The sequence below is a fragment of the Somniosus microcephalus genome, unplaced genomic scaffold, assembly GCF_052327205.1.
Source record: "Somniosus microcephalus isolate GS21.2 unplaced genomic scaffold, FLI_Smic_1.0 unresolved_chr4, whole genome shotgun sequence".
Lineage (NCBI taxonomy): Eukaryota > Metazoa > Chordata > Chondrichthyes > Squaliformes > Somniosidae > Somniosus > Somniosus microcephalus.
Genome location: NW_028225182.1, coordinates 2142961 through 2198753, shown reverse-complemented (window position 1 = coordinate 2198753; position 55793 = coordinate 2142961). Strand labels below are relative to the sequence as shown.

Sequence of the window (55793 nt, the reverse complement as noted above, 5' to 3'; positions counted from 1 at the left end):
CTCTCACACACTGTCTCTCTCAGACTCACTCTCTCACACACTGTCTCCCTCAGACACACTCTCTCACACACTGTCTCTCTCAGACTCACTCTCACACACTGTCACTCTCAGACTCACTCTCTCACACACTGTCTCTCTCAGACTCACTCTCTCACACACTGTCTCTCTCAGACTCACTCTCTCACACACTATCTCTCTCAGACTCACTCTCTCACACACTGTCTCTCTCAGACTCACTCTCTCACACACTATCTCTCTCAGACTCACTCTCTCACACACTGTCTCTCTCAGACTCACTCTCACACACTGTCACTCTCAGACTCACTCTCTCACACACTGTCTCTCTCAGACTCACTCTCTCACACACTGTCTCTCTCAGACTCACTCTCTCACACACTATCTCTCTCAGACTCACTCTCTCACACACTGTCTCTCTCAGACTCACTCTCTCACACACTATCTCTCTCAGACTCACTCTCTCACACACTGTCTCTCTCAGACTCACTCTCTCACACACTTTCTCTCTCAGACTCACTCTCTCACACACTGTCTCTCTCAGGCTCACTCTCTCACACACTGTCTCTCTCAGACTCACTCTCTCACACTGTCTCTCTCAGACTCACACTCTTACACACTGCCTCTCTCAGACTCACTCTCTCACACACTGTCTCTCTCAGACTCACTCTCTCACTCACTGTCTCTCTCAGACTCACTCTCTCACACACTCTCTCACAGACTCACTCTCTCTCTCAGACTCACTCTCTCTTACACTGTCTCACTCAGACTCTCTCTCTCACACACATAGAAACATAGAAGATAGGAGCAGGAATAGACCATTCGGCCCCTCGAGCCTGCTCCGCCATTCAATTAGATCATGGCTGATCATCCAAATTCAGTATCCTGTCCCTGTCCTCTCCCCATATCCCTTGATCCCTTTAGCCTTAAGAAATATATCCAACTCCTTCTTGAATATATTTAATGAATTGGCCTCAACTGCCTTCTGTGGTAGAGAATTCCACAGGTTCACCACTCTCTGGGTGAAGAAATTCCTCCTCATCTCAGTCCTAAATGGCTTACCCCTTATCCTTCGACTGTGACCCCTGGTTCTGGACTCCTTGGCCATCGGGAACATCTTCCTGCACCTAGTCTGTCCGGTCCTGTTAGAATTTTATATGTTTCAATGAGATCCCCTCTCGTTCTTCTAAACTCCAGTGAGTATAAGCCCAATCGCTCCAATCTCTCCTCATACGTCATTCCTGCCATCCCAGGTATCAGTCTTGTGAATCTTCACTGCACTCCCTCCATGGCAAGAACATCCTTCCTCAGGTAAGGTGACCAAAACTGCACACAATACTCAAGGTGTGGTCTCACCAAGGCCCGGTACAACTGCAGCAAGACATCCTTGTTCCTGTACTCGAATCCTCTCACTACGAAGGCCAACATACCATTTGCCTTCTTAACCGCCTGCTGCACCTGCATGCTTACCTTCAGCGGCTGGTGCACAAGGACACCCAGGTCTCGTTGCACTTCCCCTTCTCCCAATCTATTGCCATTCAGATAATAATCTGCCTTCCTGTTTTTGCCACCAAAGTGGATAACCTCACTTTTTTCCACATTGTACTGCATCTGCCATGCTTCTGCCCAATCACCCAACCTGTCCAAATCATACTGGAGATTCTCGGCATCCTCCTCACAGCACACATGCCCACCCAGCTTTTTGTCGTCTGCAAACTTGAAGATATTACATCTAGTTCCCTCGTCTAGCTCATTTATTTATATTGTGAATAGCTGGTCTCTCACGGTCTCTCTCAGACTCACTCTCTCACACACTATCTCTCTGACTCTCTCTCACACACTGTCTCTCTGACTCTCTCTCACACTCTGTCTCTCTGACTCTCTCTCACACTGTCTCTCTCAGACTCACGCTCTCACACACTGTCTCTCTCAGACTCTCTCTCACACTGTCTCTCTCAGACTCACTCTCTCACACACTGTCTCTCTCAGACTCACTCTCACACACTGTCTCTCTCCGACTCACTCTCTCACACACTTTCTCTCTCAGTCTCACTGTCTCACACACTATCTCTCTGACTGACTCTCACACACTGTCTCTCTGACTCTCTCTCACACACAGTCTCTCTCAGACTCTCTCTCACACTGTCTCTCTCAGACTCACTCTCTCACACACTGTCTCTCTGACTCTCTCTCACACACTGTCTCTCTCCGACTCACTCTCTCACACACTTTCTCTCTCAGTCTCACTCTCTCACACACTATCTCTCTGACTGACTCTCACACACTGTCTCTCTGACCCTCTCTCACACACAGTCTCTCTCAGACTCTCTCTCACACTGTCTCTGTCAGACTCACTCTCTCACACACTGTCTCTCTGACTCTCTCTCACACACTGTCTCTCTCAGACTCACACTCTCACACACTCTCTCTCTCAGTCTCACTCTCTCACACACTGTCTCTCTGACTCTCACACTGTCTCTCTCAGACTCACTCTCTCATGCACTGTCTCTGTCAGACTTACTCCCTCACACACAGCCTCTGGGTCTCTCTCTCATGCACTGTCTCTGTCAGACTTACTCCCTCACACACAGCCTCTGGGTCTCTCTCTCACACACGGTCTCTGTCAGACTCTCACTTCTTCTTAGGCAGTCCCTTGGAACAGAGGATGACTTGCTTCATTACTGATAATTAGTTCTCAAGTGACTGATGTGTCCAATGCAGGAACTACAGTCTCTGTCACAGGTGGGGCAGACAGTGCTTGAAGGGGTGGGTGGGTGTGGTGCCTGGGTTGACGTGCGCTCCTTCCACTGTTTGCGCTTGGCTTCCGCTTGCTCCCGTTGAAGAGACTCGAGGTGTTCGGTGCCTTCCCGGATGCTTCTCCTCCACTTTGTGTGGTTTTGGGCCAGGGATTGCCAGGTGTTGGTGGGGATGTTGCACTTTTTCAAGGAGGTTTTTAGGGTGCCCTTGAAGCATTTCCTCTGCCCAGCTGCGGCTCTCATGCCGTGTCGGAGCTCCGAGTAGTGCGCTAGTTTTGGGAGTCTCGTATCGAGCATGCGGACGATGTGGCCCATCCATCGGAGCTGATCGAGCGTGGTCAAAGCTTCAATACTGGGGCTGTTGCCTGAGCGAGAGCACATACATTCATGCGCCTATCCTGCCAATGGATTTGCAGGATCTTGCGGAGGCAGCGTTGGAGATACCTTTGCAGGGATTTGAGTTGCCTGTTGGACATGGTCCATATCTCTGAAGCATACAGGAGGGCGGGAATCACGACTGCTCTGTAGACCATGAGTTGGTGCCGGGTTCGACGTCCTGGTCTTCAAACACGCTCTTCCTCAAGCGACCGAAAACTGCACCAGCAAACTGAAGGTGGAGTTGGACTTCATCATCTGCCTCTGAATCGCACTCTCTCACACACCGTCTCTCAGACTCACTCACTCTCTCACACACTGTCTCTCTCAGACTCACTCTCTCATACACTGTCTCTTTTAGACTCACTCTCTCACACACTGTCTCTCTCACACACTGTCTCTCACAGTCTCTCTCAGACTCACTCTCTCTCAGAAGGTTGTGGTTTCAAGTCCCATTCCAAAGACTTGAGCACATAAAGCTATGCTGACACTCCAGTGCAGTGCTGAGGGAGTTCTGCACTGTCGGGGGTGCAGTCTTTCAGATGAGACGTTAAACCGAGATCCCGTCTACTCTCTCAGGTGGATGTAAATGATCCCATGGCACTATTTCGAGGATGACCAGCGGTCCTGGCCAATATTTATCCCTCAACCAACATAACAGAAACAGATTATCTCGTCATTATCAAATTGCTGTTTGTGGGAGCTTGCTGTGCACTAATTGGCAGCTGCGTTTCCCACATTACAACAGCAACTCCACTTCAAAAGTACTTCAAAGTACTTTCTTTGTTATTATAGCTATTGTCAGATATTCCTATCGCACTTTTGCCCTGAATTACATTGAATTTACAGCACAGAAACTGGCCATTGGGTCCAACTGGTGTATCGCGGTGTTTGTGATTGACACAAGCCTCCTCCCAGCCCTCTTCACCTCACCTTTCAGCATCTCCTTCTATTCCTTTCACCCTCAGCTGCTGATCAAGCTGCCCCTCAAATGGGCCTGTGCTGTTCACCTCAACTACTCCTTGTGGGAGCGAGTTCCACATTCTAACCACTCTCTGGGCAAAGAAGTTTCTCCTGAATTCCCGGTGGGATTTATTAATGGCCAGCTTGTATTTATGGAGCCCAGTTCTGGTCTCCCCCCACAAGTGGAAGAATCTCTCCACGTCTACCCTATCAAACCCTTTCATAATCTTATAGAACTCTGAGCTCACCCCTCAGCCCTCTCTTTTCTACAGGCCTTTTCTGCCTTTCCTGATAATTATAACCTCTTAGTTTTGGGATCATCCTTGTAAATCTATTTTGCACCTTCTTCAGTGTCTCTCCATCCATTTTATAATATGGAGACCAGAACTGTGAACATTAAAGTTAAATGTGGTCTAACCAAGGTTCAATACAAGTTTAACAAACCTTGTCTGCTTTTCAATTCGATCCCTTTAGAAACTAACTCAAGGGGTTGGTTTGTTTTTTTTGGCCTTATTAACCTGCGTCATTACTTTTAGTGATTTGAGTATCTGTCCCCCAGATCACTTTGATCATCTGCCCCAGTTAGACTATTAATTTCCAAGCAGCCTGTGGCCTCCTTATTTTTCATACAAAAATGTAAAATCTCTCGCTTATCTATATTGAAATTAATTTGACAATTACACGTCTATTCTGCAAGTTTATTAATGTTCTCTTGTATTTTCTCGCAGTCTTTCTCAGTATTAACTAAACTCCCCCAATTTGGTGTCATCTGCAAATTTTGAAATTGTATTTCCGATTCTCAAGTCCAAATCGTTTGTGTAAGTTGTGAACAGTGGTCCCAGCACCGATCCTTGTGGAACACCACTTCCCAACATTTTCCAGTCAGGGTAGCTCCCATTAACCCCGACTCTCTGTTTTCTGTTCTGCAGCCTGCTTGCTATCCATTCTGCTACCAGTCCCCTGACTCTACATGCTATGACCATAGTCATGAGTCTACGATGCGGTACTTTATCGAAGGCCTTTGGAAAATCCAAATCTATTACATCTACTGTATGATCCTTGTCTTCTCTTTGTTACTACTTCACAGAATTGAATAAGGTTAGTCGTGCATGACCTTCCCTTTTGAAATCCGTCCTGACTATTCTTTATTAAGTTTTCTGTTTCCACATGTTTTTCTACTGTGGGTACATTGCAGGATATTGTCATACATCCTTATTGGCTGTATGTGGGGGTAACATAGATATTGTTGACATGAATCAACTGAGCAGCCTGCGGTTGGTGCTGTCCAGGGAGAGTATGAAAACTAGGGCACGGGCCCAACTTGCGCAGGACATACTTAACAGGAACTAGTGAAGGACACAACTGGACCTCCATCTTATAAAGCATTTGATTAAAGCTTTGTTTAATGCTTAGACCAAGTGCCCAGTAGTTTTCTTACGTCAATTGTCATATTGCTTTTCCTGTTCTGTGGGTGTATTGTAGGATTTGGGATCTACCTCAATCATCCATTGCCTTTATTACCTCTAGACTTAATGATTCCAATGCTCTCCTGGCCAGCGTCCCACCTCCCCTCCGTAAACTTGAGGTCATCCAAAATTCTGCTGCCCGTGTCCAAATCGCAACAAGTCCCGTTCACCCATCATCCCTGTGCTCGCTGACCTACATTGACTCCCGGTTAGGCAACGGCTCAGTTTAAAATTCTCATCCTTGTTTTCAAATCCCTCCCGGGCCTCACCCCTCCCCATCTTTGTAATCTCCTCCAGCCCCACAAAACTCCCTCCGAGGTATCTGTGCTCCTCTAATTCTGGCCTCTTGAACATCCCTGATTTTAATCACTCCTCCATTAGTGGCCGTGCCTTCAGCTGCCTAGGCCCTGAGCTCAGAATTTCCTCTCTAAACCTTTCTACCTCTCTTTCCTCCTTTAAACCTTTGAACAACATTTTGGCCACCTGCCCTAATGTGGCTCGGTGTCAAATTTTGTCTGAAATGCTCCAGTGAATCATCCTGGGAGTTTTTACTACGTTAAAGACGCAATATAATTACAAGTTGTTGTTGTATTGCCCTCATGTCGAAGCTTTGTAGAATATTGTCATATATCCCCATTGCCCTTATTGAGGTATTGGAGGATATTGCCATATATCCCTATTGCCCTTATTCAGGTATTGTAGGATATTGTCATATACCCCTATTGCCCTTATTGAGGTATTGGAGGATATTGTCATATATCCCCATTGCCCTTATTGAGGTATTGGAGAATATTGTCATATATCCCCATTGCCCTTATTGAGGTATTGGTGGATATTGTCATATATCCCTATTGCTCTTATTGAGGTATTGGAGGATATTGTCATATATCCCTATTGCCCTGATGTGGAATATGAGAAACACAGGACATAGAAACAGGAAGAGGCCATTCAGCCCATCGAACCTGTTCCTTCATTCAATGAGATCGAGGCTGATCTGTGTCCTAACTCCATCCACCCGACTTAGCTCCAGATCCCTTAATACACTTGGCGATGATAAATCTCTCGACCTCAGATATGAAACTATTATTTGAGCTGACATCGACTGCTTTTTGTGGGAGAGGGTTCCACACTTCTACCACTCTTTGTGTGAAGAAGTGTTTCCTAAATTCTCTCCTGAGTGGCCTGGCTCTGATTTTAAGGTTATGACCCCTTGTCCGAGATTCCTCCACCAGTGGAAAAAGGTTTTCTCTGTCTATCCGATCAATTCCTTTCAGAATCCTGGAAACCTGAATCAACTTGCCCCTTAACCTTCTATATTCCAGGAATAGAAGCCAGGTTTATGTAATCTCTCCTTATAATTTAACCCTTTGGGCCCTGGTAACATTCTCCAAGGCCAGGATATCCTTCACAAGGTGCGGTGCCCAGAACTGTACACAGTGCTCCAGATGTGATCTAACCAGGGCTTTGTATAGCTCGAGCAATCCCCCTTGTATTCTGGCCCTCTCGATATAAAGGCTCACATTCCATTGGCTTTGTTGATTATTTTTTGTACCTGATCACTATATTTTAGTGATCTCTTTACACAAACCCCTAAATGTCTTTGGACCTTCACTGTTCCCAGCTTTCCACCATTTAAACAATACTCACATCTGTCTTTCTTTGGTCCAGAATGGATGACCTCACATTTAACTGTGTTGAAATCCACCTGCCACAGTTTTGCCCACTCAGTTAATCTATCAATGTCTCTTTGTAATTTTATGCTCCCCTCTACACTACTTACTGTGCCACCTATCTTTGTGTCATCGGCTAACCTGGATATATGGCTCTCTATTATGTTATCCCTGTCATTAATAAATATAGTGAATAGTTGACCCCCCAGCACAGATTCTTGTGGACACCACAAGTCACTTCCTTCCAATTTGAGTACATTCCCATTATCCCTACTCTCTGTCTCCCACCACCTGACCAATCTCCCAACCAGGCCAATAATTTGCCTTCAATTCCATGACCTTTAATTTTAGCTAACAGTATCTTATACGGAACCTCATTGAATCCATTCTGGAAGTCCATATACAACATATCCACAGACATTCCCCTGTCTACTACTTCAGCTAATTCCTCAAAATTCAATGAGGTTCGTTAGACATGACCTGCCCTCTACACATCCATATTGCCTCTCTCTAATCAGCTCACATTTCTCTCCGTGCTCAGTCACTTTGTCCTTGGCTGTAGGAGATTGTCATATATTCCTATCTCCCGTGTGGATGTATTACAGGATATTGTCAAACATCCTTTATCTCCAATACAAGTTCGAGGTGAAGGGAAACAGTGAAAAAACCTTTGACTTCGTTCAATAAAGTTATAATCAATCAGATACTGAAATATAACCCCTTCCATGCAGTGTATATGTGATATCGGTACCAATAAAACTCACACACCCCAGAGATACCGGCATTGCTCCTCAAAGAGTCGATTTGAAGAGTTCCCCTTTTTTTATTACTCTGAGCTTCAGATTGCTGTATTCTTATATTTTTCATATTGGGACACGTGTGTGAATCATAAACCATCACTCCCTCCCTGTGTGTACCCTGATGATACAGTGGTTCTCATTTGTTCGGGAAGCCTTGGATGTTTGATCGCTTCCAACCTTTATTACAAAGACAACGTTTGTCTCTTCTCCACACGAGCAGTCGAAATTCCTGCTTCACACTCCCCCCTGCTGTGATAAAAGTCTGTCTCTTTCAGTGTGTGTCTTTCGTGTGTTTTAAACTTGCTCAATCCGGATGGACGACCCGGCATCGAACTCGGCACCAGCTAAGAACACGGCAACGGCACACCCAGCCCCGTCGACCCTGCAAAGTCCTCCTCACCAACATCTGGGCAATTGTGCCAGAATTGGGAGAGCTGTGACACAGACTAGTCAAGCAACAGCCTGACATAGTCATAATCACAGAATCACACCTTTCAGCCAATGACCCAAACTCCTCCATCACTATCCCTGAGTATGTCCTGTCTCACCGGCAGGACAGACCCACCAGGGGTGGCGGCACTGTGGTACACAGTCAGGATGGAGTGGCCCTGGGAGTCCTCAACATTGACTCCGGACCCCATAAAAGTCTCGTTGCTTCAGGTCAAGCATGGGCAAGGAAACCTCCTGCTGATTACCACCTCCCTCCCTCCCTCAGCTGATGAATCAGTGCTCCTCCATGTTGAACACCACTTGGAAGAAGCACTGAGAGTAACAAGGGCACAGAATGTACTCTGGGTGGGGGACTTCAATGTCCATCACCATGAGTGGTTCGGTAGCACCACTACTGACCGAGCTGGCCGAGTCTGGAAAGACATATCAGCCAGTCTGGGCCTGCGGCAGGTGGCGAGAGAACCAACATGAGGGAAAAACCTACTTGACCTCGTCCTCACCAATCTACCTGTCGCAGATGGATCTTTCCATGACAGCATTGGCATCAGTGACCACCGCACAGTCACTGAGGAGACGAAGTCCCGTCTTCACACCGAGAACACCCTCCATCGTGTTGTGTGGCACTACCACCGTGCTAAATGGGACAGATTCAGAACAGATCTAGCAGCTCAAAACTGGGCATCCATGCGGCGCTTTGGGCCATCAGCAACAGCAGAATAGTATTCAACCACAATCTGTAACACCAAGGCCTGGCCTGGTTCAATAAGGAGTGCAGAAAACCATGCCAGGAGTAGCAGCAGGCGTACCAAAAATGAAGTGCTAAAAAGCGGAAGCAGCATGCTATAGACAGGGTGAAGTGATCCCACAATCAACGGATCAGATCAAAGCTCTGCAGTCCTGCCACATTCAGTCGCGAATGATGGTGAATAATTAAACAACTAACGGGAGGTGGAGGCACCATGAATATCCCCATCCTCAATGATGGCGGTGCCCAGTACATGAGCGCAAAAAACAAGGCTGAAGTGTTTACCACCGCGTTTATCACCACCTCACCCCCTCTCTCTCTCTCCCTCCCCTCTCTCTCCCTCCCCCCTCTCTCCCTCCCCCCCTCACTCCCTCCCCCCCTCTCTCCCTCCCCCCCTCTCTGCCTCCCCCCCTCTCTCCCTCCCCCCCTCTCTCCCTCCCCTCCCTCTCTCCCTCCCCCCCTCTCTCCCTCCCCTCTCTCTCCCTCCCCTCCCTCTCTCCCTCCCCCCCTCTCTCCCTCCCCTCTCTCTCCCCCTCTCCTCTCTCTCCCTCCCCTCTCTCTCCCTCCCCTCTCTCTCCCTCCCTCCCCCCTCTCCCCTCCTCTCACACTATCCCCATCTCATCTCTCCCCTCTCCCACTCCTCTCTCCCCCTCTCTCTCCCTCCCCATCTCTCCCTCCCCCCCTCTCTCCCTCTCTCCCATCTCTCCCTCCCCCCCTCTCTCCCTCCCCCCCCTCTCTCCCCCCCCTCTCTCCCTCCCGCCCTCTCTCCCTCCCCCCCCTCTCTCCCCCTCTCCCCCCCCTCTCTCTCCCTCCCTCCCCTCTCTCTACCTCCCCTCTCCTCCCTCCTCTCCCTCCCCCTCCTCTCACACTATCCCCATCTCATCTCTCCCCCCTCTCTCTCCCCCTCTCTCCCTCCCCTCTCTCTACCTCCCCTCTCTCTCCTCTCACACTATCCCCATCTCATCTCTCCCCTCTCCCACTCCTCTCTCCCTCCCCCCCCCTCTCTCTCCCTCCCCCCCCCTCTCTCTCCCTCCCCCCCCTCTCTCTCCCTCCCCCCCCTCTCTCTCCCTCCCCCCCTCTCTCCCTCCCCCCCCTCTCTCTCCCTCCCCCCCCTCTCCCCCTCTCTCTCCCTCCCCCCCTCTCTCCCTCCCCTCTCTCTCCCCCTCTCCTCTCTCTCCCTCCCCTCTCTCTCCCTCCCTCCCCCCTCTCCCTCCTCTCACACTATCCCCATCTCATCTCTCCCCTCTCCCACTCCTCTCTCCCCCTCTCTCTCCCTCCCCATCTCTCCCTCCCCCCCTCTCTCTCTCCCCCTCTCCTCCCCTCTCTCTACCTCCCCTCTCTCTACCTCCTCTCCCTCCCCCTCCTCTCACACTATCCCCATCTCATCTCTCCCCTCTCCCACTCCTCTCTCCTCTCACACTATCCCCATCTCATCTCTCCCCTCTCCCACTCCTCTCTCCCCCCCCCCTCTCTCTCCCTCCCCTCCCCCTCCCTCCCCCCTCTCTCCCTCCCCCCTCTCTCCCTCCCCTCTCTCTCCCTCCCCTCCCCTCTCTCCCTCCCCTCCCCTCTCTCCCTCCCCTCCCCTCTCTCCCTCCCCTCCCCTCTCTCTACCTCCCCCCTCTCTCCCTCCCCTCTTTCTCCCCCCTCTCACACTATCCCCATCTCATCTCTCCCCTCTCCCCCTCTCCATCTCTCCCTCCTCCCCTCCCCCTCTCACCCTCCCCTTCCCCCCCCCTCCCTCTCTCCCTCCCCCCTCTCTCCTCCCCCCTCCCTCTCTCCCTGCTCTCTTTCCTTCCCTCCTTTCCCTCCCTGTGTCTCTCTCTCCCTCCCCGCTCTCTCTCTCCCTCCCCCCTCTCTCTCTCTCTCTCTCGCTCCCCCCTCTCTCTCTCTCGCTCCCTCTCTCTCTTTCTCTCTCGCTCTCGCTCTCCCTCTCTCTCCCACCCTACGATTCACACTGTTGTCTCCCTATTAATGTGTCCAGTTTTAGATGTGGCCGTGTAATAATACTGTGTAATGTCGATGTAATGAGTAGACTCTGAGCACAGAGCTTCCTGTGGGGAATTGGGGAGATGAACGCCAGCAGACTCTGCAGGAATTCCCACTGGGAGCACAAATTCATAACATCTACTAGTTTATGTCGATTAGATTTGATTGGCTTTCAGGGAAATAATTTTACATCAATTTAAACATCAGCCCACAGCTGTATGACGGGGTTAATTATGAGGTCATCAGCAGCAGTGAGGTCATCAGCTGGCAGGTCAGGTGACCGCTTGAGCCACAAGGCATCACAACCCGACCTGTGACTGGGCTCAGAGCCCAAACCCTGTCACAATGGCCTTTTCAAATCAACTTACTGGCTGCTGGAAAACACAGCAGGTAAACTTTGTGTTTGACCGCGAGGAGAGCGAGTGAGAGATTTACAAAACACAATCACATCGTGTGAAGATCAGTGAGTAAAGGCTGAGAGCTCTGTGCTCGAGCAGACCGTGAGTTTATCAATAGGAGATAGGCCGAGAGATTCCTTTCCCCGAGAATGGGTGCGGGGATCGAGATGGGCTCGCAACCCAGTCCCGTTCGGAGGACTGCAGGCAGTTTGCCAACTTCATGCTGCCGACTCTGCTGAGCGTCTGAACACTGAGCACGGGGGGCGAATAACGCCAAGGGCGCGGGTTCGATCACCGCACGCGGGCCATCAGCCTAATTTTACGGTTTTTGCGAAAATATAAAATACAAACTTTATAAGGAAGCCAATGTACACAGACTCTCACGGGGGATTTATTTGGATTAACATCCATTGCACCTTTGCCACCGGGGCTGAGAGACACATCTTTCTGTTTATTTGTCTTTCTGGGTTTGCTGTTGAAAGTTGAACAGGCGGCCTGTTGCCGATAAAGGTCACAGGCAGGTGAGAGACAGACAGAGCGGCTCTGACCACGCGAGATGGGCAAAAGGCTTCAGTTCAGGACAAATGCATCAATGAAATGTTCGCCGGCACCGAGAGAGACAACATCCAGAGAAAAACACAGGAGGAAATCGATTTCAAGTGGATGCCTACCTGCACTTGGTGCCGAGCTTTCGCGAAAATGTCTGTTGTGTTCATAAGTAAAAAATATAATTTTGTCCGAACAGTTTGCCTGGCGCGAAATGATCTGAATTGCAAAGGAGCAGGCAGGAAAAACTGTGTTGCTGGCAGGAGGCTGGCTGCAGCTTCCCTGGTGGTCTAGTGGTTAGGATTCGGCGCTCTCACCGCCGCGGCCCGGGTTTGATTCCCGGTCAGGGAACAGTGCGTTTTGGGTCTGTTTGAATTGCCACCACACAACTTTCCATACCACTGCTGAATATGCACTCTTCATGCAGCGATACCAAATACACCTGTTTCAAAGTCAGCAGGAATTGATTTCTGTCAACTTTTACACTGGCTGACTTTAAATGTTGCCAACATTTAACTGCAGCTCACAGTGTCAGGGCAGTCACGGTTTTTATCAGTCTTCCGTGTATCTTCTTGCCCACTGCATCTCCCTAACAAACTTACCTTATCACAGGCACGGCTATCAATCAATTCATTGCCAGTGTGAAAAATGCAATATTTGAAACTTAGCAACGTGTGCAAGACTGGAATCAGAGAGTCCGTGATAACTTGAGCATTAAGATGTTCATTAGCCCTTCCTGTATTGCTCAGTTGCCCACTGCGTGAGGAACTAAGAACCACGGGCATTTTCACTTCTGTGTGGGGCTCAGCACCATACCTGCAGCTGAAGATTGAACTTGATTTGGCTCGTGATCAGTGCGGCTCAGTGAGACTTCGGCCCGTCTCTCCCTTCACAACCCATCAGTGTGGAGAAAAGAACAGGGAATTTTACACATGTGTTGTGCTCTGTAACTTTATTTGAACATTTCATTGCATTTCACGCTGTGTCCAACACGGTGAGGTCCCCCGTGCTGTGTCAGCATTGTATCTTTATCAACGCTGCAGCTTTACTTTAACACAACCTGAGCTCCGAGATCTGGTCGGGTCCACATTGCCGAAGTGAGGAATGAGCGAGAGGGGCAATTCCACCCGGGGTTAGAAAATGCTCCAAAAGAACGACAGAATAGGGATTTGATGTGAAGCCGAAATAGCTCAGTTGGGAGAGCGTTAGACTGAAGATCTAAAGGTCCCGGGTTTCGGCAGATTTTAGTTACTTTCTGTCTCCTTCACTACAAGAGGAGTGAATGAGGAGAAATTTTACGCTCCTGCTGCCGCGTTTCCCAAACGAATGGGAGTGAAACCACATCGGACATGCTGGATCCGGCTCCAACCGTCCGCTGCAGGTTCGAATCCAGTCGGGGTGCCGCCGTCTCCTTTATACTGGGACAGTGTTTGAGGGAGGGGCTGTGGTGCGATAATAAATTTTAGATGAGGTTTGTTCGACCATAGAGCTCTCTTTCTGTTACTTTCGATTAACACACTGCCCAGTTGTATAAAGGAACAGTTAACAATGTTTAAGCGATGTGGTGTGTTCAATGTTTGTGCCGTAACTCGGTCACCCAATGTGAGCTTGAAAGATAATCTCCCAGCCTGGGTTCGAGCCTGCCCAAGCAGAGCATTGTGGCCGGTTAGCTCAGTTGGTGAGAGCGTGGTGCTAATAACGCCAAGTTAGCGCGTTCGATCCCCGTACGGGCCATCGGAACATTTTTATAATTTTACGCTTTTCCCGCACATGTTAAAATACAAACTTTATAAGGAAGCCAATGTACTCAGACTCTCACGGGGGATTTATTTGGATTAACATCCATTGCACCTTTGCCACCGGGGCTGAGAGACACATCTTTCTGTTTATTTGTCTTTCTGAGTTTTCTGATGAACGTTGAACAGGCGGCCTGTTCCCGATAAAGTTCACAAGCAGGTAAGAGACAGACAGAGCGGCTCTGACCCCGCGAGATGGGCAAAAGGCTTTCAGTTCAGGACAAATGAATCAATGAATTGTTCGCCCGGCACCGAGAGAGACAACATCCAGAGAAAAACACAGGAGGAAATCGATCAATCTAAAACGTTATAAATAATTCCCATACTTGATGTCTGTCTATTCAATCGCTAATCCTTCAGTGCCAGAAAATAACTCCTGATTAAATCGTTCAGTTCGAGAATGGCAGCGGAAAGTAACTGGAATGAATTGAAAACTGCCGAATCCCGGGATTGAATCCGGGACCATTATTAAATCTGTGGAGAGAAAAACAGAGTTAACGTTTCAGGTCGATGACCGTTCGTCTGACGTTAACTCTGTTTCTCTCTCTACAGATGCTGCCTGACCTGCTGAGCATTTCCAGCAGTTTCTGTTTTTATTTCAAATTTCCAGCGTCCGCAGTATTTTGCTTTTGTACTTTTATAAATCTTCAAGTCGCTCCTCCCAACTGAGCTATTGCGGTTACGGAGCAACCTACAGTGCGTCATCCTCTCGGAGGGAAAGGGAAGGGTTTGTGTCCTGAACCCGCTGCGTTTACATCAAGCATCTAATTCACCTGCAGGCTGGAGGAGCAGAGGAAGCTGGAGGGAAAGAAGTGATAGGAGCAGAAGGAGAAGACATTGGAAACTGGCAGAATCTTGTGTCTGACTGTTGTTTCAAATGATGCAGGGCAGCCCTGCCTGGATTTGCAGTTTTCCCAGGAGCTGCATTGTTCGGTGCGTGCATTTTAGACATGGAAACATATACATCTGGAGCTTGTGCTAATAGTTCACCTCACTGCATTTCAGGTAGATGCCTACCCGCACTTGGTGCTGTGGTTGCGCGAACATGTCTTTTGTGTTCTCACCTGAAATGTCATTTTGTAGACACAGTTTGCCTGGCGTGATATATTTAAAAAGTGGACTTAGACTGAAATGGACGGGGTTGCTGCGGTGGGTGAAATATGGTGACGATCTATTGTTATTATCCAAGGCAACGCTGCAGGATCCTTTAACGAGCTCCCATGGATCCACTGAAACCAGTCGAATGTGCAGCTTTGAGAGGGGCTTTCTGCACCGTCAGGGCAGGAAACGGGAGTGAGGGCGGGACACTGTCGGCATCTGTGCTGAGTGTGAGTCTGTGCAGCATTGTACAGAGAAAATATACGGGTTCTGCGAGATTTTTCACTTCATTGAAATTTAACCACAAGATCAGTTGTTCCTTTTTTATATATTAATTCAATTTTAATGGGGAACGTTTTCAAAATGTTTCCTTCCGGTTACAAACCGGGGAATTTTCCCGTGTTATGCGAATGTGATAACCACGACACTACGGAAACTCTGCCATTGGTTGGGCCAAGAACATCACAGAAGAGAACTGCGATCTGCAAACGCAGGTCCGGGATTAACTTTTGCATTAATACACTTTATTATCTGAATTTGACAAAGCTCAATAAACTCTTTAAAAAGGTGAACAATTCTTCTAATTGACGAATCAACTTTCTGTTTCAGACTGAAGGAAATCCTAACATGGTCACCGAGTGACAGGCAAAACTTTCATAAGTGTTTTGTCTTTTGCTTGTGATGAATTTTCACCAGTTCTCATTTTACAGACGGTATTTGAGGAGTTGGTTAAAAATGTTCAGTGTTTATCACACCGGGAATCTGGTGCAGCCGTTGTTCAGTTTAACAGGGACCGACAATTGTCACCGCTTTTTACACAGGGGAAGAAACTCACCCCTGGAGGTTCACCTGGAGCAAGTTCCAAAATCATTCATCCCGCCCTGGAGCGGAACCGGGGGCATTTCGGGTGTAAGTCGAGCGGGATAATTGCTACAGTCCCGAAAGCTCTGCTCAGTTTGTCAGCCGCGAGTCAGAAGGATGTGTTAAGGGAGAAGGTGACCCGCTGACTCACCTCTCTCTGCACTGATTGAGATTGTGTCGCTTCTCCGTCAAACAACATCACTTCTGTCCCACACTAAAAGCTCTCAATCCTTCTCCTCCGCTCGCTTTCTATTCAAGTAATTGGACAATGAATCAGTAATAAGGTTCCCTCGGGCTTTTGCTGGTGGATTTACTGATAAACCGGGGAATTGAGAGGAAACTGGAGCACAGGCAGGGTCCTTGCGACAGACCAGTCCGGCTAGCCCAGTCGGCGGAGTGTCGGATACTTCATCCCCACGGCGGGGAGTTTGCGCTTAAAATTTTTGGGCTGATTTTAAAGGCGATTCCCAGCTCGGTCAATGAGTGTTTCATATAAATGCGGTTCAACAAAATAAGAAAATCTCTCCTTGATTCCGGAATCTTGTCTCTCTCCAGCCGCTCGCTGCTAAAGATTGAACTGACTTTAATTTCACCTTGGCTCGGGGTCATTGCGGCTCAGTGGGACTTCGGCCCGTCTCTCCCTTCACAACCCATCAGGGCCGACAAAACAACGGGGAATTTTACACACGTGTTGGGTTCTGTAACTTTTTATAAACACTTCAGTGTATTTCACTATGTCCAAGACTGTGAGGTCTTCCCTGGTGTGTCAGCTTCTGGTGTTTATAAACACTTCAGATTTCCTGATAATGTTGTTGAATAGCATTTTTTGAAAGAGTCATTGACCAAGAGGTGCCGGGGATTTAGAGCTGGGGATCGCCGGTGAAACCAGCCCAATAATTTGAAACACAAACCGCCCCTGAGATTAAGAGTCTCAGGCTCTACCGACTGAGCTAGCCGGGCCGGTCTGACCCCGCGCACTGCTTGTGTTACAAACCATGAACCAGTTTCCCCTCAATTCCCAGCTTTACCAGTAAATCGGCCAACAAAAGCCCGAGAGAACCTTATTACTGATACTTTATCCAATCACTTTAATATGTGTTTTCTGGTGAGCAACACTTCTGCCGCCGGAAAATTTTCTCCTTGTTTACTTTATTAAAACTCTTCATGACATTGAACACGTCGACAAAATCTTCCCTTATCTTCTCTGCTCTGAGGAGAACAACCTCTTCTTCTCCACTACTCCACGGAACTGAAGTCCCGCATCCGTCCTAAAGCGCAGTGCCCGAATTACACACAATACTCCAAAGGTTTGGTATAACTTCCTTCCTTTTGCCCTCTATGCCTCTGTCTGTAAAGCCCAGGATCCCGTTTGTTTTTCTAACACAGGACAAAATGCTGCGGATGCTGGAAGTTTGAAATAAAAACAGAATTCGCTGGAAATACTCAGCAGCTGTGAATGGTAGGCGAGTTGGAAAAAAGCGAATTGGCCTCAAAAATGCTGTATAAGGGTTTCATGCTGCAATGGGGAGCATTCTGGACCTTGAATCCAGCGATCTGAGTCTCGGTGGAACCAGGTTTCTTCTTGTCCCAGCTGGGGACAAATAAAACAAATTTTGATCGCAACTGTGTGATTGGCTGCTCAGCAGTGGCAAAGTGTAGACGCTGAAGGTGTGGATGAGAAAAGGCCGGGCCAAAATGGAATGGTGGAGTTAAAATTGTCCAGTTCTTCCAATATTGCTGCTGGACGGGGTTTGCAAGTAGCCTTGAGGGGGCAGTGATGTATCGCCATTGCAGTGCTGGTCCCCGACACATACTCCGTTCCCGAGCCACCGACTTCATCCCAATCCCTGGCCACTGAGACTGAACCAGACAGCTTGCAACCTTGGTATTTGTCCCCGAGATGAGCTTCTGCCCAAGACGGTCTACTTCCACCTCCGTATCATCGCCCGACTCCGCCTCTGCCTCAGCTGATCTGCTGCTGAAACCCTCATCCTTGCCTTTGTCACCTCCAGACTTGACGATTCTAATGTACTCCTGGAAGGCCTCCCATCACCCTCCCTCCATAAACTTCAGCTCATCCAATCCTCTGCTGCCCGTATCCTAACTCGCACCATGTCCCGTTCACCCATCACCCCGGGTCTCACTCGCCTACATTGGCTCCCTTCAGGCGACAGTTCAGTTTTCAAATTCTCGTCCTTGTTTTCAAATCCCTCCATGGACTCGCCTCCCCCTATCTCTGTAACCTTCTCCAGCCCTACACCCTCTGAGATCTCTGCACTTCTCCAATTCTGGGCTCTTACACATCCCCGATTTTAATCCTTCCACCATCTGCCGCGGTGGGATTGTGAGCTCAGGTCTCCAGATCATCATGAAGTCTGCGGCTGAGGGCCAGCACTGCAATGGCGATTCATCGCTGCCCCCTCAAGGCAAACCTCTCCACCAGCAAGCACTGGACAATTTTCTCCCCACCATTCCACCTTTCCTCTGGAATACTGATCGATTAACAAACTCACTGTGCCGCCCTACCTCATAAATAATTGATTGAAGATTCGTTAATGAGCAGCGCAGTCTGAACCAGGATCTGTTAGAACAGTGAATTCAATGTCAAATCAGGCACAGAAAGCGAAATAAATAGAGCGAAATAAAGGTTGGATTTAGAGAGAGAGAAGAAAAATAGAAAAATGTAAAAACATTTTTATTATATAAAAAATATTCAACAACAATTTATATCTGAAGGAATGAGATTCCACACTTATAAAATATATTTTCAGTGCCAGAGAGGTTATTTGGCAGTAATTAAGACTGTTAAAAAGGGGACTTAGACTGAACTGGTCGGAGTTGCGGCGGTGTGTGAAATATGGTAATGACCTATCATTATTAGCAGAGGCGACTCTGCAGGATTATATTAAGATCTCCTGCGGATCCACTGAAACCAGTCGAATGTGCAGCTTTGAGAGGGGCTTTCTGCACCATCAGGGCAGGAAACGGGAGTGAGCGAGGGACACTGTCGGTATCTGTGCTAAATTTGAGACTGTGAAGAATGGTGTGGGCTCAGATAATATACGGGCTCTATGAGATATTTTATTTTATTGATATTTAATTACAATATGAATTTTTCCAATTTCATATTTATTCAATTGAAATGGGGAAGGTTTCTTTCCAGTTTTGAACCGGGGACCATTTATCGAACATAATGCTTGCGCCCGGGATTGAATCGGGGAGTTTGCACTTGTGAGGTGAACGTGATAACCACTACAATATGGAAACCTCTGTTTAGCTAAATATCCAGAAAGAACTGTTCAGCGAGAAGGTGAAATGCTGGATCCCAGATTCTGGATTCATTACCTTTCAGTAACATTTCTCTGGCCGAAACTGCACAAGTCAAGAATGTTCCTTTCAAAGTCATTAAACTCTCGAATTTCCGCGTCGCCCCCGAATCCTCTGAGTCAGATGCCTCCAGTTTTTCCACTCAATCAATGTCCCTTTGCAATTCCCTGTTCCCATCCACACTAATTATTGTGCCACTGTCGATCAGTGATAATTGATAGTCAAAGTGATCAGGCCATGCTTGCTCGGTCGGTAGCAGGCTCCTGGGTTCGTGCCCACGTTGGTTGAAGGTTTTTGTTAAACTTTTTCTTTGTTGCTTTTACGGTAAAGCCTCATGAATTAACCGACAATTTTCTTTGTCACAATGAAAGAAATACTAACTGAGGGAGAGTCAACAGTTCAATAATTTGTACTGTTACCCATATCTCATTTTACACACTGTACTTTAGGAGTCTGGTTTAAAATGATCATTGCTGATGACACCAGGAATCTGGGGAACTTTGGTCAAATTGAACAGGACCAGTTATTTCTACCATGCGCACAAAATAGAAGCAGTTCTGAATTTAAAATCCCATGGTGCTGACATTCAGATTAAACGCAGTCAGCGTTGAAATAAAGTGAAAGAATTTTACAGTGAAAAGATTTGTCAGTAAGTATTTGTGCCTTTAATTAAAGTTTGTGGCTTCTGATTCCCGCTCATGTCTCTTCTTCCTCTGTTGAATAAAAAACAAGGGATTTGACATTTGACTGCACTGCGCCTGGTATCTGTGAGCTCATCCTTTATATTGAGCGGTTTTTCACTCTTTGATCAGCGTCAGCTTTAGCTCAGCGGTTACTTCGCAGCACCAACTTAATTCTAAGTTCGAGCCCTGTTTCACCGCGGGCGCTGCCTGGCGTTTTTTGTCATTTTCAATCTCCTTATTTTACACCGAAACAAATTGCAGCCGTGATTTTAATTTAGCCGAGTGATATTTTTCGAGGGCACCTTTATATGATTCAATAAGCTATTCTGATCCGTAAGTGTGACCGCGTTCGATTCCCGGTTAGGGAAGTAACTTTGACATCACTGGTTTTAATTAATTAAAGCGAAGAAATTTGAGTAAATAAATAACATGCAACTAATGTGAAAAAATAAGAAATGTTTTAATCACCATTAATTAACCGACAGCCTTCTTTTGCAGAATGAAAAATATTATAATCTGGTGACTGAGTGTCAGTCGAAACTTCAGTCATTTATTTTGCTCTTTGCATGTGCTGAACTGTTAACCCATATCTCATTTTACACATTGTAATTTAGGAGAATAGTTTAAAATGTTCATTGCTTGTGAGAGCAGGGATCTGGGGAAACTTTTGTTAAATTAATCAGGACCGTTTTCTTCACAGAAAAAATATTCCCTGACATAGTTTTTTCAGACCAAACACTGACCGATCTTCCTTAGACCCAAAGTGAATGATCTGACACGTGCCCACATTGAACTGCATTAATCACAGTTCAGGGGAGATTTAATAGAGTTGTTCAAAATTATGGGGGAAACAGTTTCCACTGGCAGGAGGGTCAGCGGGGCTATGGGGGAAGAGCAGCGGAGTGGGACTAATTGGATAGCTCTTTCAAAAATGCTCCATCAATTGTTCATTTTAATCTGCGATTGATAGATTTTTGTTAACCAAAGGTAATAAGGGATGATTCAAGTCAGTGAGACTCTTTATAATTGTTTCAATCATCATTAGTCAACCCACAACATTGTGTTGCTCACTACAGGAATTGCTAACACGTTTACTGGGTGACAGACAAACTGTAATAACTTAATATAGAATCATAGAATCAGACAGCACAGAAGGAGGCCATTCGGCCCATAGTGCCTGTGCCGGCTCTTTGAAAGAGCAATCCAATTATTCCCACTCCCCTGCTCTTTTCCCAAAGCCCTGCAAATATTTCTTTTTCAATTATTTCCCCTTTGAAAGTTAACATTGAATCTGCTTCCACCACCATGTCAGGCAGAAAAATATTGACATTAATATTATCCAAGTCCCATTTCACACAGTACTTTCCATGCTTTGCATGCCATGAATTTTTATCACTTCTGATTTTACACACTCTAATTTAGAAGTTTGCTTAAAAATGTTCGGTGCTTGTGACATCAGCCATTGTTAGATTTAAATGGATTTCAGCCGCTTTCCTTGGAAATCTCTGCCCCAAACTGCTGCTGATGCTCATTCGTTGAGTATATTCAAGGCAGAGATCGATAGATTTTTGGACTGTAGTGGAATCAATGGATATGGGGATAGGCAGGAAAGTGGAGTTAATGTCGATGATCAGCCATTATCTGATTGAATGGCGCAGCAGTCTCGGGAGCCATATGGCCTACTCCTGCTCCTAATTATTTCATTCTTATTTTCTTATGTCCTTTCACAGGAGAGCAAACTCGCCCCTGGACATGCATGAGGAGCAAGATCCATCAAAATGATTCCGCGTATGTGATAGCTCCCACACTGCGGAAACATCTCCACATTCAGTACCGGGTCAGATGGGAATGCTCAGCGAGCAGGTGAACCGCTGAATCCCACTTTTGAGGGATGTCCCAAAGCGCTTCACAGCGGCGTCAAAAGAAATGAGTTGCACTTAGTAATTAAATATGCAGAATGTCAGAAGTGGGATTTGCACACACGCCTACCAGAAGAGACTGCGACCTAAACGCAGACACCTTAGACCGCTCCTCAATGCTAGAAAACTCACTTGCTCACTTCTGCATTTAAAATGTTTCAGTCCTGGTGCTTGTTCAATGTTTCTCGAAGGCTCAGTGACTGTGTTATCATCTCCCCTGGGGATTTCCTGAGCCTGTGCTCGGTGTATGGGGAGGTTTGGCCCGGGTCACTGGGGTGGACAATAACAATCTGAGCTCTGGAGCTGGGGAAGAGCGAATAATTAATGGGTTTGTTTCCGTGTCTGAAATGTGGCTTAGATCTGTTGGTGTTAACCGAGGCCGGGGCTGCGAGATATTGCATTTTATTCACTTTAAATCAGAGGAATATCCGCAGTCAGGAGCTGAAAAGGACCAAGAGCTGAAAAAACACAAGAAAAAAGAGAAGAAATGTCAGCAATTGTGATAAACTCTTCAAAGTGTTTTCTGGTAGTTTAGTGGTTTAATTGATTTAATCACCATTTATTAACTGATAGCGTTGATTTTGCAGAATGAAAGAAATGCTCACACTGAGGGACAGTCGAATCTTCAATAACTAAACTTTAATAATTTGTGAAACTTTATTCATTGATGAAGTTTTATCACCTATCTGATTTTACACACTGTGTATCAATTAATTTCACATAAATAATAGTCTCGAGCATAATGCGCCCGCTAGGGCTCGAAGCGGGGATCTTTCACGTGTTAAGCGAACGTGATAACCGCTAACCTACAACAACTGATACACAACTTCTCCAGAAAGATCTGTTCAGCGAGAAGGTGAAATGCTGAATCCCAGATTCTGGTTTAATTTCCCATCACTAACATTTCTCTGAACAAAACTGCACAAGTCAAAAATGTTCCTTTCAAACTCATTAAAGTCCCTAAATTCCTTCTCCCGAATCTTTTGAATCAGATGCATCTGATTTTACCCACACAATCTATGTCCCTTTGCAATTTCCTGCTCCCATCCGCACTACTTACTCTGCCACTATATTAGTGTCGTTAACCTTGGTAATATATGCATATAGAAGACTTTTGGATTACCTTTTATGTTCGTTGTCATTCTATTCTCATACCCTGTCTTTTCCCTCTAATTTTCCTTTTCACTTCTCCTCTGAACTTTCTATATTTAGCCTGATTCTCAGATATATTAGGGTAGTTGAAGCCCCCATTATCACTACTCTATAGTTCATAGTCATAGAGTCAAAACGGCACAGAAGGAGGACATTCGTTCCATCAATTCTGTCCTGGCTCTCAGAGGAGCAATCCAGTCAGTCCCATTCCTGCATTCGATCCCTGTACCCCGGTACGTTTATTTCTCTCAAGTGCCTATCCAGTCTCCGCTTGAAAACATTGAGTGTCTCCGTTTCCACCAGTTCCGTCGGCAGCGAATGCCAGGTCCTCACCAGTCACTGCATAAAAAAAGTTTACCTAAAGTCCCCCCTGTATCTCTTGCCCAATACCTTAAATCTGTGTCCCCGAGTCCATTAACATGAACTAGTGGGAACAGCCTTTCCCCATCTAACCTATCCAAGCTCATCATAATCTTGTACACCTCTATCAAATCACCCCATAACCGCCTTTGTCTTTAAATACTCCTGTGCAGCGCCTTGGGAGGATTTACTACGTGAAAGGTGCTATATAAATACACGTTTTTGTTGTTATAATGAAAACAAATGCAGCTTCTCCAACCTGTCCTTGTAGCTAAGATCCCCCATCACCGTGAACATTCTGGTAAATCCCCTCTGCTCCCTGTCAAGGGCCTTCACATCCTTCCTAAAGTGCAGTGACCAGATCTGGATGCAGTACTCCAGTTGTAGCCTAACCAGTGCTTTATAAAGGTTCCACATAACTTCGCTACCTTTGTACTCATTACCTTTATTTATGAAGCCCAAGATCGCATATGTTTTTTTTAACCACTCTCTCCATATGTCCTGCCACCTTCAAGGACCTATGCACAATAACTCCCAGGCTCCTCTGTCCCTGCACACTCTTAAAACTGTGCCATTAAATGTATATTGCCTCTCACTGTTCCTTCTGCCAAAACACATCACCTCACACTTCTCTGTATTAAATTCCATCTGCCACTTGTCTGCCCATTCTGCTAGGCTTTCTATTTCTTGCTGCAGTCGATTGGTATCATCCACACTGTTTGCTACACACCCACGTTTGGTGTCGTCGGCAAATTTAGAAATTCTACTCTTTATTCCAATATCCAGATCATTTACAAATATCACAAAAGTAATGGCCCCAGCACTGACCCTTGGGGAACCTCCTCCAGTGTGAAAAAACAGCTATTTACCACAACTTGCTGTTTTCTGTCCTTAAGCCAGTTCCTTATCCAAGCTGCCACTGACCACCTATTCCATGAGCATCAATTTTGTTAACCAGCCTTCTATGTGGTACTTTGTCAAACACCTTCCTAAAATCCCTGTGGACAACATCCATTGCATTCCCTTCTGTGCAGTCTTCAGGGAACATCCCCATTTCTGTCCTTATTTTGGATGGAACGTCATTGATGAAGCAGTTGAAGGTGGTTGGGCCTAGCACACTGCATTTCTTTCTTTTTTAAGCATTTATGGGATCTGGTCGTCGCTGGCAAAGCCAGCATTTATTGCCCATCCCTAGTTGCCCTTGAGAAGGTGGTGGTGAGCCGCATTCTTGAACCGCTGCAGTCCGTATGGTAATAGTGCTCCCACAGTGCTGTTCGGTAGGGAGTTCTAGGTTTTTCACCCAGTGACGATGAAAGATCGATGATATACTTCTACATTACGAAGGTTTGTGACTTGGAGGGGAACTTAGAAGTGGTGGTGTTCTCATGTGCCTGCTGCCCTTGTCATTCTAGGTGGAAGAGATCGCGGGTTTGGGAGGTGCTGCCGAAGAAGCATTTGCGAGTTGCTGCAGTATATCTTGTAGATGGTACACACTGCAGCCACGGTACACCAGTGGTGGTGGGAGTGAATGTTTAAGGTGGTGGATGGGGTGCCAATCAAGCGGGCTGCTTTGTACTGGCTGGTGTCGAGCATCTTGAGTGCTGTTGGAGCTGCACTCATCCAAGCAATTGGAGATTATTCCATCACATTCCTTACTTGCGCCTTGTACATGGTGGAAAGGCTTTGAGCAGTCAGGAGGTGATTAACTCGCCACAGAATACCCAGCCTCTGACCTGCTCTTGTTGCCACAGTATTTATGTGGCTGGTCCAGTTAAGTTTCTGGTTAATGGGGACACCAAGATGTTGATAGTGGAGGATTCGGCGATGGTAATGCCATTAAATGTCAAGGGGAGGAGGGTAGACTCTGGCTTCTTGGAGATAGTCATTGCTTGGCACTTCTGTGGCACGTATGTTACCTGCCACGTATCAGCCCAAGCCTGAACGTCGTCCAGGTCGAGTTGCATGCGGGCATGGACGGCTTCATTATCTGAGGGGTTTTGAATGGCGCTGAACACTGTGCAGTCATCAGGGAACATCCACAAATCTGACCTTATGTTGGAGGGAAGGTCATTGATGAAGCAGCTGAAGATGGCTGGGCCTAGGACACGGCGCTGAGGAACTCCTGCAGGAATGTTCCGGGGCTGTGATGATTGACCTTCAACCACCACAACCATCTTCTTTTGTGCTAGGTATAACATCAGCCAGTGGAGCGTTTTCCCCCTGATTCCCATTCACTTCAGTTTTACTAGGGCTCCTTGATGTCAGACTCGGTCAAATGCTGCCTTGATGTCAAGGGCAGTCAGTCTCACCTCACAATTGGAATTCAGCTCCTTTGTTCATGTTTGGACCCAGGCTGTAATGAGATCTGGACCCGAGTGTTCCTGGCGGAACCCAAACTGGGCATCAGTGAGAATATTATTGGTGAGTAAGTGCTGCTTGATAGCACTGTCGATGACTCCTTCCTTCATGTTTTGATGATTGAGAATAGACTGAAGGGGCGGTAAAGTGCCGGGTTGGATTTGCCCTACATTTTGTGGGCAGTTTTCCACATTGTGGGATACATGCCAGTGTTGTAGCTGTACTGGAACAGCTTGGCCAGATGCGCGGCTAGTTCTGGAGCACAAGTCTTCAGCACTATTGCCGGGATGTTGTCCGGGCCCATATCCTTTGCTGTATCCAGTGCGCTCAGCCGTTTCTTGATATCACATGGCGTGAATGGAATTGGCTGAAGACTGGTTTCTTTGATGGTGCGGATCTCGGGAGTAGGCCGATATGGATCAACCACTCGGCACTTCTGGCTGAAGTTGTTTGCAAACGCTTCAGCCTTGTCTTTTGCACTCACGTGCTGGGCTTCACCATCATTGAGGATGGGGATATTCTTGGAGCCTCCACCTCCCATTAGTTGTTTAATGGTCCACCAACATTCACGACTGGGTGTGGCAGGACTGCAGAGTTTTGATCTGATCTGTTGATTGTGGGATCGCTTAGCCCAGTCTATTGCATGCTGCGTCTGGTATTAAGTCCTGTTTTGCAGATTCCCCAGGTTGGCACTTCATTCTTAGGTACGCCTGGTGCTGCTCCTGGCATGCTCTTCTACACTCGTTGTTGAATCAGGGTTGGTCCCCTGGCTTGGTGGTAATTGTAGAGTGAGTGATATGCCTAGTCATGTGATTACAGATTGTGGTGGAATACAATTCTGTTGCTTCTGATGGCCCACAGCGACTCCTGGAGGCTCAGTTTTGAACTGCTAGTCTGTTCTGAACCTATACCATTTAGCACAGTGGTAGTGCCACACAACACCAAGGTGGGTGTTCTCAGAGTGAAGACGGGACTTCGTATCCACAGTGTTTTTGCGGTGGTCACTGCTGCCAATGCTGTCTTGGTCAGAAGCATCTGCGACAGGTAGATTGGAGAGGAAGAGGTCAAGGAGGTTTTTCCCTCACCATCTGTCACAGTCCCAGACTGGCAGTTATGTCCTTCAGGACTCGGCCAGCTCGGTCAGTAGTGGTGCTGCTGAGCCACTCTTGGTGATGGACATTGAAGTCCTCCACCCAGAGTACAATCTGTGCCCTTATACACTCAGTTCTTCTTCCAAGTGGTGTTCATATATTTTGGCCAGTAAAAGCAGCAAACCTGAGGATTAGGAGCAGTTTAGGATTCAGCAAAGGAGGAAAAATGGATTAATTAATAGGGGAATAAAGATTATGAGAGTAAGCTTACAGGGAACATAAAAACTGACTGTAAAAGCTTCTATAGATATGTGCAGTGAAAAAGATTGGTGAAGTCAAGCATCGGTCCCTTGCAGTCAGAATCAGGGGAATGTATAATGGGGAACAAGGAAATGGCTGACCAATTAAATACATACTTTTGTTCTGGCTTCACAAATGAGAACACAATTACCCTCCCAGAGATGTCGGGCAACATAGGGTCTAATGAGAGGGAGGAATTGACTGAAATCAATATATGTAGGGAAATGGTGTTAGCAAAATTGATGGGATTGAAGGCCAATAAATCCCCAGGGCCTGATAATGTACATCCTAGTATACTTAAGGAAGTGGCCCTAGAAATAGTAGATGCATTGCTGGTCATCTTCCTAAATTCTATGGACTCTGGAACAGTTCCCATGGATTGGAGGATAGCTAATGTAACCCCACTATTTATAAAGGGTGGTAGAGAGAAAACAGGGAATTATAGAATGGTACGCCTGACATTGGTAGTGGGGAAAGTACTAGAGTCAATTATAAAAAATGTAATAGCAGAGCACTTGGAAAACAGTGACAAAGTCAACATCGATTTACCAAAGGTAAATCATGCTTGACTAATCCAGTGGAATATTTTGAGGATGTAACTGGTAGAATAGATAAGGGAGAACCAGAGGATGTTGTGTATTTGGACTTTCAGAAGGCTTTTAATAAGGTCCCACATAAGAGATTAGCGTGTAAATTTAAAGCACCTGGGATTGGGGGTAAGGTACTGACTTGGATAGATAACTGGTTGGCAGACAGGAAGCAAAGAGTTGGAATAAACGGGTCTTTTTCTGAGTGGCAGGCAGTGACTAGTGGGGTACCACAGGGATCGGTGCGAGGACCCCAGCTATTCACAATATATATAAATGATCTAGACAATGGAACTAGATGTAATATCTCCAGGTTTGCAGACGACACAAAGCTGGGTGGGTGTCTCTGCTGTGTGGAGGATGCAGATAAACTCCAGTATGATTTAGACAGGTTAGGTGATTGTGCAGATGCATGACAATTGCAGTATATTGTGGATAAATGCGAGGTTGTCCACTTCGGTGGCAAAAACAGGAAGACAGATTATTATCAGACCGGCAATAGATTGGGAGAAGGGAAAGTGCAAGGAGACATGGGTGTCCTTGTGCACCAGTCGCTGAAGGTAAGCATGCAGGTGCAGCAGGTGGTTAAGATGGCAAATGGCATGTTGGCCTTCATAGCGAGAGAATTTGAGTACAGGAGCAAGGATGTCTTGCTGTAGTTGTTCAGGGCCTTGGTGAGACCACACCTTGAGTATTCTGTGCCGTTTTGGTCGCCTTATCTGAGGAAGGATGTTCTTGCCATGTAGAGAATGCAGCGAAGATTCACCAGACTGATACCTGGGATGGCAGGAATGATGTATGAGGAGAGATTGGATCGATTAGGCATACATTTGCTGGTGTTTAGAAGAATGGGAGGGGATCTCATTGAAACTTATAAAATTCTAACAGGACTAGACAGACTAGATGCAGGTAGGATGTTCCCGATGGCGGGGGGGTCCAGAACCAGGGGTCACAGTCTAAGGATAAGGACTAAGCCATTTAGGACTGAGCTGAGGAGGAATTTCTTCACCCAGAGAACGTTGAACCTGTGGAATTCTCTGCCACACAGGGAAGTTGAGGCCAATTCATTAAGTATATTCAAGAAGGAGTTGGATATATTTCTTCAGGCTAAAGGGATCAAGTGATATGGGGATAAAGCAGGGACAGGGTACTGAATTTGGATGATCAGCCATGATCTCATTAAATGGCGGAGCAGGATCGAGAGGCCGAATGGCCTACACCTGCTCCTATCTTCTATGTATCTATGTTCAACATGGAGGAGTACTGATTCATCAGCTGAGGGAGAGCAGTATGTGGTAATCAGCTGGAGGTTTCCTTGACCATGCAAGACCCCTCCTGATTTTGAACACATCTATCAAATCTCATCGCTATCTTCTCTACTCTGAGGAGAACAACGAAAACGTCTCAATCTATACACCTAACTGAAGTCCCTCATCCCCTGAAACAAGCTTGTAAATCTTTTCTGCCTTCACATTCTTCCTGAAATGTTGTGCCCAGAATCCTCCAGCTGAGGCCTAACCAATGATATATAAATGCTCAGTATTACTTCCTTGATTTTGTACTCTATGCCTCTATTAATAAAGCCAAGGATCCCGTGTGCTTTTTAACAGCCTTCTTAACTTGTCCCGCCACATTCAGAGATAGATATTTACACCCCCAGGTCTCTCTGTTCCTGCACCCGATTTAAAATTGTATCATTTAGTTTATATTGCCTCAGTTCAATCATCCCACCAAAATGGATCACTTCACACATCTGCTATGTCTCTGCCCATTTCATTATTTACGACAGTTCTGAGTTTCCTGTCATCTGCAGACTTTGATATTATGCCCAGTATATCCAAGTCCAGGTAATTAATGTATATGAGAAAGAGCATTGGTCCTAATACCGACCCCTGGGGAACAGCACTGTGTATTTCCCTCCAGTCTGAAAAATAACCGTTCACCACTATTTACAACTGACACACGTGCACAGCATTGTACTCATTCTATAAACACCCATTTTATATATAAACACCACACACATATACATAACAACGCATTTATGTAGCACCTTTAAAGTAGTAAAACGTCCCAAGGCGCTTCACAGGAGCGATTATCAGACAGAATTTGACACCGAGCCACATAAGGAGATATTAGGACAGGTGACCAAAAGCTTGGTCAAAGTGGTAGATTTTAAGGAGCGTCTTAAAGGAGGAAAGAGAGGCGGAGATGTTTAGGGAGGGAATTCCAGAGCTTCGGGCCTCGGCTCACACACACAGTTTATATTTTTACACGGCCTTGTTTGCAGTTATGAATATTGCTTCCAGCCGCAAGTTTAATTGTTTTTCAGAAGCTGCTCGACCAGTTGTGTATTTGGAGCAGTTTCCCAGTTTATTTCCCTGTGATGCGATGATTGTGGGGGCTCGGTGTGTGTAATTGGATTTGCTGCAGTCCGCCGGCAGCAGGCGGTGAAAGCGGGCGTGAGACGGTGAGTGACAGGTGGGCGCTGCTTCTGATGCTGTCTGACACCCGGGGGACTCGAGTGGGCGGGGATTATAAAGCCCGTTCATTACTCCAAGGCAGGAGAAATGAAACAGTGTTTGATGAACGTGTATATATACAAACATCGCTGGTTGCAGTGTGGAGCTCGTGGCGCAACGGTACCGTGTCTGACTCCAGATCAGAAGGCTGCGTGTTCAAATCACGTCGAGGTCATCGTTTTTTTGGATAATCCCGTAATTAATATTTTCTTTGATGTTTCACGATAACCAGACCCTTGCTCTAAAGTCTGTCTCACTGTTTCCCCAGTGTCAGGGAGTGAAGCGCCTGATGCCCTCATGTATTTAATTTTACTATTCACAAATACAGTTATTCGTTCAAAGTCAACCTGCAGGTGGCCACACATAGAATAAACTGAGCCAGAGAGACAGACAGAATCGGGAAACACCGGGAAATCGGCAAGAGATATTGACAAGCAGATGTTTCCGAGACCAGAACCTGTCATCATTGATGAAGAACTGGATCCGGTCCCAAAAACTATCAGCACAGAGCTGGATATACTGGGTTTATAAAGATTGCTGATATTGCCAGCCCACCTGTCCTCTCTTGGCACTTGGTTCTACCCATAGCCCTGAATAAAGAAGGTAATGACCTGGGGAGTGGATTACCTGAAGAAACTGAAGATGAGAACTCTACTTCTCAGATTGCTGGAAAGATGCCATAGTTTTGTGTCTAAAAGCGCTTTGCGATCAGAACATTGCCTGAAGCCCTGTGGTTAATGAAAGGGCTTTTGATGCTTGATTTTCTTACACACCTTGGAATTCAGGAGAACCTGGTTCATGGTTTGCAGGACAAGTTAAACCCCTGGAGCGGAGCCACCAGGCACCTGGCTGCAAGCAGCGACAAAGACGTTCAAAGTGATCAGACCCGGCGAGCTCAGTTGCCAGAGTGTGAGACTCTTAATTTCAATGTTCGTTAGTTCGAACCCCACGTTGGGCGAAAGCATTTTGATAAACTTTATGTTGCTTTCACGGGAAAGCATCATTAATTAACCAATAATCTTCTTTTGCACAATGAAAGAAATGCTAACAGTGGTAGAGTCGATAGTTCAATAATTTGTACCGTTGCCCATATCTCATTATACACACTGAACTTTAGGAGTCTGGTTTAAAAATGGTCACTGCTGATGACACCAGGAATCTGGGGAGCTTTGGTCAAATTTAACAGGACCGGTTATTTCTACCGTGCACAGAAAATAGAATCAGTAGTGAACATAAAATCCCATTGTGCTGAATTTCAGATTCAACGCAATCAGCTGAGAAATAAAGTGAAATTAATTTACAGTGAAAAGATTTGGAAGTAAGTGTTACTCGTATTTGTGCCTTTAATTCAAGTTTGTGGCGTCTGACTCCCTTTCACGTCTCTGACTAAGAAAGGAGGGGCTTGACGTTGACCAGACTGCACGGGCCCTGATATATGTGAGCTCATCCTTTATATTGAGTTGTTTCCCACTTTTTTTATTGGTGTCAGCTTCAGCTCAGCGGTTACTTCGCTACTATCTGTTTAAATTTAAGCATTGTCTTACCGCGGGCGCTGCCTAGCGTTTGTATTGTCAGTTTCAATCCTCTTTCACATTGTAACCGTGATTTTAATTTAGCAGTGTGAAATTTTTCTAGGACAACTTTAAACGATTCATAACCGATTCCTTTCAACACTTTGACCCGGGTTCGATTCCCGGTTAGGGAATTAATTTTGATATCACCGTTTTTAATTAATTAATGCGAAGTAATTTTATTAAATTAATAACATGCATCTAATGTGATAAAATAAGAATTGATTTAATAACCATTATTGAACCAATAACTTCCTTTTGCAGAATGAAATACATTAAAATATGCTTACTGAGGGACAGTCGAAATACAGTGAATTATTTTGCTCTTGCATGTGCTGAACTTTTAACCCATATCTCATTTTACACATCGTATTTTAGGAGAATGCTTTCAAATGTTCATTGCTTGTGAGAGCAGGGATCTGGGGCAACTTCTGTTAAATTAAACAGGACCGGCTATTTCACAGAAAAAAAAATTCTCTGCCAATGTTTTCAGATCATAGACTGACCGATCTTTCTTAGTGGATGACTTGACATTTGCCCACATTGACCTCCATTAATCACATTTCAGGGGAGATTTAAGAGAGTTGTTCAAAATTATGGGGGAAACAGTTTCCACTGGCATGAGTGTCAGCAGGGCTATGGGGGAAGAGCAGCGGAGTGGGACTATTTGGATAGCTCTTTCAAAGGTACAACATCAATTGTTCATTTTAATCTGCGACTGAGAGATTTTTGTTAACCAAAGGTATTTAGGGATAATTCAAGTCAGTGAGACCCTTCATAATTGTTTCAATCATCATTAATCAACCCACAACATTGTGTTGCTCACTGCAGGAATTAATAACAAGTTTACTGGGTGACAGACAAACTGCGATAACTTATTATAGAATCATAGAATCAGACAGCACAGAAGGAGGCCATTCGGCCCACAGTGCCTGTGCCTCTTTGAAAGAGCGATCCAATTATTCCCACTGCCCTGCTCTTTTCCCAAAGCCCTGCAAGTGTTTCTTTTTCAATTTCCTTCCCCTTTGAAAGTTAATATTGAATCTGCTTCCACCACCATGTCAGGCAGAAAAATATTGACGTTAATATTATCCGAGGCCCATTTCACACAGTAATTTCCATGCTTTGCATGTCATGAATTTGTTCCCTTCTCATTTTACACACTTTATTTCAGCAGTTTGCTCTGCAAACCATGAACCAGGTTCTCCTGAATTCCAAGGTGTGTAAGGAAATCTAGCTCACCTGGCAGTCACTGTCTCTGGCCCGCTTTCACCACCTGCTGCCGGCGGACTGCAACAAATCCAGTTACACACACCGAGCCCCCACAATCATCACATCACAGGGAAATAAACTGGGAAACTGCTCAAAATACACAAATGGTCGAGCAGCTTCTGAACAACAATTAAACTTGCGGCGTATGGACAATATTCAGAACTGTGAACCAGGCCGTGTAAAAATAAAAACAGTGTCATAGAATCATAGATTCAACATTAACTTTCAAATGGGAAATGTAGTTGAAAAAGAAACACTTGCAGGGCTATGGGGAAAGAGCAGGGCAGTGGGACTAATTGAATAGTTCTTTCAAAGAGCCGGCACAGGCACGATGGGGCTTAATGGGTTCCTTCTGTGCATTCTGATTCTACAAAAATGTTACTAAAGTTTGACTCTCACCTGGAAAACATGTTAGCATTCCCTTCAGTGTGCAACAAAAAGCAGTGGGTCGATTAAGAGAATTATTAAGTGTCTAACAGACTTGAATTATTTTATTAAACAATTTTGTAAGAACCAATGGGTCGCGGCGATGAGCGCGCCGAATCCTAACCACTAGACCACCAGGGAACACTTGTACAAACTGCAATATCTCGCAGATCCTTGCTCGCTTACTACCAGCAGATCAAAACCGTATTTTAGTTTTGGTCACCTTACCTGTTGAAGGATATACTTGCCTTAGATGGGGTGTGAGAAGGTTCAGCAGACTGATTCCTGCAATGAGAGGGCTGTCCTATGAGGAGCGATTGAGTAGATTGGGCCTATACTCTCTCGAGTTGAGAAGAACGAGAGGTGATCTCAGTGAATCATACAATCATACAGCTACTTATGCAACTGCCTTTTGAAAACCACGATTGAATCTGCCTCCAGCACCCTTTCAGGCAGTGCATTCCGGATCCTACGATCGATAACTGTAAACCAAGTCTGACAGTGGCACAGTAATTAGTGAGGATAGGAGCAGAAAATTGCAAAGGGACATTGATTGAGTGGGAAAACTGGAGGCATCTGATTCAGAAGATTCGGGGGCGACCTGGAAATTCGAGAGTTTAATGATTTTGAAAGGAACATTTTTGACTTGTGCAGTTTCGGTTCGAGAAATGTTAGTGAAAGGAAATTATTCCAGAATCTGGAATTCAGCATTTCACCTTCTCGCTGAACAGTTCTTTCTGGATCTTTAGCTAAGCAGAGGTTCCCGTAGTGTAGCGGTTTATCATGTTCACCTCACAGGCGAAAAGTCTCCGGCTCGATCCTGGGGGGAAACATTATGTTCTAGAATTGGTGCGTGGTTCAAACTGAAAATAAACCTTTCCTATTTCAATTTAATAAAAATGAACAATGGAAGAAATCATATTGTAATTATAAAGGAATAAAATAAAATATTTCATAGAGGCTGTACATTATCTGATCCTGGACCATTCTTCACAGACTCAAACTCAGCACAGATACCGACAGTGTCCCTCCCTCACTCCCGTTTCCTGCCCTGATGGTGCAGAAAGCCCCTCTCAAAGCTGCACAATCGACCGGTTTCAGAGGATCCGCGGGACAACTTTAAAGGATCCTGCAACGTCGCCTCAGCTAATAACCATAGATCGTCACCATATTTCACACACCGCATCAACCCCGTCCATTTCAGTCGAAGTCGTCTTAATTTCCACCAAGTAACCTCCCTAGCACTGAAAATTAACTTTTATAAGTGTGGAATCTCATTCCTTCAGATATAAATTGTTGTTGAAGATTTTTGATATTATAAAAATGTTTTTACTTTTGTCTCTTTCTTTTCTCCCTCTTAATCCAACATTTATTTTCCTCTCTTTATTTCTCTTTCTGTGCCTGATTGGACATTGAATTCCCTATTCTAATTGACTCTTCCTGGTTCAGATTCTGCGCTGCTCATTAACGATTCTTCAATCAATTAATTATGGGGTATGGCGGCATAGTGATTATATTACTCGACCTGTAATCCAGAGGAAAAGTGGAATGGTGGGGAAAAAATTGTCCAGTGCTTGCTGGTGGAGAGGTTTGCCTTGAGGGGGCAGCGATGAATCGCCATTGCAGTGCTGGTCCCGCCACAAACTGTTCCTCAGCCGCAGACTTCATGATGATCTGGAGACCTGAGCTCACAATCCCACCACGGCAGATCGTGGAAGGATTAAAATCGGGGATGTGTAAGAGCCCAGAATTGGAGGAGTGCAGAGATCACAGAGGGTGTAGGGCTGGAGAAGGTTACAGAGATAGAGAGGGGCGAGTCCATGGAGGGATTTCAAAACAAGGAAGAGAATTTGAAAATTGAGTTGTCGCCTGGTTGGGAGCCAATGTAGGTGAGTGAGAGCCGGGGTGATGGGTGAACGGGACATGGTGCGAGTTAGGATACGGGCAGCAGAGGATTGGATGAGATGAAGTTTATGGAGGGAGGGTGATGGGAGGCCTTCCAGGAGTACATTAGAATCGTCAAGTCTAGAGGTGACAAAGGCAAGGATGAGGGTTTCAGCAGCAGATCAGCGGCGGAGTCGGGCGACGTTACAGAGGTGGAAGTAGACCGTCTTGGGCGGAAGCTCATCTCAGTGTCAAATGCGGCACCAAGGTTGCAAGCTGTCTCGTTCAGTCTCAGTGGCCAGGGATTGGGATGAAGTCGGAGGCTCGGGAATGGAGTTTGTGTCGGGGACCAGCACTGCAATGGCGATACATCACTGCCCTCTCAAGGCTACTTGTAAACCTCGCCCAGCAGCAATATTGGAAGAACTGGACAAATTTTACCTCCACCATTCCATTTTGGCCCGGCCTTTTCTCATCCAAACCTTCAGCTTCGACATTTTCCCGCTGCTGAGCAGCCAATCACACAGCTGCCATCAAAATTACTTTTACAAAAGCTGGGACAAGAGGGAACCAGGTTCCAGCGAGATTTGAACTCCGATTGCTAGATTTAAAGTCCAGAGTGCTCACCATTACACCATGGAACCCTTACACACTACTCCGAGCCTAATTCGCTTTTTTCCAACTCACCTGCCATTCACAGCTGCTGAGTATTTTCAGCAAATTCTGTTTTTATTTCAAACTTCCAGCATCCGCAGCATTTTGTCTTGTGTTAGAAAAGAAAACGGAATCCTGGGCTTTACAGACAGAGGCATAGAGGGCAAAAGGAAGGAAGTTATACCAAACCTTTGGAGTATTGTGTGTAATTCGGGCACTGCGCTTTAGGACGGATGCGGGACTTCAGTTCCGTGGAGCAGTGGAGAAGAAGAGGTTGTTCTCCTCAGAGCAGAGAAGATAAGGGCAGATTTTCTCGACGTGTTCAACATCATGAAGAGTTTTAATAAAGTAAACAAGGAGAACATTTTCCGGCGGCAGAAGTGTTGCTAACCAGAAAACACATATTAAAGTGATTGGATAAAGTATCAGTAATAAGGTTCTCTCGGGCTTTTGTTGGCCGATTTACTGGTAAAGCTGGGAATTGAGGGGAAACTGGTTCATGGTTTGTAACACAAGCAGTGCGCGGGGTCAGACCGGCCCGGCTAGCTCAGTCGGTAGAGCCTGAGACTCTTAATCTCAGGGGTGGTTTGTGTTTCAAATTATTGGGCTGGTTTCACAGGAGATCCCCAGCTCTAAATCCCCGGCACCTCTCGGTCAATGACTCTTTCAAAAAATGCGATTCTACAACATTATCAGGAAATCTGAAGTGTTTATAAACACCGGAAGCTGACACACCAGGGAAGACCTCACAGTCTTGGACACAGAGTGAAATACACTGAAGTGATTATAAAAAGTTACAGAACACAACACGTGTGTAAAATTCCCCGTTGTTTTCTCGGCCCTGATGGCTTGTGAAGGGAGAGACGGGCCGAAGTCCCACTGAGCCACACTGACCCCGAGCCAAGGTGAAATGAAAATCAGTTCAATCTTTAGCAGCGGGCGGCTGGAGAGAGACAAGATTCCGGAGCTCGGAATCGCCTTTAAAATGAGCCCAAAAATTTAAAACGCAAACTCCCCACCGTGGGGATGAAGTATCCGACACTCCACCGACTGGGCTAGCCGGTCTGGTCTGTCGCAAGGACCCTGCCTGTGCTCCAGTTTCCTTACAATTCCCCGGTTTATCTGTAAATCCACCAGCAAAAGCCCGAGGGAACCTTATTACTGATTCATTGTCCAATTACTTGAATAGAAAGCGAGCGGAGGAGAAGGATTGAGAGTTTTTAGTGTGGGACAGAAGTGATGTTGTTTGACGGAGAAGCGACACAATCTCAATCAGTGCAGAGAGAGGTGAGTCAGCGGGTCACCTTCTCCCTGAACACATCCTTCTGTCTTGTGGCTGACAAAAAGAGCAGAGGTTTCGGGACTGCAGCAATTATCCAGCTCGCCTTACACACGAAATGCCCTCGGTTCTGCTCCAGGGCGGGATGAATGATTTTGGAACTTGCTCCAGTTGAACCTCCAGGGGCGAGTTTCTTCCCCTGTGTAAAAGCGGCGACAATTGTCGGTTCCTCTTAAGCTGAACAACGGCTGCAGCAGATTCCCGGTGTGACAAACACTGAACATTTTTAACCAACTGCTGTTGAAAATTCTTCACAAGCAAAAGACAAAACACTTATGAAAGTTTTGCCTGTCACTCGGTGACCATCTTTGGATTTCCTTCAGTCTGAAACAGAAAGTTGATTCTTCAATTAGAACAATTGTCCATCTTTTTCCACAGTTTAATGAGTTTTGTGAAAATCAAATAATAACGTGTATTAATACAAAAGTTAATCCCGGACCTGCATTTGCAGATCGCAGTTCTCTTCTGTGATGTTCTTGCTGCAACTAATTACGGCAGAGATTCCCGTAGTGTAGTGGTTATCACGTTTTGAAAACCTTCCCCATTAAAATTGAATTAATATAAGAAAATGGAAGAAATTATGTCCTGACATTTCAATAAAGTTAAAAATCTCAACGAACCCGTATATTTTCTCTGCACAATTCTGCACAGACTGACACTCAGCACAGATACCGACAGTGTCCATGCCTCACTCCCGTTTCCTGCCCTGAAGGCGCAGAAAGCCCCTCTCAAAGCTGCACATTCAACTGGTTTCAGTGGATCCGCGGGAAACCTTGAAAGGATCCTGCAGCGTCGCCTCGGATAATAACGATAGATCGTCACCATATTTCACCCACCGCAGCAACCACGTCCATTTCAGTATGAGCCCCCTTTTTAACTCTTTCGCGCCAGGCAAACTGTTTGTACAAAATGACACTTTTTAGATGAGAACACAAAAGACGTGTTCGCGAAAGCACGGCACCAAGAGCGGGTAGGCATCCACTTGAAATCGATTTCCTCCTGTGTTTTTCTCTGGATGTTGTCTCTCTCGGTGCCGGGCGAACAATTCATTGATGCATTTGTCCTGAACTGAAGCCTTTTGCCCATCTCGCGGGGTCAGAGCCGCTCTGTCTGTCTCTTACCTGCTTGTGACCTTTATCGGGAACAGGCCGCCTGTTCAACGTTCATCAGAAAACCCAGAAAGACAAATAAACAGAAAGATGTGTCTCTCAGCCCCGGTGGCAAAGGTGCAATGAATGTTAATCCAAATAAATCCCCCGTGAGATTCTGTGTGCATCGGCTTCCTTATAAAGTTTGTATTTGAAATGTGCGGGAAATGCGTAAAATTATGAAAATATTCCCATGTCCCGTATGGGGATCGAGCCCACGACCTTGGCGTTATTAGCACACTTTCTCACCAACTGAGCTAACCGGTCACAATTTACCCGTTGGGCAGGCCCGAACCCAGGCTGGGAGATTGTCTTTCAGGCTCACACTGGGTGACCGAGTTACTGCACAAACATTGAACAGACCACATCGCATAGACATTGTTCCTATATACAACTGGGCAGAGTTTAAATCGAAAGTAACAGTAAAAGAGCTCTTTAATCTAACAAACCTCATTCTAAAAATTATTATCGCACCATCGCTGAACAGTTCCTCCCTCAGTCCCGGTATAAAAACAGTTGGGGGGACCCTGGCTGGATTCGAACCGGCAGCAATCGGTTGGAGCGGGATCTAGCGGGTCCGATACGGTTTTACTCCCATTCCTTTGGGAGACGCCTGTTCAGGAGTGGAAAACTTGCTCTGATTCGCTCCTCTTAAAGTGAAGGAGGAAAATATAATTAAAACCTGCCGAAACCCGGGATTGAAACAGGGACCTTTAAAACGCTTTCCCAACTGAGCTATTTCGGCTTCACAGCAAATTAAATATTCTGTCATTCTTTCGGAGGATTTTCTAACCCCGGGAGGAATTGCCCCTCTCACTCATTCCTCACTTCGGCCAATGTGACCCGACCAGATCTAGGAGCTCAGGTTGTGTTAATGTAAAGCTGGGGTGTTGATAAAAATACAAAGCTGACACACCAGGGGGGACCTCACCGTGTTGTACACAGCGTGAAATGCACTGAAATGTTCAAATAAAGTTACAGAACACAACACATGTGTAAAATTCCCTGTTCTTTTCTCCACACTGATGGGTTGTGAAGGGAGAGACGGCCGAAGTCTCACTGAGCCGCACTGATCACGAGACAAGGTGAAATTATGTCAAATTCAATCTTCAGCAGCGACATGCTGGAGAGAGATCAGAGTCCCGAATCAAGGAGTAATGTTCGGATACTAATGTTGAATCTCATTTATATCAAACTCTCCTTGAATTCTCTGCTGGGGGATTCAGAGCTGGGGATCGCCTGTGAAATCAGCTGAAAACATTGAAATAACAACCTCAGTCCCTCCAACAATGAAGGTTACATTTCTTTAATTTGCACAAGTAAACAGAGTCTGGACAGTTGCTATCTTGCTCTCTGTGACCTGAGGTTTTATCTCGTAAACTCCGGCTTTAGTATATGTTGTAATCGATTTTTCCGCCAGTCTCTGTGGCGCAATCGATTAGCATGTTCTGTTATTAGCCGAAAAGTTGGTGGTTCGCACCCACCCAGTGAAGGTGCGTTAACCTTTTCCAGGTTTTCAAAATGTGTATTTTGGCTGCAAGATCATGGGATATACTGCAGCACTGGGTACAATGTCGGTGAGTATGAGATCATCCATTGGGATCCGAGAAAGCCATTCCGTAACATTTTATTAATGGTGACTGACTAATAGGAACATGAGGGGGCCATTCAGCCCCTCAGCCTTGTTCCTTCATGATGTGCCTCAATGAATCCGAGACTCAACGTTAATGGAGCAAAGCAAGGCTTTTATTAACTCAGAAAGTAATACACAGTGGAGAAGTGTCTCTCATCCAGAGATCTGCTGTACTGCCTGTAAGACACACTGGGGCCTGCTTAAGTAGGGGCCAGGTATGGGCGGAGCCCTACACACAATACAATACAGGTAAGGAAATGAAACTGAAACTAAACTCCCCTGCTTGTCACAGTCACAGGCACACTCAAACACAGAGAATACAGAGTGCCTGATGAATGGCATATTTCATCACATTCACCCCTTCTACAGATTTAGTCTGTTCGGGGGTTTGATAGTCCTCTGTGACCGACATTGCTGTTGTGGTGCCGCGGGTGTCGGCTGGGTGTCATCGGTGGCCTCCTGGGTCTCTGCCGGTGGCGCCGCCAGGGTTGTTGAAGGGGTAGTTGGTGGGGGCACCGCTGGTCGATGTTCTTCCGGGGGTGATGAAACGATAGTGGGTGGGTAAGAGTTGCTGTGATCGTTGTTGCTGTTGTTGTCGTGGTTGTTGTCATTACCGGCTGGGGCGACGTCTTTTATGGACACGGTGTCCTCCTTCCGTCGGCGTGCCGGACATACGCGTATTGGGGGTTGGCGTGGAGTAGGTACACTGACTCCACGAGAGGGTCCATCTTGTGGCCCCTCACATGCCTTCGTACAAACACCAGACCTGGGGTGGAGAGCCATGACGGCATGGCTACGCCTGAGGTGGATTTCCGTGGAAAGACAAACATTCGTTCATGAGGCGTGGCATTAGTGGCAGTACACAATAGCGACTGTATCGAATGGAGCACATCTGGGAGGACTTCCTGCCAGCGGGAGATAGGGAGGCCCTTGGTCCTTAGAGCTAGAGTGACTGCTTTCTATACTGTCCCGTTCTCTCGCTCCTCCTGGCCGTTACCCTGGGGGTTGTAGCTGGTGGTACGGCTCGTGGCGATCCCCCTGGACAGCATGTACTGGCGTAGCTCTTCACTCATGAAGGACGCCCCCCTATCCGTATGGATGTAGCTCGGCATACCGAACAGGCAGAACAGGCTGTTGAGGCACTTAATGACCGTGGCGCTGGTCATGTCTGGGCAGGGGAAGGCGAATGGGAAACGGGAGTATTCGTCCACAATGTTCAGGAAGTAAACACTGCGGTCGACTGACGGGAGGGGGCCCTTGAAATCTAAGCTGAGCTGCTCAAAGGGCCGTGTAGCTTTGATTATGTGGGCTCTGTCTGGGTGTTAGAACCGAGGCTTGCATTCAGCGCAAGTGCGACAGTTCCTGGTCAGAGACCGAACTTCCTCAATCGAGTAGGGTAAGTTGCGGGACTTTATGAAGTGGAACAGCCGTGTGACCCCTGGGTGGCAGAGGTCGTTGTGGATGGTCTGTAGCCGATCCCCGGTGGCGCTGGTACACATCCCTCGTGAGAGGGCGTCGGGGGATTTGTTAAGGGCCCCTGGCCGGTAAATGATGTCATACTCGAAGGTGGATGTAGCTCGGCATACCGAACAGGCAGAACAGGCTGTTGAGGCACCTGAGAATCTTATCATTTTTAATCTTCCCCTTCTGTTTATTATTAAACATAAATGCTACCGACCGCTGGTCGGTAAGTAGGGTGAAGCGTTTGCCGGCTAGGTAGTGGCGCCAGTGGCGCACTGCCTCCACGATGGCTTGGGCCTCCTTTTCCACGGAGGAGTGTCTGATCTCGGGCCCTTGGAGGGTCCTCGAGAGGAAAGCTATGGGCCGCCCCACCTGGTTGAGTGTGGCCGCCAAGGCAAAGTCAGACGCATCACTTTCCACTTGAAAGGGAGTGTTCTCGTCCACTGCCTGTAGCGTTGCCCACTCAATATCCCGCTTAATGCTTTTGAAGGTGGCATGGGCCTCAGCAGAGAGCGGAAAAGAGGATGCTTTCAAGAGGGGGCGGGCTTTGTTGGAGTAGTTGGGGACCCATTGGGCATAATAAGAAAATAACCCCAGGCACCTTTTCAGGGCTTTGGGAGTGTTGGGCAGGGGCAGCTCCCGTAGGGGGCGCAGTCGGTCGGGGTCCGGTCCGATTTCCCCATTCTCCACCACGCTGCCTAGTATGCAGAGGCGCGTGGTGTTGAAAATGCACTTGTCCTCGTTGTAAGTGAGGTTGCGTTTTTGTGCAGTTTTCAGGAACCTCTCGAGGTTCGAGTCGTGATCCTGCTGGTTGTGACCACAGATGGTGACGTTGTCGAGGTAGGGGAAGGTTGCCTGCAAGTGGTGGTCATCGACCATGCGGTCCATCTCCCTCTGGAAGACCGAGACCCCATTCGTCACCCCAAAGGGGACTCTGAGGAATTGGTAGAGGCGTCCGTTCGCCTCGAAGGCAGTGTACGGGCGGTCCTCTGGTCTGATAGGGAGCTGGTGGTACGCTGACTTGAGGTCGATGGTGGAGAACACCCGGTATTGGGCAATTTGGTTCACCATTTCTGATATGCGGGGTAGCGGGTAGGTGTCTAGTTGGGTGTATATGTTGATCGTTTGGCTATATCGATCACCATCCGTTTCTTCCCGCTACCCCTCACCACCACCACTTGGGCACACCACGGGCTGTTGCTATGTTCAATAACGCGCTCCCTCAGCAGCCTGTCCACCTCCGTCACGATGAACTGCCTGTCCCCCCAGCTGTACCTCCTGCTTTTGGTCGCTATTGGCCGGCAGTTGGGAGTAAGGTTCGCGAATAGCGAAAGCGGCTTTACCTTCAGGGTAGCCAGACCGCACACTGTGAGGGGCGGCTGGGACCCACCGTAATTGAGCGTGATGCTTTGGTGGTGGCACTGGAAATCCAGGCCCAAGATCACGCTCGCACATAGACTCTTCATGATTAGTAATTTAAAATTGTCGTATACAGTTCCGTTAACGGACAATTGTACCGCGCAGTAACCCATAATGGTCGATGTCTGGGTTTTATCAGCCATAGAGATGGTGCCCCGAGCAGGGACCACCATTAGAGAGAGTTGTGCTAGTTCAGGGTGGATAAAACTCTCCGTGCTTCCACTGTCAATTAAACATTTAACCCCGCACCCGTTTACCTCGATGTCCACCATTGATTTGGATAACGGGTGCGGTCTGGTCTGGTCCACTTTGACCGATGCCACTGTAGGGCCCTGATCGAGACAAGATGGCGTCCACGCTGTCTGCTCACAAGATGGCGGACCCCACGAGGTCGGGCTGCTCCCACGGCGCACACGCAGCGGTGGTGGGTTTTCCAGCGGGGTTTCCTCTGCACACCTTCCTGAAGTGCCCCTTCTTACCGCAGTTAAAGCAGGTGGTGCCTTTCACCGGGCACAGGTTTCTGGTGTGCTTCGGCTGCCCGCAGAAGTAGCAGTTGGTGCCCCGACACGTCGCGGCTGTCGTAGGGCTTCTGGGGGGAGAGCGGGGCCCCGACGGTGTCGGGCTGCCGGGCGGGGAAGATGCCTTCCAAGATGGCGGCGCCCTTGGTGCACACGTGGTGGCGTGGGTGGCGCGGGCTGAAGAGTAGGCGCCCAAGTTTCTCTGGGCCACAGCCTGTTTCAGGTCCAATCCCGTTTTTTCCAGTAGTCTCTGCCGGATGTAAGTGGAGCTGAGGCCTGTGATAAAGGCATCATGAACAAGCTCGTTAGTGTACACTGCGGCTTTTACATCTTGGCACTTGCAGTCTTTGCCAAGCGTTTTCAGGGTGACTAGGAACTCATCCAGCGATTCCCCAGGTCGCTGTGTGCGAGTAGCGAGCAGATGCCTAGCGTACACCTCGTTCATAGGCTGCTGGTAATGCACCTTTAGGATGTCGCATGCGGCCGGGTACGTGTCGGCGTCTTGGATGAGGGGGTAAACCCGGTGGCTTACCCAATTCCGCAGGATTCTGAGTTTCATACTTTCAGCATCCGTAGCGTCTGTGATGGCTGCGGAATTGTCCAGGAAGAATTCCATACACTTAAACCAGTGTCCAAATCGTGCCGATGCGTCCGAAGCATGCGGGTCCAAATCCAATCGTTCGGGTTTCAAGAGTTGATCCATTGCGTTGAAAATTGAGTTAATAAAATTGATGTGCCTCAATGAATCCGAGACTCAGCGTTAACGGAGCAAAGCAAGGCTTTTATTAACTCAGAAAGTAATACACAGTGGAGAAGTGTCTCTCATCCAGAGTTCTGCTGTACTGCCTGTGAGACACGCTGGGGCCTGCTTAAGTAGGGGCCAGGAATGGGCGGAGCCCTACACACAATACAATACAGGTAAGGAAATGAAACTGAAACTAAACTCCCCTGCTTGTCACAGTCACAGGCTCAATCAAACACAGAGAATACAGAGTGCCTGATGAATGGCATATTTCATCACACTTCATTCAATTAGATCCTGGATAATCTGTATCTCAGCTGCATTGGCCCGCCTTGGTTCCATATCCAGTTTCACCAGATTGGAATGGTCTCATTTTTCGGTGCACCTGGTGCCGCTCCTGTCCTGCTCTTCTACACATCTCACTGAACCAGGTTTGGACCCTTGGCTTGAAGGTAATGGTAGAGTGATGGATCTGCCCGACCAGATTGTGGTTGAATACAATTCTGCTGCTGCTGATGGCCCAGAATTGCACAGAGAAACTATACGTGCTTTAAGAGATTTTATTTTATTCATCGTTAACCACAAACTTAATTAACTTATTCATGTTAATTCATTTTTAATGGGGAATATTTTACAAAATGTTTCCGACCCAAAGTGGTGGAACCGGAGACACTCAATGTTTTCAAGGGAAGACTGGATAGGCACTAGAAGGAAATAAACTTGCAGGGCTACGGGGAGAGAGCAGGAAATGAGACTGGCTGGGTTGCTCGACAGAGAGCCGGCACGGACTCAATGGTCCGAATGGCTCCCTTCTGTCCTGTTTTGACTCACTGATCTTGAGCCAATAACTTTCTTTTGCAGAATGAAATACATTAAAATGTGGTTACTGAGGGATAGTCGAAATACAGCGGATTATTTTGCTCTTGCATGTGCTGAACTTTTAACCCATATCTCATTTTACACATCGTATTTTAGGAGAATGCTTTCAAATGTTCATTGCTTGTGAGAGCAGGGATCTGGGGCAACTTCTGTTAAATTAAACAGGACCGGCTATTTCACAGAAAAAAAATATTCTCTGCCAATGTTTTCAGATTATAGACTGACCAATCTTTCTTAGTGGATGACTTGACATTTGCCCACATTCACCTCCATTAATCCCATTTCAGGGGAGATTTAAGAGAGTTGTTCAAAATTATGGGGGAAACAGTTTCCACTGGCAGGAGTGTCAGCAGGGCTATGGGGGAAGAGCAGCGGAGTGGGACTATTTGGATAGCTCTTTCAAAGGTACAACATCATTTGTTCATTTTAATCTGCGATTGAGAGAATTTTGTTAACCGAAGGTATTTAGGGATAATTCAAGTCAGTGAGAACCTTCATAATTGATTCAATCATCATTAATCAACCCACAACATTGTGTTGCTCACTGCAGGAATTAATATTAAGTTTACTGGGTGACAGACAAACTGCGATAATTATTATAGAATCATAGAATCAGACAGCACAGAAGGAGGCCATTCGGCCCATAGTGGCTGTGCCTCTTTGAAAGAGCGATCCAATTATTCCCACTGCCTACTCTTTTCCCAAAGCCCTGCAAGCGTTTCTTTTTCAATTTCCTTCCCCTTTGAAAGTTAATATTGAATCTGCTTCCACCACCATGTCAGGCAGAAACATATTGACATTAATATTATCCGAGGCCCATTTCACACAGTAATTTCCATGCTTTGCATGTCATGAACTTTTTCCCTTCTCATTTTACACACTTTATTTTAGCAGTTTGCTCTGCAAACCAAGAACCAGGTTCTCCTGAATTCCAAGGTGTGTAAGGAAAACTAGCTCACCTGTCAGTCACTGTCTCTGGCCCGCTTTCACCACCTGCTGCCGGCGGACTGCAGCAAATCCAAGTACAGACACCGAGACCCCACAATCATCACATCACAGGGAAATAAACTGGGAAACTGCTCAAAATACACAACAGGTCGAGCAGCTTCTGAACAACAATTCAACTTGCTGCGTATGGACAATATTCAGAACTGTGAACCAGGCCGTGTAAAAATAAAAACAGTGTCAAAGAATCATAGATTCAACATTAACTTTCAAAAGGGAAATGTAGTTGAAAAAGAAACACTTGCAGGGCTATGGGGAAAGAGCAGGGCAGTGGGACTCATTGAATAGTTCTTTCAAAGAGCCGGCACAGGCACGATGGGGCTTAATGCGTTCCTTCTGTGCTGTCTGATTCTACAAAAATGTTACTAAAGTTTGATTCTCACCTGGAAAACATGTTAGCATTCCCTTCAGTGTGCAACAACAAGCAGTGGGTCGATTAAGAGAATTATTAAGTGTCTAACAGAGTTGGGTTATTTTATTAAACAGTTTTGTAAGAACCAATGGGTCGCGGCGATGAGAGCGTCGAATCCTAATCACTAGACCACCAGGGAACACTTGTACAAACTGCAATATCTCGCAGATCCTTGCTCGCTTACTACCAGCAGATCAAAACCGTATTTTAGTTTTGGTCACCTTACCTGTTGAAGGATATACTTGCCTTAGATGGGGTGTGAGAAGGTTCACTAGACTGATTCCTGCAATGAGAGGGCGGTCCTATGAGGAGCGATTGAGTAGATTGGGCCTATACTCTCCGGAGTTTAGAAGAACGAGAGGTGATCTCAGTGAATCAGACAATCATACAGCTACTTATGCAACTCCCTTTTGAAAACCACGATTGAATCTGCCTCCAGCACCCTTTCAGGCAGTGCATTCCGGATCCTACGATCGATAGCTGTAAACCAAGTCTGACAGTGGCACAGTAATTAGTGAGGATAGGAGCAGAAAATTGCAAAGGGACATTGATTGAGTGGGAAAACTGGAGGCATCTGATTCAGAAGATTCGGGGGCGACCTGGAAATTCGACAGTTTAATGACTTTGAAAGGAACATTTTTGACTTGTGCAGTTTCGGTCAGAGAAATGGCAGTGAAAGGAAATAAATCCAGAATCTGGAATTCAGCATTTCACCTTCTCGCTGAACAGTTCTTTCTGGATGTTTAGCTAAGCAGAGGTTTCCGTAGTGTAGTGGTTTATCATGTTCACCGCACAGGCGAAAAGTCTCCGGCTCGATCCTGGGGGGAAACATTATGTTCTAGAAATGGTGCCCGGTTCAAACTGAAAATAAACCTTTCCTATTGCAATTTAATAAATATGAACAATGAAAGAAAACATATTGTAATTAAATATGAATAAAATAAAATATTTCATAGAGGCTGTACATTATCTGATCCCGGACCATTCTTCACAGACTCAACCACAGCACAGATACTGACAGTGTTCCTCCCTCACTCCCGTTTCCTGCCCTGATGGTGCAGAAAGCCCCTCTCAAAGCTGCACGTTCGACTAGTTTCAGTGGATCCGCGGGAGATCTTTAAAGGATCCTGCAGCGTCGCCTCGGATAATAACCATAATAACCATAGATCGTCACCATATTTCACACACCGCATCAACCCCGCCCATTTCAGTCGAAGTCGTCTTAATTTCCACCAAGCAACCTCCCTAGCACTGAAAATTAACTTTTATAAGTGTGGAATCTCATTCCTTCAGATATAAATTGTCCTGCTTTTTGTAGACAGGACATACTTGGGCAATTTTCCACACAGGGAAAGAAACTCATCACTGGGGGTTCACCTGGAGCAAGATCCAATATCATTCATCCCGTCCTGGAGCGGAAACGGGGGCATTTCGGGCGTAAGGCGAGCGTGATAATTGCTGCAGTCCCAAAACCTCTGCTCAGTTTGTCAGCCGCAAGTCAGAAGGATGTGTTAAGGGAGAAGGTGACCCGCTGACTCACCTCTCTCTGCACTGATTGAGATTGTGTCGCTTCTCCGTCAAACAACATCACTTCTGATCCACACGAAAAGCTCTCAATCCTTCTCCTCCGCTCGCTTTCTATTCAAGTAATTGGACAATGAATCAGTAATAAGGTTCCCTCGGGCATTTGCTGGTGGATTTACTGATAAACCGGGTAATTGAGAGGAAACTGGAGCACAGGCAGGGTCCTTGCGACAGACCAGTCCGGTTAGCCCAGTCGGTGCAGTTTAGGATACTTCATCCCGATGGTGGGGAGTTTGCGTTTTAAATTTTTGGGCTGATTTTAAAGGCGATTCCCAGCTCGGTCAATGAGTGTTTCATATAAATGCGATGCAACAAAATAAGAAAATCTCTCCTTGATTCCGGAATCTTCTCTCTCTCCAGCCGCCCGCTGCTAAAGATTGAACTGACTTTAATTTCACCTTGGCTCGGGGTCAGTGCGGCTCAGTGGGACTTCGGCCCGCCTCTCCCTTCACAACCCAAGTATGTCCTGTCTACAAAAAGCAGGACAAATCCGACCCGGCCTATTACCGTCCCATCAGTCTACTCTCAATCGTCAGCAAAGTGATGGAAGGTGCCGTCGACAGTGCTATCAAGCAGCACTTACTCAGCAATATCCTACTAACCGATGCCCAGTTTGGGTACCACCAGGGCCACTCAGCTCCTGACCTCATTACAGCCTTGGTCCAAACATGGACAAAAGAGCTGAACTCAAGTGGTGAGGTGAGAGTGACTGCCCTTGACATCAAGGCAGCATTTGATCGAGTGTGGCATCAAGGAGCCCTAGCGAAATTGAAGTCAATGGGAATCAAGGGGAAAACTCTCCATTGGTTGGAATCATACCTAGCACAAAGGAAGTTGGCCGTGGTTGTTGGAGGTCATTCATCTCAATCACATGACATCACTGCAGGAGTTCCTCAGGGCAGTGTCCTAGGCCCATCCATAGAAACATAGAAACATATAAGATAGGAGCAGGAGTAGGCCATTCGGCCCTTCGAGCCTGCTCCGCCATTCAATGAGATCATGGCTGATCATTCAAATTCAGTACCCTGTCCCTGCCTTCTCCCCATATCCCTTGATCCCTTTAGCCTTAAGAGATATATCCAACTATTTTTTGAATATATTTAATGAACTGGCCTCCACCGCCCTCTGTGGCAGAGAATTCCACAGATTCACCACTCTCTGGGTGAAGAAATTCCTCCTCATTTCAGTCCTAAATGGCTTACCCCTTATGCTTAGACTATGACCCCTGGTTCTGGACTCCCCGGCCATCATAAATATCCTTCCTGCATCTAGTCTGTCCAGGCCTGACAGAATTTTATAGGTTTCGATGAGATCCCCTCTCAATCTTCTAAACTGCAGTGAGTATAATCCCAATCGACACCATCTCTCCTCATACGTCATTCCTGCCATCCCATGTATCAGTCTGGTGAATCTTCGCTGCACTCCTCCCATGGCAAGAATGTCCTTCCTCAGGTAAGGCGATCAAAACTGCACACAATACTCAAGGTGTCGTCTCACCAAGGCCCTGTACAACTGTAGCAAGACATGCTTGTTCCTGTACTCGAACCCTCTTGCTACAAAGGCCAACATACCATTTGCCTTCTTAACCGCCTGCTGCACCTGCATGCTTACCTTCAGCGACTGGTGCACAAGAACACCCAGGTCTCTGTGCACTTCCCCTTCTCCCAATCTATTGCCATTCAAATAATAATCTGCCTTCCTGTTTTTGCCTCCAAAGTGGATAACCTCACATTTATCCACATTATAGTGCATTTGCCATGTTTCTGCCCAATCACCCAATCTGCCCAAATCGTACTGGAGTTTCACGACATCCTCCTCACAGCTTACCCTCCCACCCAGCTTTGTGTCATCTGCAAATTTGGAGATATTACATCCAATTCCCTCGTCCAGATCATTAATATATATTGTGAACAGCTGGGGTCCTTGGACCGATCCTTGCGGTACCCCACTAGTCACTGCCTGCCACTCGGAAAACGACCCATTTATTCCAACTCTTTGCTTTCTGTCCGCCAACCAGTTCTCTATCCAAGTCAATACCTTGACCCCAATCCGATGTGCCTTAATTTTGTACGCTAATCTCTTATGTGGGACCTTATCGAAAGCCTTCTGAAAGTCCAAATACACCACATCCACTGGTTCTCCCTTATCTATTTTAACAGTTACATCCTCAAAAATTTCCAGTAGATTAGTCAAGCATGATTTACCTTTTGGAAATCCATGTTGACTTTGTCCGATCCTGTCACTGCTTTCCAAGTGCTCTGCTATTACATCTTTTATAATAGATTCCAGCATTTTCCCCACTACCGATGTCAGGCTTACCGTTCTATAATTCCCCGCTTTTTCTCTACCACCTTTTTTGAATAGCGGGGTAAAATTAGCTACCCTCCAATCCATCGGTACTGTTCCAGTGTCTATCGATTTCTGGAAGATGATCAGCAATGCATCTACAATTTCTAGGGCCACTTCCTTAAGTACCCTGGGATGTAGATTATCAGGCCCTGGGGATTTATCGGCCTTCAGTCCCATTAATTTTCCTAACACCATTTCCCTACAAATACTGATTTCTTTCAGCTCCACCCTTTCATCAGGCCCTATGTTCCCTGGCACCTCTGGGAGGTTATTTGTGTCCTCCTTTGTGAAGACAGAACCAAAGTATGAATTTAGTTGGTCTGCCATTTCTTTGTTTCCCATTATACATTCCCATGATTCTGACTGTTAGGGACCTACGCTTGACTTCACCAATCTTTTTCTCTTCACATATCTATATAAGCTTTTACAGTCAGTTTTTATGTTCCCTGATAGCTTACTCTCATATTCTATTTTCCCTTTCTTAATTAATCCCTTTGTCCTCCTTTGTTGAATCCTAAACTTCTCCCAATCCTCAGGATTACTGCTTTTTCTGGCCAATTTATATGTCGTCTCCTTGGATCTTATGCTATCCCTAATGTCCCTTGTTAGCCACGGTTGAGTCACCTTTTTTGTTTTATTTTTATGCCAAACTGGGATGAGCAAATTCTGTAGCTCATCCATTCGGTCTTTAAAGGTTTGCCATTTCCTATCCACGGTCAACCATTTGAGTGCCATTCCCCAATTAATCCTACCCAACTCGCTCCTCAGACCATCGTAGTTTCTTTTATTTAAATTGAGGACCCTAGTCTCTGAGTCAATTACTTCATTCTCCATCTTAATGAAGAATTCGATCATATTATGATCGCTCAGACCCAAGGGGCCTCGTACAACAAGATTGCTAATTAATCCTTTCTCGTTTCATAATACCCAGTCTAAGATGACCTGATCTCTGGTTGGTTCCTCGACATATTGGTCCATGAAATCATCCCGTAAACACTCCAGGAATTCCTCCTCCACAGTATTGTCACTAATTTGGTAGGCCCAATCTATATGTAGATTAAAGTCACCCATGATGACTGCTGTGCCCTGATTGCACGCTTCTTTAATTTCCCTTTTAATGCCATCCCCAACCTCTGCCTTACTGTTGGGAGGTCTATATACCACTCCCACTAATGTTTTTTTCCCCTTAGTTTTTCTCAATTATACCCATACAGATTCCACATCATCAGAGCTAATGTCCTTCATTACAATTGTATTAATCCCTTCTTTAACCAGTAATGCTACCCCACCTCCCTTTCCTTTTTGCCTATCTTTCCTGAATATCGAATACCCCTGGATGTTGAGTTCCCAGTCTTGGCCATCCTTGACCCACGTTTCCGTAATCCCAACCAAATCATATTTGTTTACCTCTATTTGCGCAGCCAATTCATCCACCTTATTACAAATGCTCCTCGCATTTCAGCTGTTTTACCAATGACCTTCCCTCCATCATAAGGTCAGAAGTGGGGATGTTTGCTGAAATTGCACACTGTTCAGCACCATTCGAGACTCGTCAGATACTGACGCAGTCCGTGACCATATGCAGCAAGACCTGGACAACATTCAGACTTGGGCTGACAAGTGGCAAGTAACATTCACACCACACAAGTGCCAGGCAATGACCATCTCCAACAAGCGAGACTCTAACCATCTCCCCTTGACATTCAATGGCATTACCATCGCTGAATCCCCCACTATCAACATCCTGGTGGTTACCATTGATCAGGAACTGAACTGGACCAGCCATATAAATACTGTGGCTACAAGAGCAGGCCAGAGGCTACGAATTCTGCAGCGAGTGTCTCACCTCCTGACTCCCCAAAGCCTTTCCACCATCTACAAGGCACAAGTCAGGAGTGTGATGGAATACTCTCCACTTGCCTGGATGAGTGGAGCTCCAACAACACTCAAGAAGCTCGACACCATTCAGGATAAAGCAGCCCGCTTGATTGGCACTCCATCCACTACCTTCAACATTCACTCCCTCCATCACCAGCACACTGTGGCTGCAGTGTGTACCATCTACAAGATGCACTGCAGCAACTCACCAAAGCTCCTTCAACAGCACCTTCCAAACCCGTGACCTCTTCCACTTAGAAGGACAAGGGCAGCAGACGCATGGGAAGATCACCACCTACAAGTTCCCCTCCAAGCCACACACCATCCTGACTTGGACCTGTTTCACCGTTCCTTCACTGTCGCTGGGCCAAAATCCTGGAACTCCCTTCCTAACAGCATTGTGGGTGTACCATATGGACTGCAGCAGTTCAAGAAGGCGGCTCACCACCATCTTCTCAAGGGCAATTAGGGATGGGCACTAAATGCAGGCCTAGCCAGCGACGTCCACATCCCATCAACGTTCATCAGCAAACTCAGAAAGACAAATAAATAGAAAGATGTGTTTCTCAGCCCTGGTGGCAAAGGTGCAATGGATGTTAATCCAAATAAATCCCCCGTGAGATTCAGTTTGCATCGGCTTCCTTACAAAGTTTGTATTTGAAATGTGTGAGAAAAGCGTAAAATTATGAAAATATTCCGATGGCCCGTACAGGGATCGGACCTGCGACCTTGGCGTTATTAGCACCACGCTCTCACCAACTGAGCTTACCGGCCACAATGCGCTCGTGGGCAGGCTCGAACCCAGGCTGGGAAATATGTCATTCAGGCTTAGACTGGCTGACCAATTTACTGCACAAACTTTGAACACACCACATCGCTTAAACATTGTTCCTATATACAACTGGGCAGTGTGTAAATCGAAAGTAACTGTAAAAGAGCTCTTTAATCTAACAAACCTCATTCTAAAAATGATTATCGCACCACCGCTGAACAGCCCCGCCCTCAGTCCCGGAATAAAAACAGTCGGCGAGACCCCGACTCGATTCGAACCTGCAGCGAGCGGTTGGAGCAGGATCTAACGAGTAAAATGCGGCTTTTACTTGCATTTCCTTTGGGAGACGCCCGTGTGAGAATGGAAAATCTCCCCTGATTCGCTCCTCTTATAGTGAAGGAGGTGACTATGATTAAAAGCTGCCAAAACACGGGATCGAAACAGGGACCTTTAAAACGCTCTCCCAACTGAGCTATTTCGGCTTCATAGCAAATTAAATATTCTGTCATTCTTTCGGAGGATTTTCTAACCCCGGGAGGAATTGCCCCGCTCGCTCATTCCTCACTTCGGGCAATGTGACCCGACCAGCTCTCGGAGTTCAGGTTGTGTTAATGTAAAGCTGGAGTGTTGATAAAGATACAAAGCTGACACAGCACGGGGGACCTCACCGTGTTGTACACAGCGTGAAATGCAGTGAAATGTTCAAATAAAGTTACAGAGCAGAACACATGTGTAAAATTCCTTGTTCTTTTCTCCGCACTGAAGGGTTGTGAAGGGAGAGACGGCCGAAGTCTCACTGAGCCGCTCTGATCACGAGACAAGGTGAAATTATATCAAATTCAATCTTCAGCAGCGACATGCTGGAGAGAGATCAGAGTCCCGAATCAAGAGTAATGTTCGGATACTAATGTTGAATCTCATTTATATCAAACTCTCCTTGAATTCTCTGCTGGGGGATTCAGAGGTGGGGATCGCCTGTGAAATCAGCTGAAAACATTGAAATGACAACCTCAGTCCCTCCGACAATGAAAGTTACATTTTTTAATTTGCACAAGTAAACAGAGTCTGGACAGTTGCTATCTTGCTCTCTGTGACCTGAGGTTTTATCTCGGTAATCTCTGGCTTTAGTATATGTTGTAATCAACTTTTCAGCCAGTGTCTGTGGCGCAATTGGTTAGCGCGTTTGGCTGTTAACCGAAACGTTGGTGGTTCGAGCTCCCCCAGAGGCAGTGCATTAACTTTTTGCAGTTTTTCAAAATGTGTATTTTGGCTGCAAGATCGTGGGTTAAACTGTAGCACTGGGTACAATGTCGGTGAGTATGAGATCATCCACTGGGATCCAAGAAAGCCATTCCGTAACATTTTCTTAATGGTGACAGACTAATCGGAACATGAGGAGGCCATTCAGCCCCTCAGCCCTGTTCCTTCACTCAATTAGATCCTGGATAATCTGTATCTGAGCTGCATTGGCCCGCCTTGGTTCCATATCCAGTTTCACCAGTTCGGAATGGTCTCATTATTAGGTGCGCCTGGTGCCGCTCCTGGCCTGCTCTTCTACACATCTCACTGAGCCAGGTTTGGTCCCATGGTTTGAGGGTAATGGTGGAGTGATATGCCCGACGAGATTGTGGTTGAATACAATTATGCTGCTGCTGATGGCCCAGAATTGCACAGAGCAAATATACGTGTTTTAAGAGATTTTATTTTATTCATATTTAACCACAAAACTAATTAACTTTTTCATGTTAATTCATTTTTAATGGGGAATATTTTACAAAATGTTTCCGCCCCAACCTGGTGGAACCGGAGACACTCAATGTTTTCAAGGGGTGACTGGATAGGCACTAGAGGGAAATAAACTTGCAGGGCTACGGGGAGAGAGCGGGGAATGGGACTGACTGGGTTGCTCGACAGAGTGCCGGCACGGACTCGATGGGCCGAATGGCCTCCTTCTGTCCTGTTTTGACTCACTGATCTTGAGCCAAGCTGAAATGATGTCAAGTTAAATCTTCAGCAGCAGGTATGGTGCTGAGCCCCACACAGAACTGAAAATGCCCAGGCTCCATGCCCGGCCTGTTGTCTCTCAGTTTCTCACTCAGTGGGCTACTGAGCAATACAGGAAGGGCTCAGGCCTAATGAATATCTTAATGCTCAGGTTAAGTTATCACTGCCCAGGCACTCTCTGATTCCAGTCTTGCACACGTTGCTAAGTTTCAAATGTTGCATTTTTCTCACTGGCAATAAATTGATTGATAGCCGTGCTCTGATCAGCTAAGTTTGTTAGGGAGATGTAGTGGGAAAGAAGATACATGGAAGACTATTGATAAGTGTGACTGTTCTGACACTGTGAGCTGCAGTTAAATGTAGGCAACATGTAAAGTGTCTTGTTCCAAATGTTGATAGAAAGGTCTAGTCATTTCCTGATGACTTTGAAACAGCAGGCATTGTGCAGCAGGCAAGGAAGTGTATTTTGTGAAATTCAGATTACTTCCATGCCAGGCAAACTTTTGGTACAAAATGACATTTTTCAGGTGAGAATACAAAAGACGTGTTCAGGAAACCACAGCACCAGTTGCGGGTAGGCATCCACTTGAAATCTATTTCCGTCTGTGCTTTTCTAAGAGAG

General features: G+C 46.5%; 2 non-coding genes across 2 annotated transcripts; both read left to right on the top strand.

The window, feature by feature from the left end:
• The first annotated feature begins 12449 nt into the window (after nt 1-12449).
• On the top strand, nt 12450-12521 carry trnae-cuc (transfer RNA glutamic acid (anticodon CUC)). The gene has a single exon. It is a non-coding gene; the product is annotated as a tRNA-Glu (tRNA).
• Nucleotides 12522-30324: 17803 nt separating this feature from the next.
• trnaw-cca (transfer RNA tryptophan (anticodon CCA)) lies at nt 30325-30396 on the top strand. The gene has a single exon. It is a non-coding gene; the product is annotated as a tRNA-Trp (tRNA).
• Nucleotides 30397-55793: the final 25397 nt, after the last annotated feature.